At 42.9% G+C, this 60,948-nt stretch overlaps 7 protein-coding genes across 8 annotated transcripts in view; 5 read left to right on the top strand and 2 right to left on the bottom strand.

The window, feature by feature from the left end:
* Positions 1-6,884: 6,884 nt before the first annotated feature.
* LOC308171116 (fibronectin type III domain-containing protein 11-like) lies at positions 6,885-7,934 on the top strand (the record flags this gene model as incomplete). Its single annotated transcript, XM_080545987.1, has 1 exon — positions 6,885-7,934. One exon carries the CDS (start codon positions 6,885-6,887, stop codon positions 7,932-7,934), a length of 1,050 nt encoding a protein of 349 aa, XP_080402113.1.
* Positions 7,935-21,450: 13,516 nt separating this feature from the next.
* Positions 21,451-22,488, top strand: LOC308171115 (fibronectin type III domain-containing protein 11-like; the record flags this gene model as incomplete). The annotated part of the gene is made up of 1 exon (XM_080545986.1): positions 21,451-22,488. One exon carries the CDS (start codon positions 21,451-21,453, stop codon positions 22,486-22,488), a length of 1,038 nt encoding a protein of 345 aa, XP_080402112.1.
* Positions 22,489-28,300: 5,812 nt separating this feature from the next.
* On the top strand, positions 28,301-29,287 carry LOC308171113 (fibronectin type III domain-containing protein 11-like; the record flags this gene model as incomplete). Its single annotated transcript, XM_080545984.1, has 1 exon — positions 28,301-29,287. The coding sequence occupies one exon, from the start codon at positions 28,301-28,303 to the stop codon at positions 29,285-29,287; it is 987 nt and encodes a 328-aa protein (XP_080402110.1).
* Positions 29,288-38,751: 9,464 nt separating this feature from the next.
* On the top strand, positions 38,752-39,801 carry LOC308171112 (fibronectin type III domain-containing protein 11-like; the record flags this gene model as incomplete). Its single annotated transcript, XM_080545983.1, has 1 exon — positions 38,752-39,801. One exon carries the CDS (start codon positions 38,752-38,754, stop codon positions 39,799-39,801), a length of 1,050 nt encoding a protein of 349 aa, XP_080402109.1.
* A 6,074-nt stretch (positions 39,802-45,875) lies between these two features.
* On the bottom strand, positions 45,876-47,251 carry LOC308171111 (P2Y purinoceptor 1-like; the record flags this gene model as incomplete). Its single annotated transcript, XM_080545982.1, has 2 exons — positions 45,876-46,563; positions 46,893-47,251. 2 exons carry the CDS (start codon positions 47,249-47,251, stop codon positions 45,876-45,878), a joined length of 1,047 nt encoding a protein of 348 aa, XP_080402108.1.
* A 1,930-nt stretch (positions 47,252-49,181) lies between these two features.
* On the bottom strand, positions 49,182-56,202 carry LOC308171110 (CCN family member 5-like; the record flags this gene model as incomplete). Its single annotated transcript, XM_080545981.1, has 5 exons — positions 49,182-49,475; positions 49,982-50,241; positions 51,154-51,402; positions 52,116-52,332; positions 56,146-56,202. 5 exons carry the CDS (start codon positions 56,200-56,202, stop codon positions 49,182-49,184), a joined length of 1,077 nt encoding a protein of 358 aa, XP_080402107.1.
* Positions 56,203-58,655: 2,453 nt separating this feature from the next.
* LOC308170733 (uncharacterized protein) overlaps positions 58,656-60,948 on the top strand; it is a 4,275-nt gene continuing 1,982 nt past the window's right edge. For both annotated transcript variants that reach the window (XM_080545569.1, XM_080545570.1), the window contains exon 1: positions 58,656-58,873. In XM_080545569.1, the coding sequence (XP_080401695.1) occupies positions 58,736-58,873 (138 nt within the window). In that variant the 5' untranslated portion in view covers positions 58,656-58,735. The remainder of the gene's footprint in view (positions 58,874-60,948) is intronic.

The raw sequence follows: 60,948 nt of genomic DNA, 5'->3' as shown, positions 1-60,948 counted from the left end.
CAGTTTTTGTGTTATGCTTGTTGTAAATAAAAGTTCTATGATGCATTGAAATGACATTAAACTAAGATAATACGATGGTCAGCATAATTTTTTTAATCTTTATTAATAAGCTATTACAGAAACTGTAGTGACATTTTCCAAGAGCGAATGTGGTATTTAAAGATGGCGGTTCGCGAAGAAATCTATGAACATGGGATGACGATTTCCATTGACCAATCAACGGTGTGCAGCGTCACACGTCACATGCAGCCTGGCAAAAAGGTTCCGGGTCTAAATTTGGTTCCTGGTATCGAAGGGTAGCTAAAGAAGCGACCCGAACCGAGCCGAGGCGACCCGGGCCGACAAATGGAAAAGCGCCAAAGAAGCATGCCAGCCCGGGTCGACCCGGGCTGGCCCTGTAATGGAAAAGGGGCTTTACATTACACTTTTTGGAGTCTTCTCATTTAAAAGACAACATGATTACCTCATGAAGAAGATGGATAACATGTCAGAACACATTCATGAGTTCCCTCTTGGGTAAAGCTGTTTTCAAGAACAAAAGAGGAAAAAACACACCCCAACAACATACACTTGTTTCAGGAAGAGGAAACCCCACTGCAGCAATGGTCATAAGAACAATATCCGAATCCATCATTTAATGTGGAAAATACAACTGTTAAAAACAACATTTTCTCACACAACAATGTGTTTAACATGTTTTCACCAGTTACTTTTTCCTGAGATCTACAGAGATGTATAGAACAAGAATTACATTATCGATATACAGTAATTGTTTTCATGATGAAAATTAAGATATTTTTCTTTTGTTGCTTCTTTTTGGAACATCCAGATCATTCAGGAGAATAGGTGATATACAGTAGCCTATAGGGTCATGACTCATGTCATCCATCAATGTAGATTTCATGAGCATAAGATATTGACAAGTCTCTATACGCCTTGCACCTTGTCAGCGAACAAAACCATGGAGGCTGGTGCTCAGATATACTCAGACACATTCGATCCCCTCCTCACTGTGTGCGTCTCCCCCCAGTACAGACCACACCCCCTGGGGAAGGTTGTCTGAGAAACAGCCCCTGCCTCATCATTAAGAGCCCTTCCATCGCCATAAAAGAGTCAAACAGGCCACCGCAGGAAACAAAGGCTGACCTCTACAATGAAATGCAAACATGCCTGTGTTCACATACTGTAGTCATGCGTGACATGCACTAGGGGATATATTTTTGGACTACATAAGCCTCCAAAGATCAATAAGTAGGACCGTTGCGCAGTCACTTTCCAGTCTAGTATCTTCTTTAGTTCCAGTCTAGTATCTTCTTTAGTTCCAGTCTAGTATCTTCTTTAGTTCCAGTCTCGTATCTTTTCGACAATCGGCTCTTCTGTGCTCCTTTTGCCTGTGAGCACGCGCCCAAATAGAGAATTTCCAGTTCGGCCTTGTGTGAACATTGATGACACAAGCCTGATTCTCATTCGAGGAATCACTTGAGGCTTGAATCCCAATCAGGAGTTGCCTGAACGAGGCTTTCCTTTTCATCGCGAATATACTAATCCAACATACGTGGAATACCCCCCAGGTCTATTCCCGCAGGGGCACCAGAGTCAGTTCACGATTCCAGAAAATATGTAGTCCTCAGTCCTCCCACTGTTCTCAGCTGGGGGGCTCTGATGGAGGCTCTTATACTGGAGCAATCAAAACCAGGTGTTCCAACTGATGGTGATGTATGTACTGGATGAACATAAAAGACTAGACACACTGTAGGCCTACAGTAAGCCACTGACAAACAAGCCAAAACAAAAACGCACAGTACTGTAGCCTACACAGCACTGGGGCGGTGGGACACTTACCAGGAAGAGAATGTCTATGGTATGTGTTCCTCATTGTGGGGGAGGGGTAGTGGCTGTGAAAATGAGAGGGTGAGGGGAGGAAGGCTATGTTGGGAAGGAGGGTTGTGACATCTTCTGCCCCTCAGCGCTACGTCTCCTAAAGACGTCCGCTTTCCCCTCTACTGTGGCTCTAAGAACTTCTATTGCCCCCCTTGTACTGTTTCTCTGTTCCTCCAGTATTAAAAAAAAAAAATATATTTTTTAGAAGAAGGTGGTAGAAGAAGGTTTCTCCTTCTATCAATGGCCCTGGGCCTGAGCTAGATTACTCTTCCTGCCACGAATGGTGGACTGATGATTCACATGCTTAGCATTCAAATGTATTGATTGTAAGTCGCTTTGGAATAAGGCGTCTGCTAAATGCCAAAAATGTAAATGTAAATGTTGTGAGTGTTTGTGTCTGTGTGTGTGTCTGCATGCACTCAAAGACCGGGTGGAGGTGGCATCTAGGTAATGGGGGATGGAGGAGGGGTTAACAACAGGCTTGTTTGAGGTCTGTTGGAGCGCTCAGTCAGAGAGGGTCACTGATACAACAAGGGCCCAAAGTTGTGTTTGGTCAAGAAAAAAGAACTCCTGGGCCTAAATATGGCTGGTTGCAGCGTCAGCGTTAAATGGCTCTTCTTTAAGTGTACTGTATTGTACTGTGTAATTTATTGTAGACACAAAAATACTGTATGTGAGAACACACACTCACATTTCTCTGTGAGTATATACTTAATACCAACCTCCCGACATTCACACTTGAATGCTGCTTACCTTACACAAAAGGTATTTGATGCAATCAACGTGTATTATTGTGTAACCAAGTGAAGGCCACTTAAGAAATGCTCGAGTTAATCCCCATTTAAACTGTACTACTACCGACCTCCTGTGGATTTTCTCTTTCTGTGACGCAAACACAGCTGTGTTGCCTGAGCAAAAGGGTCATAGATAACATTAGATAACATTCTGTTACACAAGGGAGAGAAGTGTGAATGGTCAATGCTGAAGGGGCACAAATACAACAAGTAAACAAGTCTGAACTCTGCCTGTGAAACTAGTATTGAGGCCTAGGAAGTGAAAGCTACTGTATATACTCAGATTCATGCATTTGACAATATTTTTTAAAGGTATTTTTTTAGGTTACAGTGGTCAGACGACAGCAAGCAAAAACAAGCTGTCCAATTCCATTCAGATGTTGAATTCCCACAGTCATTACCTATTAGGTCAGAGATGGAGAGTTTGTGATGGAGATGGAGAGTTTGCTCGTCAGACACAAAAATGTCAGAGTTCATTTTCAATGATTTCAACATTATTCCTTTATTAACAAGTAATGGAAAACAACTCCGCCTATGTCCAAGACAGTTGACCCCAGCTTAAACTTTATGACACATTCCTATTAGTTATATTCACTTTAATGACTCAACTTGGATACAAACCTAGGTATCAAGGAGCCAAGCATTGCAAACACACATATTCAATTGTATATATACATTTATAATGTATCACAATTAAATTCTATCCATCCATCATATTTCATCCGTCTGTGAGATCGTCTTTGTCTCTGACGGACAACTGAAAACACAAAGAGCCAAGGCTTTGTTTCCCAAGAAAAACTGTGTAAATAACATATGAAACACTGCCTCCTAGTGGCGATGTATTTATATGCACTGTCACATTGATGTTCTCTGTGATACACAAGTTAGCCAAATACAATGTCTTATCTATTATATATATGAAAGTTGACATTGTTGCTAGTTTGAATGACATAGATTCATATTAATGTACATTATAGAATACAGCCCCCCCCCCTAAAATAAGTTCACCTTTTACCAGATTGATCCAAAAAATGTAAGTAAACCATGCATTTGATGTGCAGTAATAACGCAGGGAGTAATATCAGTGTATGACATTACTCACTGAGCTCATTTAAAACCCATTTGAAATCCTTTGAGGTTGAGGTCATCCTCTTGATTGATTCTGAGTACCTCTGATCTCAAGGCTCTGCCAACTCTGATTCAAATCTTCTTTTGAAGATTGAAAACTATAATGATGGATTCATAAGTCACCCTTGTTTAGGTGTTGTTTTGCTTATCGTCTGATTTCCCTTAAGGCCACGTGCTCATTGTCCTGTAACTTATACCAATGATGAGTTCAATTTTTTATTTTATTTACATTAATAGTATATTATATATATTTATAAAACTGTATATATTGATTTGTAAATTGACCTGTACACACTGTTGCATCTCTATTTATCTCTATATAGTCCAACCTAATAGTATAGTTGTACCCAACCTGCAAATGTCATCTGTGCATACTGCATACCCCCCCCCCCCCTCCAACCTACTGTACTGTACATATCCTTTGTTTTTCTGTGTGATTTGAGTGTGATTTTGTGTGATTTTGCTCGTCATTTGTAAATTGAATTTTTGTACTCCACCTTCTTACTCTTGTAGCACTTCTTAGGAGCCGGCAGTAACATTTCACTGTACATTGTACCTGTACGATATGCACGTGACAAATACAATTGACTTTGACTTTGACTTTGACACATTTCAGGGGGAACAAGAGGATCTGCCCTCCCCAGTGTGTTACAGGTAAAACCACACAGCCACCAACTTTCCGACTGCCCGGTCAGAAATCTTGCGAGGAGCTCCTGTGCGTGAACGGTTGATGGTCGAGCGATGTTCCTTCCACTTGTGGATAATGGCCCCAATGGTGCTTATAGGAACATTTAGGAGTTGAGAAATCTGTCTGTAACCAGTGCCGTTACTATGCTGCTCAACAATCTTGTTGCGATGGTCTTGAGGGAGCTCTTTGCCTCTGCCCATCGTGGGAAGTTTCTTACAGGAAAGCTTGGTGACTTTTTGTTTTCTTGCATTCAGAGGTAGTAGTTTTATTGACTTAATACCAACGCCTGGTCTAAATTGAACTGTAGTACCTGCAACAGTATAGGTACAGAGGATGATACAACAGTATAGAGGCTCAGGTTTGGTTGAACCCCGTTGCCCAGTCTCCCTCATGCTCATCTCATGGTTGACAACACGGTCGATCACAATTGCTCTCATTTCACTCATTTCTATTGTGTTCCTGACACTTCTTCTTCCTCTTCCCCGTCCTCTCCTCCTCCTCTTCCTTCTTCACCTCCTTGGCCTTGTCCTCCTCCTTGTCCTGTTAATTCCAAATGAAGTTAACCTTTTGATTTGTGACCATCTTGTTTGAGGCCATTCCTTGAAATGAGGATGTTATGTTATGTTAATTTTATTTATAATGTGCCCCCCATCCAACTTTTACATCGGCCCGGAGCACAGCCCGGGTAAAGGAACAAATAAAGACAAAGACAAGGAACACAGAAAGCAATCAGACACAGACAACTTAAACGTACATCTCAAGGCATACATTTCACAACAAATAAGGACTTGACTTAGGGAACATCATTGACAAAGAGGTGGGTTTTTAGCTTGGCTCTAAAGGTGTCCAGAGTGGGTGCAAACTTGATGTCAGAAGGGAGCGCGTTCCACAGGGTCGGTGCCATCACCGCAAAGGCACGGTCACCCTTCCTCTTGAGGTTGGTGCGCCCTCAGGCTGAGTTGGTCGTCGGACCTGAGCCTGGGTCTGGGCCTTGAGGTGGAAGACTGGTCCAGGAGGTCCTTGATGTAGGGTGATGCGAGACTGTTGAGAGCTTTATAGACAAAGGTACAGATCTTGAACTTCACTCTCTTCTTCACTGGGAGCCAGTGAAGGGAGATGAGGACAGGGGAGATGTGGTCCCTCATTTTGGTGCCTGACACCAGGATATAAGTCATTAGTTTGTCATATATTGAATCAAATGAGTGAATAATGGACTCACATGGTCTGGAAAGTCCTTTTTTTTCATAGATATGGTTTACCTAACCATATTTATTTGGTCATGCTATAATGAACAGATGCTTAAAACGAATAGCTGGGGCTCAAATGTGTAGATTAAGCAATTCTAGCTGTTGTTGTTCAAATCAGAGGGTCAGATTGATAGTGGTTTCATACTGCCTCCTGGTGGATCTCCATAGATGGTGCAGTCACTGTCCACCTGGCGACTATTTCATTTCTTCACCGTCAAAATAACACACCTGCCATTATACACACCATTTGACTATGCGCTATATTTTCGAATGCCGTATATTGTCCCCATGAGATTGTTGAATGAATTCCCATTTCGAGTTTCTATGCTGAATCCTTGCGGAATTTGTTCCAGAAAGAGAGACATAATATTATAAGAGAGTCAGTCATAATATTCTCAAGAACGTAGGGTTTTATTTGATGGACTTCAGGCGCAAGTGTTTGGGACTCTGGAAAGGCCAGTCGAATTGATAACTGTTGAACATTTTATTAAAATCGCACACATTTTCTATTAACTGCACACATTTTACAACATCTTTAGAAATATTTTAAGGCACAGTGAAGTATGTAAATACATCCGATATGATGTCGAATGTTTATAACCAGTGTCAATTATACTTTTTTAATTTATTAGTATTGATAAGTATTCAGTAGAATGCGACTTTGCCCCAAATGTAGAATGCGATTATGACGTCACCCCTTCAGCTCGTAGCCATGGTCAATCTGACAACAGATCAAAACAAAACATGTGGATAGTGATACTGTCAGATGTTTATACTTAAAATATACGTCAAATGTTTACGTGACGCAGACGGCTCTAGACAGCGCAGGTAACAAGCTATGCATGCATGTTAATGTTGAACAAAAACCGTAAGGTATCACATTTAGGGGGAATATAATGTTGGGGGGCATTGATGACTGCATACGTGTCAGTGTGGGCATGTGAGAACAGGGCAGTAGGCCTACAACGTTTATTGAGATTGTATGAGTTTATTCTTTTATAGAGTTGGTCTGTTTGATCTGGCTTGTGATCTCAGTATGTCTGACATTTAACTCATTCAACATTCCACACCTAGCACAATGTTTTATTAATGAAACATGCCAACACACGTGATGCCACTGATGATTAACAAAAAAAACTTAGAAAAATGGATGCAGAGGTTTTCAACATAGTGTATCTGCGTTACTTTGCAGTTAACATGAGAAGAATAAAGGTGACCCGCCCAAGCGATGGCATCAGTGAGCAGCAGCCCCCCGTGAAGACGCACTGTGGCAGCACTGGCCAGAAAGGAGACAACCCCCAAGTGTCCAACGACTCATGGACGACCTTCATGGACGCCCGCCACCAGATCCTGCAGCTACTCTCCACCAAGTTGTCCCCCTGCGCCCTCAAGGCCCGTATCAACCACCTGGACCACCTTCAGAAGTGCTCCTTCTACCTGCAGGTGGCTCAGGACCTGCAGCAACAGCAGCTACTGCAGCAGCAGCGGCAGCTGAGATCCATGTCCCCCGCCACCTACTGTCGACTCATAGACCCTGGGAAGCTTGCACGCATGAAGAAGCTTGCAACCAGCCAGGTGAAGATCCAGCTGAGCCTCTTGGAGGAGCTCTGCGAGCTGATCTGTAAAGGCAAGGAGGAGCTGGAGGCCATGCTGGAGTCCACGGGCGACCAGTCGGACGTGTTCTCCCTCGCTCCGGAGGACGCTCCCTTGCGACGAAAGGTGGCCCAGCTCAACGAGGCCCTGCTGGACTTTGACTCCCGGCTGGGGCCTGGCAAGCTGCACCCCAAGCACCGGCTCATTCCCGGCTGTGGCCAAAGCACCGTGCAGCTGTATCAGCTGTTGCTGACCGTCAAAGAGCCCGTGGTGTTTGACAAGATCCAGTCAGAGACGTTGAGCACCAGCGCCAAGCTGTATTGGTTCGTCGTCGGGCAAGCGCCACAGGACCCGCCGGAGCAGTTTGAGATCGGCTACAAGCTCTTGCAGCCGGCCAACGCAGAGGAAGGGAGCCCACAGGGAATGGTCACCTGTACCGCCTACTCTGTTCTGATCGGCAACCTGATGCCTGAGAGGTGCTATGAGTTCACGGTCAAGAGAGCAGACGGCCTCGGCCATGTCTACGGTCCCTGGATTGAGACCCTTACCCTCAAAACCACGCCAGAGAGCCGGAAGAGGAAGAGGAGTCTGTTTTTCTGGTAGTGTGTTGTTGCCGTTAATGCCCAGCTATATGACATGAAAGACATTTTTAAAAATGTATGATTTTAATAAAAAATAAAACATGATTTTTACATTTGAGTGCAGTAGTGGTTTGAATGGTTTTGAGAATAAGGTCTGATTTATGCATGGTGTTTGTTGTTTGTTGCGTATCCTTGGTAGATACAATCACAGTATTGGAAGACACGTGGTATTGCATCTGTGTGCTTGGGATTGTTAGTCACAAACCCAGCAGTCTGATGTTTAACTTAACAAACTGTGTTTACAGCATCAGATGGGGATGGTGTGTGTGTGTGTGTGTGTGTGTGTGTGTTATGTGTGTGTGTGTGTGTGTGTGTGTGTGTGTGTGTGTGTGTGTGTGTGTGTGTGTGTGTGTGTGTGTGTGTGTGTGTGTGTGTGTGTGTGTGTGAGAGAGAGAGAGAGAGAGAGAGAGAGAGAGAGAGAGAGAGAGAGAGAGAGAGAGAGAGAGAGAGAGAGAGAGAGAGAGAGAGAGAGAGAGAGAAAGAGAGTAGGAGAGAACGAGTGTGTATTAGGGATTGCCTTTCTCTTGCCAAATGGAAAATGCTAATATTTATAGGCTAATCAGAGACAATCTATAAGTTGGCTTAGACAAAATAAACAATCTCATATCCCACCTTTCAGTTGTTGCCAATTTAGTGTGAATGAGCCCTGTGTGAGAAAGCAAGAGGACAAAGACTTAGATGACACACCGCAGTGCCCTCAGTATTGTGTAATCAACATTCTGGAAGTTGGGTGTGGAAGCATGAGAATGTGCAACCTCTTTCGCTATGCGGGATGTCCAGGGTCCAGTTAGAAGAACATAATTTACTAGTCAGAAAGGCTTCAAACACCATCGTAATCGTGTCAGTTCTCATAGATTAGCCTAACCCATCATTTTATACATACATTTTAAAATTAGATTCAACTTTATTGTTATAGAGTACATACATCAGACAACGAAATGCAGTAAAAAGTGTGTCAGAAAAGGGATTTGAACCCCCGTCTTAAAACAACAGTTTCATACTATGGCAGTGGTTAATACCACTATGCCATCATAATGATCTGACCATGTATAGCCTGCTGCTGATATCACCACAGTAGTGAATATTCATTTATTAAGATATTAAGAACATAAAACAATAAGTAGGGTCTAGTATGACCTACGTATTTAATCGCTCAGCAATTTCTTGCCAAACCATTTCCCTCGCCTTGTTAATTGCAGCAGTATTGCACTACTAATCACTTCACTGGCTCCCCGTCTCCCTCAGAATCAAATTCAAGGTCTCCCTCCTCACCCACCAGTGCATCCATGGAACTGCCCCCCCCCCTACCTCAAGGAACTCCTCCATACCCCTCAGATCTCCTCACGCACCCTCCGTTCTACTGCCACCAACCTCCTCAAGACCCCCAGGACCAAGCTCCGCACCATGGGAGAATGGGCCTTCTGCTCGGCTGCTCCCAGGCTGTGGAATGCTCTCCCTGACCACCTAAGGGCACCACAGTCTGTGGATGCTTTTAAACCAGGCCTTAAAACCCACCTTTTTAATAGAGCCTTTTTTTAGCCTTTTAATTGAACATTTTTATTGTTTTATCTTGTTTTTAATTGTAGCACTCTGAGATTTTCTTATGTAAAGTGCTTTTATAAATAAAATGTATTATTATTATTATTATTATTATTATTTTACATCTTATTTTTCGTCTTCATAAAGATCAATAAGTAGGACCGTTGCGCTGTCACTTTCCAGTCTAGTATCTTCTTTAGTTCCAGTCTAGTATCTTCTTTTCGACAATCGGCTCCTCTGTGCTCCTTCTGCCTGCGAGCACGCGCCCAAATAGAGAATTTCCAGTTCGGCCTTGTGTGAACATTGATGACACAAGCCTGATTCTCATTCGAGGAATCACTTGAGGCTTGAATCCCAATCAGGAGTTGCCTGAACGAGGCTTTCCTTTTCATCGCGAATATACTAATCCAACATACGTGGAATACCCCCCAGTTCTATTCCCGCAGGGGCACCAGAGTGGTTAGATCAGTTCACATGTAGTCCTCAGTCCTCCCACTCTTCTCAGCTGGGGGGCTCTGATGGAGGCTCTTATACTGGAGCAATCAAAACCAGGTGTTCCAACTGATGGTGATGTATGTACTGGATGAACATAAAAGACTAGACACACTGTAGGCCTACAGTAAGCCACTGACAAACAAGCCAAAACAAAAACGCACAGTACTGTAGCCTATACAGCACTGGGGCGGTGGGACACTTACCAGGAAGAGAATGTCTATGGTATGTGTTCCTCAGTGTGGGGGAGGGGTAGTGGCTGTGAAAATGAGAGGGTGAGGGGAGGAAGGCTATGTTGGGAAGGAGGGTTGTGACATCTTCTGCCCCTCAGCGCTACGTCTCCTAAAGACGTCCGCTTTCCCCTCTACTGTGGCTCTAAGAACTTCTATTGCCCCCCTTGTACTGTTTCTCTGTTCCTCCAGTATTAAAAAAAATATATATATTTTTTAGAAGAAGGTGGTAGAAGAAGGTTTCTCCTTCTATCAGTGGCCCCGGGCCCGAGCTAGATTACTCTTCCTGCCACGAATGGTGGACTGATTGATTGATTGATTGAAAACTTTATTAGAAGGTTTGCAGAAGTAGGTACATGAAAGTACATATTACATACAAGGTCAATCTAAAAGGATAAAAACCCAAGAAAGCCACTGGCTTATTTCAATTGGGGTCCTTGATTTTCAATTCATCGTTACATGTAAGACAGACATAAGAAAAGAACTAGTACTATCTACATGATAATACAGACAGATAACTATTACTATCTACAAGATAAACGTACATCCATCATGGGAAGAACAATACAACAAAACATAAAGTATGTACAGCGGGTAGGACAGGTGGGGACATACACCACAGGTGGGGGCGGGGGACAAAACACAAAGTATGTACAGTGGGTAGTTCGGGTCTTTTAATCTGATTTTTGTTTTAGAGGGTCCAGTTACGGATTGCAGCCTCCTGTAAATGTTTTTTGAGAGTGGTTTTGAAGGTGGGCAGTGTTTTGCACTCCTTTAAGATTATAGGAAGGGCGTTCCACATCTTTACTGCATAGTTTGCAAACGAGTTTAAACCCTTGTTTGTGGTGCAACGCGGTTGAACGTGGTTCGTGGAGCTTCCTCTGGTGTTGTATGTGTGGACGTTGTTCACTTTTTGGAAGTATGTTGACAGGTACTTGGGTGTCTTTGTGGTGTAGCGTATCTTGAAGACCAGGCCCAGTGCAAGTTGCTGCACTCTGTCAACTACTCGTAGCCAATCAAGGCTCAAAAAATGAGCAGCGGTTAGATGTGTCCTAGGGTTGAGGCCTAGCAGAAGCCTAACCAGTTTATTTTGGGCTGTCTGGAGTCTTGTTTTATGGGCCTTTGTGGTTCTATAGTACCATGATGTTACGGCATAGTCGAAGTGACATTGAATGAGAGCTCCTGATAGGGTCCTCAGTGTGTTTTTACTGACAAGTGAGGATATCCTGTACAGGAATCTAGTTTTATGGTTCACTTTTTTGATTACTTTTGCTGCCATTTTATCTCCGGAAAGATTTGCCTCTAAGATGGAGCCCAGGTATGTAATATCCTCTTTTCTTGTGATATTAATGTTACCCACTTTTATTTTAAAATTTTCAGCCTTTCTGAGTTTAGATAGGGATCCGTATAGGATGGTTTCAGTTTTACCTAGGTGTATTGATAGTTTATTGTCAGCTAGCCAGATGCAGATTCTACTCAGTTCAGTGCTTAGCGCTTTTTCCACCTGCAATATGTCCCTGTCAGAGACCAGCAGAGCCGAGTCATCCGCGAACAGGAACAAATTGCAATTACATGCTGATGACATGTCATTCACATATATTAGGAACAGTAAAGGTCCCAATATGCTTCCTTGTGGAACGCCGCAGGTCACTGGGAGGGGGGGGGGACAGTGTTCCGTTCACACTAACCACCTGTTCCCTCCCCTCTAAGTAGGATTGCATCCAGCTCACCGATGTTCTATCGAACCCAATTGCTTTCAGTTTATCTAACAATATGTGGTGATCTACTGTGTCGAAGGCCTTCTGGAGGTCCAGCATGACCATGCCGCAGTACTTGCCCGAGTCCACCTCATGGTTGATGTGGTCGTTCGAATAGAGAAGGCATGTGTCAGTGGAATGGGATGTTCTGAATCCTGATTGAAATTCATACATCAGATTTTTTTCGGTAAGGTACCTATCGACCTGTTCATAAACTATTTTTTCCATAAGTTTCGAGATGGAATTAAGAATAGAAACAGGTCGGTAGTTGCCTGGGTCTAATTTGCTTCCTTTTTTATACAGTGGGGTTACCCTTGCTATTTTAAAGTCAAGGGGGACGTGTCCCTGTTTGATGGAGAGGTTTATTATGTGGGTGATGATTGGGGTAATGGAGGCAGCTGAGTCTTTTAGAAATCTGGCTGGAATATTGTCATGGCCCGTGGCCTTTTCTGAGTGTAGAGCGCCTAGCTTTTTAAACACCTCATCGTTTGACACCATGGAGAGTTTAAAATCATCATTGCGTACACCCAGTTTATTGTAGAACGCACGGATGTGCTCTACACCATAACGCCCTGAGTGGGGTGGTAGATTGTTAACTAATTTAGTGGCTATGGTTGTAAAGAAAGTGTTTAAGCACTTAGCCACATCTAGCTTGTCTGTAAGGAGAGAATCACCAGATTTTATGCTGATGTTTGTAGACCTGGTTTTGAGTTTTTGACTGCAACCTAGTTGGCTATTAAGTAGCTTCCAAAGGTCACGTGGTTTGTTTAAGTTTTCTTCGATTTTGTTATCGAGGTATTCTTTCTTAGCAGATTTGGTCATGGTAATTACCTGATTGCATAGTTTGTTGCATTGTTTTTTAATTTTCTCAAAGTGGGTTTTGTGATCTTCGTTTAAGTGTTTCACTCATTTTGATTTGCATTTTTGAACTTCAGAGCATTTTAGGTCTCTGACTTTCATAGCATTTAGAATGTCCGAATTCATCCATGGTTCCGATCGGGCTTTAACCCTGGTGGTTCTCATGGGGGCTATACTGTCAATAATATTTAGGAATTTGGTTTTGAAACCTAGCCATGCCTCTTCAACCTGTGTGCATTTTAGTTCATCTAACCAGTCTTGATTCTCCAGTTTATGGTTTAAGGCCTCACTAGAATAGGATTTAAGGGATCTAGTGGTTACAGTTTTATGACCGCCAGCCTTGGGTTTATGTTTTTTACGAGTGCAAAAGATCATGTAATGATCACTTAGCCCACATACAATAACCCCACTCTTGGAGATTTTGGACTCATCCGATGTTAGAATGAGATCTATGGTGGTTTGAGTAGAAATACACACCCTAGTGGGTTTGGTAATTTGTTGACGGAGACCGTGTAATTCAGAAAACCTAGTGAAGGATTTGAAAACGGATGCTTCATTTCTGAGCATGTCCGTGTTCAAATCTCCAATAAGAATCTTTTCCACACAGTCAACGTCATCCAAGCACCCCTCAAGAATATCATAGAAATCATTCTGATCGGGAGGTCTGTAGATAGTACCAACCAGCACCGGTTTTGCTTTGTTAAAGATAATTTCAACCCAAACAGATTCTAATTTGTCACGATTCAGGTCATCACGGGTGTTAAAGATAATATCGTTGTGAATGTACATGCAGACACCACCCCCATACCTGTTTCTGTCGTTTCTGATGACTGTGTAGTTAACTATTTCAATCTCTGGGTCTTTGATGGATTCATCAAACTTGGTCTCAGAGAAGCTCAAAATGTGAACCTTGCTGTCATGGAACATTTCTCTGATTTGGTCCAGTTTAGGCACAAGACTGTTCACATTAAGGTGAACAATATGCAGGCCCTTACTGCTGTGTCCAAATAGAGAGTTCATGTCCTTGACTTGGAAATAGTCACAATTCAGGTCATCGACAAGTTGAGGATTGGGGGATGGGGGGGGGGCGCCCATTGTTCAACGGTTTCGTTGGAGAGTCTCCGGGTGGAGAAGGGGGGGGTCGTCGTCGGGTGGGGAAGGGAGGGGGGAGGGGGGGGTTCGTCACCGGGTGGGGGAGGCCTCTGTGTTCACTAGATAGCTGGTGGAAGTTAGGTGGGGGGGTAATGTTATTAGCATAGCTACCCATTGTTTTGATAGCCTCGTCTGAATCCTGGAAGTCTGCTGCTGCCGGCAAAATAACCGGTTTGTCGACAATGGCGTCAATGTCTTTGCTAGTAACATTTGCCTGGGAAAGGTATAGTTGTTCTCTGGCTAAACGCGTAGCTTGCCTGGTTGAGACTGGTCCGGGATTCAGCTGAATGTCTCCCGAGAGAAGTAGATAGAGCCATATCACGGTCCTTCGGTCCATTCTACCTGTCGGGGGTTTGTTCCTTCTCGTCCGGTCCGCAGTCAGCGTCGTGTGGATAGTTGCTGCTCCGAAGCCCAAACATTTCTTTGCGGCGTGGAGATAAAAGTCGCTATGGGTCTCACCTTTTCCAACAAAGTTTGACTCCTTCTCCATAAGATGCAAGTTCTGTGGTGATTTGATGTACAAATCCGTAATCCATAGAAGGAACAGAAGAAAATGAGGGATAATCCTCGCCGTTGCATTGCCGTCGAAGCAGCGGCACGAGCGCTGATAGATGCGACTACTCATGATGACTGCTGTGTGTGTTCTGACTGATGATTCACATGCTTAGCATTCAAATGTATTGATTGTAAGTCGCTTTGGAATAAGGCGTCTGCTAAATGCCAAAAAAGTAAATGTAAATGTTGTGAGTGTGTGTGTCTGTGTGTGTCTGTGTGTGTGTCTGCATGCACTCAAAGACCGGGTGGAGGTGGCATCTAGGTAATGGGGGATGGAGGAGGGGTTAACAGGCTTGTTTGAGGTCTGTTGGAGCGCTCAGTCAGAGAGGGTCACTGATACAACAAGGGCCCAAAGTTGTGTTTGGTCAAGAAAAAAGAACTCCTGGGCCTAAATATGGCTGGTTGCAGCGTTAGCGTTAAATGGCTCTTCTTTAAGTGTACTGTATTGTACTGTGTAATTTATTGTAGACACAAAAGGTATTTGATACAATCAACGTGTATTATTGTGTAACCAAGTTAAGGCCACTTAAGAAATGCTCGAGTTAATCCCCATTTAAACTGTACTACTACCGACCTCCTGTGGATTTTCTCTTCCTGTGACGCAAGCACAGCTGTGTTGCCTGAGCAAAAGGGTCATAGATAACATTAGATAACATTCTGTCACACAAGGGAGAGAAGTGTGAATTGTCAATGCTGAAGGGGCACAAATACAACAACTAAGCAAGTCTGAACTCTGCCTGTAAAACTAGTATTGAGGCCTAGGAAGCGTAAGCTACTGTATATACTCAGATTCATGCCTTTGACAATATTTTTTAAAGGTATTTTTTTAGGTTACAGTGGTCAGACGACAGCAAGCAAAAACAAGCTGGCCAATTCCATTCAGATGTTGAATTCCCACAGTCATTATGATTACCTATTAGGTCAGAGATGGAGAGTTTGTGATGGAGATGGAGAGTTTGCCCGTCAGACACAAAAAGGTCAGAGTTCATTTTCAATGATTTCAACATTATTCCTTTATTAACAAGTAATGGAAAACAACTCCACCTATGTCCAAGACAGTTGACCCCAGCTTAAACTTGATGACACATTCCTATTAATTATATTAACTTGAATGACTCAACTTGGATACAAACCTAGGTATCAAGGAGCCAAGTATTGCAAACACACATATTCAATTGTATATATACATTTATAATGTATCACAATTAAATTCTATCCATCCATCATATTTCATCCGTCTGTGAGATCGTCTTTGTCTCTGACGGACAACTAAAAACACAAAGAGCCGAGGCTTTGTTTCCCAAGAAAACTGTGTAAATAACATATGAAACACTGCCTCCTAGTGGCAATGTATTTATATGCACTGTCACATTGATGTTCTCTGTGATACACAAGTTAGAAACATAAATCTAAATTGCCAAATACAATGTCTTATCTATTATGAAAGTTGACATTGTTGCTAGTTTGAATGACATAGATTCATATTAATATACATTATAGAATACAGCCCCCCCCCCTAAAATAAGTTCACCTTTTACCAGATTGATCCAAAAAATGTAAGTAAACCATGCATTTTATGTGCAGTAATAACGCAGGGAGTAATATCAGTGTATGACATTACTCACTGAGCTCATTTAAAACCCATTTGAAATCATTTGAGGTTGACTCTGCAAAACATTTAGGTTTTTAGCTTAGATTAAAATATTTAAGGGTTTGGGCCTGTTTGATTTCTTCAGGGAGTTTGTTCCAGGAGCATGCGGCAGCGTGACTGAAAGCTGGTACACCGTGTTTTGTTTTCACTCTTGGAATGATCAGCTGATTAGTCTTAGCTGACCGACAGTAGACCGACAGTAGACGGGACAGAACAGAGAGACTCACTCTGACATTGTGGAATATGGTGTCATCTGCCATTATGTGGTCCTGCACATAATGGCAGATAACACCATGAGTGAGTGTGATGCAGTTATTTGCAATGACCATAATGTGGCTCTCCTGCTCTCGGGTGAACAGTTGATCTCAGATACTGGTTTTCTTGCAGTTCTGTAAAAACATTGAATGGTTTTAGTGATCCTTCTCATTATGAAAGTACAGTAATATGACCTCAATCAATCATCCAGTAAAAAATTACTTGATGATACCTGCAACAGTACAGAGGTATAGAAGATGATACAACAGTATAGAGGCTCAGGTTTGGTTGAACCCGTTGCCCAGTCTCCCTCATGCTCATCTCATGGTTGACAACACGGTCGATCACAATTGCTCTCATTTCACTAATTTCTATTGTGTTCCTGACACTTCTTCTTCCTCTTCCCCGTCCTCTCCTCCTCCTCTTCTTTCTTCACCTCCTTGTCCTTGTCCTCCTCCTTGTCCTGTTAATTCCAAATGCAGTTAACCTTTTGATTTAGGACCATCTTGTTTGAGGCCATTCCTTGAAATGAGGATGTTATGTTATGTTAATTTTATTTATAATAGAATAGAATAGAATAGAATAGACTTTATTGTCGTTGTACAGTTGCCTATACAATGAAATTGTAGTGGCTCTTCCGAAGGTGCAAAAAAACACAAAACATATTCACATATTCACAAACATATACACATATAAGATAAACATTTATGAACATGTCTTATGTCTACTGTTCAGTGTTCTGATGGTCCATGGGTAGAAACTGTTGGACAGCCTGTTTGTTCTAGCCTTTATGCTCCTGTACCTCACTCCAGAGCGCATCAGGCTGAACAGGTGGTGACCAGGGTGGAGGTGGTCTTTAAGAATCCTTCCTGCTCTGGAGAGGCACCGAGAGCGTGCCACGTCATCCAGGGAGGGCAGGGGACAGCCGATTAATTTTTCCGCTGACTTCACCACTCTCTGCAGTCTCTTTTTGTCCACTACTTTGCAGCCAGCGTACCATGCTGTGATGGAGAATGTCAGCACACTCTCAATGATGGAGTGGTAGAAGGTTACCAGCAGCTTCTCCTCCACCCTGTTTCTTTTGAGAACTCTCAGGAAATGGAGTCGCTGCTGGGCCTTCTTTACCACCGCTGTGGTGTTGGCTGACCAGGTGAGGTCCTCTGAGATGTGGGTTCCCAGGAACTTAAAGGAGGGGACTCTCTCCACAACGTCTCCGTTGATGTAGAGTGGAGCAGGGTCTGCCTTTACCTTTCTGAAGTCCATGACCACTTCCTTGGTCTTCTTGATGTTGAGAGTCAGGTTGTTTGTGACACACCACTCTGTCAGCCGCTGCACCTCGTCCCTGTAGGCTGACTCATCCCCTCCGGTTATGAGCCCCACCAAGGTGGTGTCATCCGCAAATTTAATTATTGCATTGGTGGGGTGGGTGGGGGTACAGTCATGGGTGTAGATGGAGTACAGGAGAGGGCTCAGAACACAGCCCTGTGGAGAGCCGGTGCTGAGCATGAGGGTGGAGGAGTTGTGTGGACCCATCTTGACTGTCTGTGGGCGGTTGGAAAGGAAGTCTTTGATCCAGGCACAGGTGGCGGGGGGGAAGTCCAGGGCAGCTAGCTTGTCCACGAGGATATCGGGGATGATGGTATTAAAAGCTGCACTGTAATCAACAAAGAGCATCCTCACCGAGGACTCCGGGTGTTCTAGGTGGCTCAGAGCAGTGTGGAGGGCTGTAGAGATGGCATCGTCAGTAGACCTGTTTGCTCTGTAAGCGAATTGGTGAGGATCAAAGCCTGGGGGGAGGCGGCCTTTGATGTGGTGAGATATGAGTTTCTCGAAGCACTTTGCGACCACTGGTGTTAGGGCAATAGGTCTGTAGTCATTGAGGTTATTTATGGTTGGGGTTTTGGGGAGTGGGATTATTGTGGCTGATTTGAGGCAAGGTGGAACGGATGCCTGACTCAAGGAGAGATTGAAGATCTTTGTGAAGACAGGTGCGAGCTGAATTGCACAGGCTTTCAGCACTACCCCAGGTATTCCATCAGGACCGGTGGCTTTCCTTGTGTTCACAGACCTGAACACACGACTCACTTGATGTTCTTCGACATTGAAAGTGTATGTGCTTCCGGACTGTGATGTCAGTGTCGCTGTGTTGGGCCTTGTTGCTTCGAACCGGGCAAAGTGATGGTTTAAGTCTTCTGCCAGCGAGGCTTCTGCACTGAGGGTCACAGGAGAGCTCCCTTTGTAGTTGGTGAGGTGTTTCAATCCCTGCCACACTTGACGTGAGTTATTGTCTGATAGGTGGACCTCCACCTTCATCTTATATGCCTCCTTGGCACCTTTTATGCCCCTTCTCAAGTCTGCCCTTGCTGAGCTGTACAGGGCCTTGTCACCTGTCTTGAAGGCGGAGTTACGGGCACTCAGGAGTGACTGAACTTCACTTGTCATCCAGGGCCTCCGGTTTGGATAAACACGGACGTGCTTTTCAACCATGACATTATCCGTACAGAACTTAATGTAGGATAGTACATTGTCAGTGAAGCCCTGTAGGTCTGGTTGTTCTAGGATACTCCATTCTGTCTGAGTGAAGCAGTCCTGTAGCTCTGAGAGTGAACCCTCTGGCCAGGTTTTGACAGTCTTTGTGACTGGCTTCGTTCTCCTCCTGAGGGGACAGTATGCTGGGATAAGCATGAGTGAAATATGGTCAGATAGTCCGAGATGTGGGAGGGGGACTGCTCTGTAGGCATGCTTCAGATTGGAATAGACACGGTCCAGTGTGTTAGCCCCTCTGGTGGAACATTGTACATACTGTACAAATTGGGGGAGGACTGTCTTTAAGCAGGCTTGATTAAAATCACCAGCAATAATCTGTACTCCCTCAGGATGTGCTAGCTGTTGTTTGTTTACAATGTTGTATAGGTGGGAGAGAGCTGTGCTAACATCAGCATCTGGTGGTATATACACAGCAGTAATGATAACTACTGTCAGCTCCCTGGGCAAGTAAAAAGGTCTGCAAACAACTGTCATTGTTTCTATGTCAGGAGAACAGTAGGTATCTCTAATCTTGCTGTTGATGCACCAGTCGTTGTGAACATAGACACACAGGCCTCCTCCCCTGCTCTTACCAGAGTCACTGTTCCTGTCATAGCGGTGGATAGTGCGGCCCGCTAGCTGTACAGTAGCCTCGGGGATTAGCTTGTGTAACCATGTCTCCGTGACGATTAGTACACAACATTCACAAGCTATCCGATTCACGATTAATGCGCCCCCCATCCAACTTTTACATCGGCCCGGGGCGCAGCCCGGGTAAAGGAACAAATAAAGACAAAGACAAGGAACACAGAAAGCAATCAGACACAGACGACTTAAACGTACATCTCAAGGCATACATTTCACAACAAATAAGGACTTGACTTCGGGAACATCATTGACAAAGAGCTGGGTTTTTAGCTTGGCTCTAAAGGTGTCCAGAGTGGGTGCAAACTTGATGTCAGAAGGGAGCGCGTTCCACAGGGTCGGTGCCATCACCGCAAAGGCACGGTCACCCTTCCTCTTGAGGTTGGTGCTAGGGACCCTCAGGCTGAGTTGGTTGTCGGACCTGAGCCTGGGTCTGGGCCTTGAGGTGGAAGACTGGTCCAGGAGGTCCTTGATGTAGGGTGGGGCGAGACTGTTGAGAGCTTTATAGACAAAGGTGCAGATCTTGAACTTCACTCTCTTCTTCACTGGGAGCCAGTGAAGGGAGATGAGGACAGGGGAGATGTGGTCCCTCATTTTGGTGCCTGACACCAGGATATAAGTCATTAGTTTGTCATAAATTGAATCAAATTAGTGAATAATGGACTCACATGGTCTGGAAAGTCCTTTTTTTTCATAGATATGGTTTACCTAACCATATTTATTTGGTCATGCTATAATGAATAGATGCTTAAAACGAATAGCTGGGGCTCAAATGTGTAGATTAAGCAATTCTAGCTGTTGTTGTTCAAATCAGAGGGTCAGATTGATAGTGGTTTCATACTGCCTCCTGGTGGATCTCTATAGATGGTGCAGTCACTGTCCACCTGGCGACTATTTCATTTCTTCACCGTCAAAATAAATAACACACCTGCCATTACCATTTGACTATGCGCTATATTTTCGAATGCCGTATATTGTCCCCATGAGATTGTTGAATGAATTCCCATTTCGAGTTTCTATGCTGAATCCTTGCGGAATTTGTTCCAGAAAGAGAGACATAATATTATAAGAGAGTCAGTCATAATATTCTCAAGAACGTAGGGTTTTATTTGATGGACTTCAGGCGCAAGTGTTTGGGACTCTGGAAAGGCCAGTCGAATTGATAACTGTTGAACATTTTATTAAAATCGCACACATTTTACAACATCTTTAGAAATATTTTAAGGCACAGTGAAGTATGTAAATACATCCGATATGATGTCGAATGTTTATGCCCAGTGTAAATTATACTTTTTTTTAAAATTAGTATTGATAAGTATTCAGTAGAATGCGACTTTGCCCCAAATGTAGAATGCGATTATGACGTCACCCCTTCAGCTCGTAGCCATGGTACATCTGACAACAGATCAAAACAAAACATGTGGATACTGTCAGATGTTTATACTTAAAATATACGTCAAATGTTTACGTGACGCAGACGGCTCTAGAAAGCGCAGGTAACAAGCTATGCATGCATGTTAAACAATGTTGAACAAAAACCGTAAGGTATCACATTTAGGGGGAATATAATGTTGGGGGGTATTGATGACTGCATATGTGTCCGTGTGGGCATGTGAGAACAGGGCAGTAGACCTACAACGTTTATTGAGATTTTATGAGTTTATTATTTTATAGAGTTGGTCTGTTTGATCTGGCTTGTGATCTCAGTATGTCTGACATTTAACTCATTCAACATTCCACACCTAGCACAATGTTTTATTAATGAAACATGCCAACACACGTGATGCCACTGATGATTAACTAAAACAACTTTGAAAAATGGATGCAGAGGTTTTCAACATAGTGTATCTGCGTTACTTTGCAGTTAACATGAGAAGAAGAAAGGTGACCCGCCCAAGCGATGGCATCAGTGAGCAGCAGCCCCCCGTGAAGACGCACTTTGGCAGCACTGGCCAGAAAAGAGACAACCCCCAAGTGTCCAACGACTCATGGACGACCTTCATGGACGCCCGCCACCAGATCCTGCAGCTACTCTCCACCAAGTTGTCCCCCTGCGCCCTCAAGGCCCGTATCAGCCACCTGGACCACCGTCAGAAGTGCTCCTTCTACCTGGAGGTGGCTCAGGACCGGCAGCAACAGCAGCTACTGCAGCAGCAGCTACTGCAGCAGCAGATCTACTTGCCCCCCGCCACCTTCTTTCAACTCATAGACCCTGGGAAGCTTGCACGCATGAAGAAGCTTGCAACCAGCCAGGTGAAGATCCAGCTGAGCCTCTTGGAGGAGCTCTGCGAGCTGATCTGTAAAGGCAAGGAGGAGCTGGAGGCCATGCTGGAGTCCACGGGCGACCAGTCGGACGTGTTCTCCCTCGCTCCGGAGGACGCTCCCTTGCGACGAAAGGTGGCCCAGCTCAACGAGGCCCTGCTGGACTTTGACTCCCGGCTGGGGCCTGGCAAGCTGCACCCCAAGCACCGGCTCATTCCCGGCTGTGGCCATAGCACCGTGCAGCTGTATCAGCTGTTGCTGACCGTCAAAGAGCCCGTGGTGTTTAACAAGATCCAGTCAGAGGCGTTGAGCACCAGCGCCAAGCTGTATTGGTTCGTCAACGGGCAAGTGCTACAGGACCCGCAGGAGCAGTTTGAGATCGGCTACAAGCTCTTGCAGCCGGCCAACGCAGAGGAAGGGAGCCCACAGGGAATGGTCACCTGTACCGCCTACTCTGTTCTGATCGGCAACCTGATGCCTGAGAGGTGCTATGAGTTTACGGTCAAGAGGGCGGACGGCTTCGACCATGTCTACGGTCACTGGAATGGGACCCTTACCCTCAAAACCACGCCGTGGTCCATGGAGAGCCGGTAGAGGAAGAGGAGGCTGTTTCTCTGGTAGTGTGTTGTTGCCGTTAATGCCCAGCTATATGAAATGAAAGACATTTTTAAAAATATATGATTTTAATCAAAAATAAAACATGATTTTTACATTTGAGTGCAGTAGTGGTTTGAATAGTTTTGAGAATAAGGTCTGATTTATGCATGGTGTTTATTGTTTGTTGCGTATCCTTGGTAGATACAATCACAGTATTGGAAGACATGTGGTATTGCATCTGTGTGCTTGTGTGCGACCTGAGAGATAAGGCAAGGAGGGCTTTTTACGCCATCAAAAGGAACATCAAGTTAGACATCCCTATTCAAATCTGGCTCTAATTATTGGACTCCGTTATAGAACCCATTTCCCTCTATGGTTGCGAGGTCTGGGGTCCACCTGCCAACCAAGATTTTGCAAAATGGGACAAACACCAAATTGAGACTCTGCATGCAGAGTTCTGCAAATCCATTCTTCGTATCCAACGCAAAACACCAAATAACGCATGCAGAGCAGAATTAGGACGATACCCACTAATTATAAAAATTCAAAAGAGAGCGTTTAAATTTTACAACCACCTAAAAGAAAGTCACCCTGACACGCTCCACAACAAAGCCCTTACCCACAGAGAGACTCTAGGGAGATGCCCCCTCAGCCAGCTAGTTCTGGGACTCTCACAGTCACAAGCAGAGCCACCTATTAGACTAAACCAAATTATAAGAAAACAAAAAGAAAACTACCTGACACATTGGCAAGAATCAACCAAAAACCAGAGCAAATTGGAATGCTATTTGGCCCTAAACAGAAAATACACAGTGGCAGAATACCTGAGTACTGTGACAGACCCAAAGCTAAGGAAATCTTTGACTATGTACAGACTCAGTTAACACAACCTGGCCATCGAGAAAGGCCGCCACAGACAGACCTGGCTCCCCAGACCAGACAGACTGTGCACCCACTGCACACAAAACCAGGTGGAAACAGAGCTGCACTTCTTAACTACCTGCCAGCTGTACAAGGACATCAGGGGGACATACTTCCCACTGATCACCAACATCCAGGGAGACTTTGAGGACTTGACCAATGTCGAAAGGCTACCATATCTGCTGGGTGAGGTACAGCAATGTGCAAACACAGCAGCAAGATTTGTTAGCTGCTGTGATAGAAAAAGGCAATCAAATGGGCTAAAACCACCATAAGAATTTAAACAACTTTTATTTCATTTATTTATTCTAGTATGTAATCTATTTGTAATCTATTTATTTGTAATCTAGTATGTAATCTATTTATTTATTTATTCTAGTATGTACATGTATGTACATTACATTCTTTTTGTTTTTTATCTTCACACTTCACATGCTTTGGCAATGTAAATGTATGTTTCCCATGCCAATAAAGCCCTTTGAAATTGAAAATTGAAATTGAATTGAGAGACAGAGACAGAGAGAGAGAGAGAGAGAGAGAGAGAGAGAGAGAGAGAGAGAGAGAGAGAGAGAGAGAGAGAGAGAGAGAGAGAGAGAGAGAGAGAGAGAGAGAGAGAGAGAGAGAGAGAAGAGAGAGAGAGAGAGAGAGAGAGAGAGAGAGTAGGAGAGAACGAGTGTGTATTAGGGATTGCCTTTCTCTTGCCAAATGGAAAATGCTAATATTTATTACAACCGGACAACTGAAAACACAAAGAGCCAAGGCTTTGTTTCCCAAGAAAAACTGTGTAAATAACATATGAAACACTGCCTCCTAGTGGCGATGTATTTATATGCACTGTCACATTGATGTTCTCTGTGATACACAAGTTAGAGACATAAATCTAAATGGCCAAGGACAATGTCTTATCTATTATATATATGAAAGTTGACATTGTTGCTAGTTTTAATGACATAGATTCATATTAATGTACATTATAGAATACAGCCCCCCCCCCCCCCTAAAATAAGTTCACCTTTTACCAGATTGATCCAAAAAATGTAAGTAAACCATGCATTTGATGTGCAGTAATAACGCAGGGAGTAATATCAGTGTATGACATTACTCACTGAGCTCATTTAAAACCCATTTGAAATCATTTGAGGTTGACTCTGCAAAACATGAAGGTTTTTTAGCTTAGATTAAAATATTTTAAGGGTTTGGGCCTGTTTGATTTCTTCAGGGAGTTTGTTCCAGGAGCATGCGGCAGCGTGACTGAAAGCTGCTGCACCGTGTTTTGTTTTCACTCTTGGAATGATCAGCTGATTAGTCTTAGCTGGCCGACAGTAGACCGACAGTAGACGGGACAGAACAGAGAGACTCATTCTGACATTGTGGAATATGGTGTCATCTGCCATTATGTGGTCCTGCACATAATGGCAGATAACACCATGAGTGAGTGTGATGCAGTTAATTGCAATGACCATATGTGGCTCTCCTGCTCTCGGGTGAACAGTTGATCTCAGATACTGGTTTTCTTGCAGTTCTGTAAAAACATTGAATGGTTTTAGTGATCCTTCTCATTATGAAAGTACAGTACATATTACTGTACCAGTAAGACTACAATTACTTGATCAAAGTCAAGTCAAAAGTCACTTTATTGTCCCATCACTGGGAAATTTGTATTGGGCTTACACCCCACAGCAGCCAACAAAGAGCAACAGACAATACAGAATGTTAACACACAAACAGAAGGCAGCCCTGATTAAAACAAGAGTGGAAATAAAACGATAAGCAAGATATGTTCACATTCATCTGGTGCAGTTTAAAAGTTTAACAGAAACGGGAATAAAATAAATTTTAAATCTATTTAATCTAGAGCGGGGGACTCTGAACCTCCTCCCAGAGGGCAGCAGTTCATACTCTGCATGTAGGACATGGGAGGGATTCATGAGAATTCTATTAGCCTGTCTGAGAGTAGCCTGTTCAAATATAGACTGCAGGGATGAGTGGTCTTTCACCCCTATGATCTTCCATGCAGTCTGTATCAGTCGGACCAGTTTGGACCTTAGTTGTACAGATAGGTTACCAAACCAAGATGTAATGCCGTATCTGATGAGACTCTCTAAGACAGACTGGTAGAAGAGTAGCATACATTTTTGGTCAACACCATGAACTCTAAGGCGGCGTAGGAAGTGTAGTCGTTGTTGTAATCTGCTACAAAGGCTGTCTACATGAGTGCTCCAGGTGAGTGAGTTGTCAATGAAAACCCCAAGATACTTGTAAGAGGCGACCTGCGAGATGGATTGTTTGTGGATGACCACAGGCCTGTGGTCCCCAACACCTCTGGGGTCGAACACCATCTCCTCAGTCTTCTTAACATTTAAAACCAGGCAGTTAACATCACACCATTTAACAAACCTCTGGATTTCAGAATAATAGTCAATTAGGTCACTGTCCTTTTTAATTAAAGCAAGGATGGCAGTGTCATCCGAAAATGTTATGATGCGATTGCTAGGGTAGGTGCTTCTGCACTCGTTTAGTAGTAATGAGCACAGGGGAACCGACTACACCCCGTGGAGCACCAGTGCTTATGGTTCTGGGTTCCGAAAGAGTGCCATTAACACTGACCCGCTGTGTGCGGTTAGTTAAAAAGGAGTGATACCATTTTATAATGAGGGGGTGGACATTAAGCCCATTTAACTTCTCAATTAAAAGGTGCGGCTGTATCGTGTTAAAAGCAGAACTGAAATCAACAAATAGGAGTCGGACATAGGAGGTAGGGTCCTCTAAGTGCTTAGACATGAAGAGCACCATGGCTGAGGTTGCATCATCTGTACCTGTATTACATCTATAAGCAAACTGAAAAGGATCCAGAGAGCAACTGACTGCATTTTTCACTTTACATATAATGAATTTTTCAAAACATTTCATTACAACAGAAGTCAAAGCGACTGGTCGCAGGTCATTATTTTCCTTGCAGCTAGCCTTCTTAGGAACAGGAATAATGATAGCGTCTTTCCAGATGGACGGAACAGTGTGAGAGATGATACCTGCAACAGTATAGAGGGTGATACAACAGTATAGAGGTATAGAGGATGATATGCTCATCTCATGGTTGACAACATGGTCGATCACAATTGCTCTCATTTCACTAATTTCTATTGTGTTACTGACACTTCTTCTTCCTCTTCCCCGTCCTCTCCTCCTCCTCTTCCTTCTTCACCTCCTTGTCCTTGTCCTCCTCCTTGTCCTGTTAATTTCAAAAGCAGTTAACCTTTTGATTTAGGACCATCTTGATTTAAGGCCATTCCTTGAAATGAGGATTTAAGTCATTAGTTTGTCATAAATTGAATCAAATGAGTGAATAATGGACTCACATGGTCTGGAAAGTCCTTTTTTTTCATAGATATGGTTTACCTAACCATATTTATTTGGTCATGCTATAATGAACAGATGCTTAAAACGAATAGCTGGGGCTCAAATCTGTAGATGAAGCAATTATAGCTGTTATTGTTGAAATCAGAGAGTCAGATTGATAGTGGTTTCATACTGCCTCCTGGTGGATCTCCATAGATGGTGCAGTCACTGTCCACCTGGCGACTATTTAATTTTGTCGTGTATTCTTATTGGTTATGAATCAAAGAACAGTTAGTTTAAGACAATTTAATCAGACAGATATATACATTACATGCGTTCCCCATGGACTTCGGCTCGAAAGACAACGCTCTCTCCCTCTGTCCCCGTTTCCTTCCAGAGGGGAGGGGCCAGCGTGTGTGTGTGTGTCTTTGCCCAACCCCCAGGTCTCTGATAGCTGGTCCAGGGGCCATCTGTTAATGATCAGTGTGTGTGTGTGTGTGTGTGTGTGTTTAAAATATACTACATATTCATACATAGATCATACATACTACAGAAATATACGACAATTTCTTCACCGTCAAAATAACACACCTGCCATTATACACACCATTTGACTATGCGCTATATTTTCGAATGCCGTATATTGTCCCCATGAGATTGTTGAATGAATTCCCATTTCGAGTTTCTATGCTGAATCCTTGCGGAATTAGTTCCAGAAAGAGAGACATAATATTATAAGAGAGTCAGTCATAATATTCTCAAGAACGTAGGGTTTTATTTGATGGACTTCAGGCGCAAGTGTTTGGGACTGGAAAGGCCAGTCGAATTGATAACTGTTGAACATTTTATTAAAATCGCACACATTTTCTATTAACTGCACACATTTTACAACATCTTTAGAAATATTTTAAGGCACAGTGAAGTATGTAAATACATCCGATATGATGTCGAATGTTTATGCCCAGTGTCAATTATACTTTTTTTTTATTAGTATTGATAAGTATTCAGTAGAATGCGACTTTGCCCCAAATGTAGAATGTGATTATGACGTCACCCCTTCAGCTCGTAGCCATGGTACATCTGACAACAGATCAAAACAAAACATGTGGATACTGTCAGATGTTTATACTTAAAATATACGTCAAATGTTTACGTGACGCAGACGGCTCTAGAAAGCGCAGGTAACAAGCTATGCATGCATGTTAAACAATGTTGAACAAAAACCGTAAGGTATCACATTTAGGGGGAATATAATGTTGGGGGGCATTGATGACTGCATATGTGTCAGTGTGGGCATGTGAGAACAGGGCAGTAGGCCTACAACGTTTATTGAGATTTTATGAGTTTATTATTTTATAGAGTTGGTCTGTTTGATCTGGCTTGTGATCTCAGTATGTCTGACATTTAACTCATTCAACATTCCACACCTAGCACAATGTTTTATTAATGAAACATGCCAACACACGTGATGCCACTGATGATTAACTAAAAAAACTTTGAAAAATGGATGCAGAGGTTTTCAACATAGTGTATGCGTTACTTTGCAGTTAACATGAGAAGAATAAAGGTGACCCGCCCAAGCGATGGCATCAGTGAGCAGCAGCCCCCCTTGAAGACGCACTTTGGCAGCACTGGCCAGAAAGGAGACAACCCCCAAGTGTCCAACCACTCATGGACGACCTTCATGGACGCCCGCCACCAGATCCTGCAGCTACTCTCCACCAAGTTGTCCCCCTGCGCCCTCAAGGCCCGTATCAGCCACCTGGACCACCTTCAGAAGTGCTCCTTCTACCTGGAGGTGGCTCAGGACCGGCAGCAACAGCAGCTACTGCAGCAGCAGCTACTGCAGCAGCAGATCTACTTGCCCCCCGCCACCTTCTTTCAACTCATAGACCCTGGGAAGCTTGCACGCATGAAGAAGCTTGCAACCAGCCAGGTGAAGATCCAGCTGAGCCTCTTGGAGGAGCTCTGCGAGCTGATCTGTAAAGGCAAGGAGGAGCTGGAGGCCATGCTGGAGTCCACGGGCGACCAGTCGGACGTGTTCTCCCTCGCTCCGGAGGACGCTCCCTTGCGACGAAAGGTGGCCCAGCTCAACGAGGCCCTGCTGGACTTTGACTCCCGGCTGGGGCCTGGCAAGCTGCACCCCAAGCACCGGCTCATTCCCGGCTGTGGCCAGAGCACCGTGCAGCTGTATCAGCTGTTGCTGACCGTCAAAGAGCCCGTGGTGTTTGACAAGATCCAGTCAGAGGCGTTGAGCACCAGCGCCAAGCTGTATTGGTTCGTCGTCGGGCAAGCGCCACAGGACCCGCAGGAGCGGTTTGAGATCGGCTACAAGCTCTTGCAGCCGGCCAACGCAGAGGAAGGGAGCCCACAGGGAATGGTCACCTGTACCACCTACTCTTTTCTGATCGGCAACCTGATGCCTGAGAGGTGCTATGAGTTCACGGTCAAGAGGGCAGACTACCTCAGCCATGTCTACGGTCACTGGAATGAGACCCTTACCCTCAAAACCACGCCGTGGTCCATGGAGAGCCGGTAGAGGAAGAGGAGGCTGTTTCTCTGGTAGTGTGTTGTTGCCGTCAATGCCCAGCTATATGAAATGAAAGACATTTTTTAAAATATATGATTTTAATAAAAAATAAAACATGATTTTTACATTTGAGTGCAGTAGTGGTTTGAATGGTTTTGAGAATAAGGTCTGATTTATGCATGGTGTTTGTTGTTTGTTGCGTATCCTTGGTAGATACAATCACAGTATTGGAAGACATGTGGTATTGCATCTGTGTGCTTGGGATTGTTAGTCACAAACCCAGCAGTCTGATGTTTAACTTAACAAACTGTGTTTACAGCATCAGATGGGGATGGTGTGTGTGTGTGTGTGTGTGTGTGTGTGTGTGTGTGTGTGTGTGTGTGTGTGTGTGTGTGTGTGTGTGTGTGTGTGTGTGAGAGAGAGAGAGAGAGAGAGAGAGAGAGAGAGAGAGAGAGAGAGAGAGAGAGAGAGAGAGAGAGAGAGTAGGAGAGAACGAGTGTGTATTAGGGATTGCCTTTCTCTTGCCAAATGGAAAATGCTAATATTTATTACAACCGGACAACTGAAAACACAAAGAGCCAAGGCTTTGTTTCCCAAGAAAAACTGTGTAAATAACATATGAAACACTGCCTCCTAGTGGCAATGTATTTATATGCACTGTCACATTGATGTTCTCTGTGATACACAAGTTAGAAACATAAATCTAAATGGCCAAGTACAATGTCTTATCTATTATATATATATGAAGGTTGACATTGTTGCTAGTTTGAATGACATAGATTCATATTAATATACATTATAGAATACAGCCCCCCCCCTAAAATAAGTTCACCTTTTACCAGATTGATCCAAAAAATGTAAGTAAACCATGCATTTGATGTGCAGTAATAACGCAGGGAGTAATATCAGTGTATAGTGCTACCCTGGTTATTTTAATGTTAAGGTACATGAACTTATCTCATGATTAGTAATTTTATTTTATGACTGGTAGGCCTACCGATGCTTCCAATGTTGAGTTAGGCCTGCATAAGGGATTGGTGGTAGCCCATATCAATATATGCAGTCTGCGAAATAAGTGTTATGAACTAGAATGTACAGCCAAAGCTAATAAGATCAACATCCTTGCTGTATCTGAAACTCATCTTGATGACTCCTTCTCTGATTCCGCTGTAACTATTGAAGGGTTTTCCATTTTCAGAAAAGACAGAAATGTGTTTGGAGGGGGCGTGGCGTTATACGTTCAGAATCAATTACCTGTCAAAATTAGAAATGATCTGATGAAGGATAACATGGAAGCTATATGTGTGCAGGTCCACCTGCCCCATCTGAAGCCAATCCTAGTATGCTGTTTCTACAGACCTCCCAGTGCAGATGCTGCATATCTAAATGATCTATGTGATATGTTCGACAGGATATCAGATGAAAATCGAGAAATCTTCTTACTTGGAGATATGAATGTTGATTGGTTGGGACAGTCAAGTCCAAATAAGAATATGGTTCTATCTATACTGAATGCATGTAATCTATCCCAAATTGTCAATCTTCCCACTAGGATATGTATAGGCAAGGATGGCAGAATCGCATCTACATGCATTGATCATATTTACACGAATGTGCCAGGCAAATGTTCAAAGGCAGTTTCGGTCCCTGTAGGTTTCAGTGACCACAACATCATAGCGGTCGTGAGGACAACAAAGGTTCCCAAACCTAAAGCTACAATTATTGTTTCACGCTCATATAAGAATTTTAGTTTAGAAGGTTTTATGAATGAAATGTCAGGTATAAACTGGAACGAGGTTTGTAGTGAAGATGACCCTGAGGCCGCACTCAATTTAAAAAAAAGTCCAATGTTACACCTGTACGTAGTTGAATCAAATGATATTGTACTAACCAAACCATGTGATATTGCTAACCATTTTAATGACTTTTATGTGGATAAGATAACCAAGCTCAGGGAGAGTACGCAAGTCTCAAAGAACACAATATCTACGGACATCATTAAGAGCATCATTATGAAAGACAAATGCTGTAAATTTGAATTTGAACAGGTTGAAGTTGGTAAGATTGAAAGTCTCCTCCATGCTCTTCCTGGAAGTAAGTTAGCTGGCACTGACAACATGGATAGCAAATTGTTACTGATGACGGCTAGCATTATAGCTATTCCTGTCTGTCATATCATAAATAGATGTTTACATGAGGGACGATGTCCAAAGATATGGAAAGAGGCCAAGGTTACACCCATACCAAAAGATACCAAATCAGTCTTCAATGAAGGAAACTCCAGACCTATAAGCATCTTGCCTGTATTATGCAAAATCATGGAGAGGTGTGTTTTTGTGCAGATTAAGGATTATTTTCAGGTCAACGGACTGGCAACTGAGTCACAACATGCATATAGAGATGGCTATTCTACGTCCACTGCTCTGATACAGATGACGGATGCCTGACTCGGAGCCATTGATAACACCATGTTGGTTGGAGCTGTATTTTTGGACTTCAGTGCTGCATTCGGTAGACCATTCTCTTCTGCTTGAGAAACTTGAATGTTATGGTTTCAACCCTCTGGCTCTGATGTGGATGCGGAGCTATCTGTCCTCCAGGTCACAGCAGGTGTATTGGAATGGCAGTCTGTCCAAGAGCAGGAGTCTGGAGTGTGGGGTTCCACAGGGAAGTTCCCTGGGGCCTCTGCTCTACTCTGTCTTCACCAATGACCTGCCATGGGCCACTCAGCAGGCCAAATTGGTTCAATACGCAGACGATTCCACCTTACATTATGCTGCACAGTCATGCAAGCAGCTAAATGAGGTCCTGAGTAGTGAACTTAACATAGTAAATGACTGGATAGTATCGAACAGACTTGTCCTAAATATCTCTAAGACAAAAAGCATGGTGTTTGGGTCAAGGCTCAGGCTGGCTTGCAACCCAAAGCTCATCTTGGGTTTATGTAACTCAACCGTTGAACAAGCGGATAGTGCTAAGCTCCTGGGGGTGACGCTAGATGGTTCTGTAGCTTGGAAGAAGCACATCAATAACACTGTGTCAAAGATGGGTAGAGCTATCTGCATTTCCAGGAAATGTGCATCCATTGTAGATCGTCCTCTTTTACGTCAGATTGTGCAGAGTTTAGTATTGTGTCATCTTGATTATTGCTCCCCAGTCTGGTCTTCGGCTGCCAGAGGTGAGATTAGGAGGCTCCAGGTGGCCCAGAATAGGGCGGCGCGGTTGGTTCTGGGTTGCTCAGTCCGAACTAATGTGAACAGCATGCATGTTGATCTCTCCTGGCTTACAGTGGAGAACAGGCTATCTTTGAACTCACTCGTGCTGTTGAAGACTGTTGAGTTGAGTAAAAATCCATCTTTTTTGTGTAAACAGCTAGTCCACAGAAAAAGTATACAGGACCACAACACAAGAGGTGCCAGAAATGGTCAGCTGGTACTTCCTCGGCCTAGAACAAATGCATTAAAACGGTCATTTATTTATAGGTCAATAGCTTTCTGGAACAACCTGCCTAGGAACCTTCGCACCACCCACAGTAAATTGTGTTTTAAAACCAAACTTAAATCTTGTTTTCTAAAAGGAGGTTAGATGTATTTGTATATTTATGTATTTTGTTTTTATCATGTTTTTGTTGGCCCTGTTATGTCGGTTCTTTTTATACCTTACACTTTTGTATTTTCTTGTATTTTTCATCTATCACTTAGTTTGGTAGTTATATTCATTGCACAATGCTGAATTCTGTATAATTTTTGTAGTACAGACTGATTGTTGTTGATGATTGTTACTTATGTGTTTTATGTGTGGACCCCAGGAAGACTAGCTAGTTGCTACGGCACTAGCTAATGGGGATCCTTAATAAAATATCAAAAATATCAGTGTATGACATTACTCACTGAGCTCATTCAAAACCCATTTGAAATCATTTGAGGTTGACTCTGCAAAACATGAAGGTTTTTTAGCTTAGATTAAAATATTTTAAGGGTTTGGGCCTGTTTGATTTCTTCAGGGAGTTTGTTCCAGGAGCATGCGGCAGCGTGACTGAAAGCTGCTGCACCGTGTTTTGTTTTCACTCTTGGAATGATCAGCTGATTAGTCTTAGCTGACCGACAGTAGACCGACAGTAGACGGGACAGAACAGAGAGACTCACTCTGACATTGTGGAATATGGTGTCATCTGCCATTATGTGGTCCTGCACATAATGGCAGATAACACCATGAGTGAGTGTGATGCAGTTAATTGCAATGACCATATGTGGCTCTCCTGCTCTCGGGTGAACAGTTGATCTCAGATACTGGTTTTCTTGCAGTTCTGGAAAAACATTGAATGGTTTTAGTGATCCTTCTCATTATGAAAGTACAGTACATATTACTGTACCACTAAGACTACAATTACTTGATGATACCTGCAACAGTATAGAGGTATAGAGGATGACACAACAGTATAGAGGCTCAGGTTTGGTTGAACCCGTTGCCCAGTCTCCCTCATGCTCATCTCAAGGTTGACAACATGGTCGATCACAACTGCTCTCATTTCACTAATTTCTATTGTGTTCCTGACACTTCTTCTTCCTCTTCCCCGTCCTCTCCTCCTCCTCCTCTTCCTTCTTCACCTCCTTGTCCTTGTCCTCCTCCTTGTCCTGTTCATTTCAAATGCAGTTAACCCTTTGATTTAGGACCATCTTGTTTGAGGCCATTCCTTGAAATGAGGATGTTATGTTATGTTAATTTTATTTATAATGCGCCCCCCATCCAACTTTTACATCGGCCCGGGGCGCGGCCCGGGGCGCAGCCCGGGTAAAGGAACAAATAAAGACAAAGACAAGGAACACAGTCAGACACAGACGACTTAAACGTACATCTCAAGGCATACATTTCACAACAAATAAGGACTTGACTTAGGGAACATCATTGACAAAGAGGTGGGTTTTTAGCTTGGCTCTAAAGGTGTCCAGAGTGGGTGCAAACTTGATGTCAGAAGGGAGCGCGTTCCACAGGGTCGGTGCCATCACCGCAAAGGCACGGTCACCCTTCCTCTTGAGGTTGGTGCGTGGGACCCTCAGGCTGAGTTGGTCGTCGGACCTGAGCCTGGGTCTGGGCCTTGAGGTGGAAGACTGGTCCAGGAGGTCCTTGATGTAGGGTGGGGCGAGACTGTTGAGAGCTTTATAGACAAAGGTGCAGATCTTGAACTTCACTCTCTTCTTCACTGGGAGCCAGTGAAGGGAGATGAGGACAGGGGAGATGTGGTCCCTCATTTTGGTGCCTGACACCAGGATATAAGTCATTAGTTTGTCATGAATTGAATCAAATGAGTGAATAATGGACTAACATGGTCTAGAAAGACCTTTCATAGATATGGTTTACCTAACCATATTTATTTGGTCATGCTATAATGAACAGATGCTTAAAACGAATAGCTGGGGCTCAAATCTGTAGATTAAGCAATTCTAGCTGTTATTGTTCAAATCAGAGGGTCAGATTGATGGTTTCATACTGCCTCCTGGTGGAGCTCCATAGATGGTGCAGTTCACCGTCAAAATAACACACCTGCCATTATACACACCATTTGACTATGCGCTATGAATGAATGAATGAATGAAAGCTTTATTTCGAACATGTGTAGAAAGAAATAGTTATAACAACAAAAGACAAAACAAAAACAAGAAGAAAAAAAAAACTATTTACTTAACATGTCCGAAAAGGAGTAGGAAGAAGCATACGCTTATTTAATCCTACCCCTTCTCCAATACTCAGAGATTAATAATTAATCATCTTTTAAATTAAATCAAATTTATTTACATATTTACATATTGACCAACAATAGAAAACAGATAATGTAAATAAACAAATAATCTGTGAAAACAACAACTGTCAAAGCCCTTCTTCCTCCTCGTACCTGGTGAAAACCATGTTTTTATACCGCTTTTTGAACTGGGTCATGCTTGGACACCGCTTTAGCTCCACACTCAATCCGTTCCACAGCTTCACTCCACATATAGAAATACAAAAACTTTTTGTTAAGTTATCCTATACTCAGGGTTCGAGTTATGTGGGAGCCAATGGGAGCTGAGCTCCCATAGAGATGGTCTGAGACTCTCTGAGCTCCCATGAAGGCAGTAAAATCAAAAATCTGTGGGGGTCGCTAATAATACATTACCACAACTATTATTTGATCAAAATGTCAATGTAATGAATATTATTTAATTTATATTATAAATATTGTAAAATAAACACGTTTTCCAAAAGAGCTACGCGCACCATTAATCTCCTGTGAATGACAGTAGGCCTTTGACTGCCTGCACTTCACCACCAAGACACCATGGGGCGCAGTAGAATATTGTGCAACAGCAAAAGGTTGATTAATCAGCTGTGCGGTAAACCGTTGGAACACACAGTGCACAGCTGATTAATCAATTAAACCAATAGAGTGAGACAGTTCATGTTCATATACCAGTTGCCTTTCAGGAAGTAGTGAGATCGTGCACCTAGCCTATTATTGAGAAGCAAACATTCATTCATTAGCTATACAGGAGTATATACATACAGTAGCTACCATGCCGCCCAAAAAAAGGCCATTTTTTTACCCTCTCCCGTTCATCCAATCTTGGATAAAGAAAGGACATCGGACGTCAGCATCATGGGTTCCAGGACCGCGACCGCAGCCTACTGAAAACAGACCAAACAGGTCTATCTTGTCTCCGTAAAGGTAAGGTGGCTTTTACTTTTTACTAACCTAGTGTACATGTATTTTTCGCTCCTTCTGTATAGCAAAAATAACACAATTATTGGCCGAGATACATGTGTGGCTATCGCTTTTATAGCTGTTGTTTCATGTGGGGCTGTTGATGTGGTGAAATGAGTAGCCTGCAGCTGTAGCGTCAGGATATGTTGGTATTTGAGGAGGAGGATGAGGATGAGGATGATGTTTCGGTACCGGTACCGTTTTTAAAGTATCGATTTGTCACCGGTATCGAATAAAACCCAAACTGTACCCAACCCTAACTATATGTTTACATGCCAACTAATTAGCTAATTCATTTCTGTCATTTAGAGCTGAGGGGAGCAACAGAGAGACGGACAACAGGACAGTAACAGAGAGACAACGGGAGAGGAGAGCAATAGAGACAGAACTGAATGCACTGAACCTTTTTTTTAAATTCTTTGCATTATTAACACTGTTGTGTTATTGTGTTATTAAAGTGTTTAAGTGTTTTATGGTAAAGCATTATGAGTGGTGTGTGTGCAGGGTGCTCGTGAGTTGTATATTTTGGGGAGGGGGGAGGCTTGTGTATGGGGGCGGGGGGTCCTCACACAAAGCAGTAGCCTAGGGCCACTGACCACCTTAATCCGCTACTGCCTATAGCTAATTAAAACTTGTAAGTCCCATCGCTGTGTGGGCATGATTCGCGCGTGCATGAGAACATTTCGCACTGTTATTTTGGAGACCCCCACAGAGATCAGCTTATAACTCGAACCCTGCCTATACTTGTGCAGCTAACGTTGCATTCGGAGGAAACACGATGAAGATCACCTTTAGCCAAGCCTGGCATATTTATTGGCGGGCTGTACACACATCAGTCTCACGGTGACAGTCTTGAACTAACATAGTTCTCACAGGTGATGAACACACATGAACGTGATGACGCAGGCATGCGTCCTATACCCTGCGCCTTAGCGCCTCTTGTGGCACAATCTTAACATTACACATTATACATTATCAACTGAGGACATATCACACAACACTTTTTAACGTTGTACGTACATAAATATGTTTTACATTTAACTCCCCCCTCAAATTATAACTCCCATCTCTATCAAAAAACAATTTTTGAATATTCCTAGGGAGTAGGTTGTTATTTGCTTTATACATTATTTGTGCTGTTAGAAGGTGGACCAGATCCGTGAATTTTTATGTTTTTGATTTTAAGAATAATGAATTTGTGTGATCTCTATAACCGGAATTATGAATTAACCTTATGGCTCTTTTTTGCAATATTAATAGTGATTGTAGTCTACATTTATAAGTGTTGCCCCAAACCTCCGCACAATAATTTAAATATGGTAAATGCAGTGAGCAGAGTGTGGAGTGATTTATGGTCCAGAACGTGTCTTGCCTTACTCAGTACTGAAATGCTTCTTGACAGTTTATTTCGGACATTTTTTATATGAGAGGACCAGCTTATATTTTCGAATGCCGTATATTGTCCCCATGAGATTGCTGAATGAATTCCCATTTCGAGTTTCTATGCTGAATCTGGAAAGGCCAGTCGAGTTCTGTTGAACATTTTCGCACACATTTTCTATTAACTGCACACATTTTACAACACCTTGTGAAATATTTTAAGGCACAGTGAAGTATGTAAATACATCCGATATGATGTGGAATGTTTATGCCCAATGTAAATTAGACCTTTTTGTCCTTGTTCACCATGCATCATCAGTAGAATGCGATGATGACGTCACCCCTTCAGCTCGTAGCCATGGTACATCTGACAACAGATCAAAACAAAACATGTGGATACTGTCAGATGTTTATACTTAAAATATACGTTAAATGTTTACGTGACGCAGACGGCACTAGAAAGCGCAGGTAACAAGCTATTTTGGGGGGCATTGATGACTGCATATGTGTCAGTGTGGGCATGTGAGAACAGGGCAGTAGGCCTACAACGTTTATTGAGATAGTTTATTATTTTTTAGAGTTGGTCTGTTTGATCTGGCTTGTAATCTCAGTGTGTCATGTGACATTTCACTCATTCAACATTCCACACCTAGCACAATGTTTTATTAATGAAACACGCCAACACACGTGATGCCACTGATGATTAATTAACTATATATTTTTTTTAAATAATAATAATCTAATTCATTCATATCTGTACTCCTCCCTAATATTGCATCACCTCATCTTACATGTTGTTTACCGTAACTGTTTTTATTCTCAGTGTGTTGTCAGAGTGTTTGTCTACCTTGGAAAGTGGAAAGTCTGACCAAAAAATAATGGCAGTTATAACAGTTAGCAGCTGCGCCTAAGAATGTAACCTTCAGTTAACACCCTCCGATAAAGGAGTGGGACGCTAGGAGGATGAAAACCTTATCAAGATTGTATCGCACAAGAAATCCTCCTAGCTTCTCTTAATGAATTCTTGGAAGATATTAGATGTTGGATGTCCCAGAACTATTTACAGAATGTCCCAGAACTACAGAATGATAGTCAGACACAGACTATCCATTGCCATTATGGCCCCTCTCTTCTTAAGACTCATTTTTGTACACTAGCCGTTGCAATTGAAGCTGCCTTTATTCTTTTTAATGTGTTGTGTTTTACCGTTTTCTACTTAGATTTTTTGTTATATCTGTTTTATCTGTACATTTTGTAAAGCACTTTGTAACACTGTTTTAAAAATGTGTATTATTATTATTATTATATTATTATATTAAATGCAGGCTTATCTGAGAGGAGGAAGTTAGCTTGAAAAATGGATGCAGAGGTTTTCAACATAGTGTATCTGCGTTACTTTGCAGTTAACATGAAAAGAATAAAGGTGACCCACCCAAGCGATGGCATCAGTGAGCAGCAGCCCCCCATGAAGATGCACTGTGGCAGCACTGGCCAGAAAGGAGACAACCCCCAAGTGTCCAACGACTCATGGACGACCTTCATGGACGCCCGCCACCAGATCCTGCAGCTACTTTCCACCAAGTTGTCCCCCTGCGCCCTCAAGGCCCGTATCAACCACCTCGACCACCTTCAGAAGTGCTCCTTCTACCTGGAGGTGGCTCAGGACCTGCAGCAACAGCAGCTACTGCAGCAGCAGCAGCAGCTGAGATCCATGCCCCCCGCCACCTTCTGTCAACTCATAGACCCTGGGAAGCTTGCACGCATGAAGAAGCTTGCAACCAGCCAGGTGAAGCTCCAGCTGAGCCTCTTGGAGGAGCTCTGCGAGCTGATCTGTAAAGGCAAGGAGGAGCTGGAGGCCATGCTGGAGTCCACGGGCGACCAGTCGGACGTGTTCTCCCTCGCTCCGGAGGACGCTCCCTTGCGACGAAAGGTGGCCCAGCTCAACGAGGCCCTGCTGGACTTTGACTCCCGGCTGGGGCCTGGCAAGCTGCACCCCAAGCACCGGCTCATTCCCGGCTGTGGCCAAAGCACCGTGCAGCTGTATCAGCTGTTGCTGACCGTCAAAGAGCCCGTGGTGTTTGACAAGATCCAGTCAGAGGCGTTGAGCACCAGCGCCAAGCTGTATTGGTTCGTCGTCGGGCAAGCGCCACAGGACCCGCCGGAGCAGTTTGAGATCGGCTACAAGCTCTTGCAGCCGGCCAACGCAGAGGAAGGGAGCCCACAGGGAATGGTCACCTGTACCGCCTACTCTGTTCTGATCGGCAACCTGATGCCTGAGAGGTGCTATGAGTTCACGGTCAAGAGAGCAGACGGCCTCGGCCATGTCTACGGTCCCTGGATTGAGACCCTTACCCTCAAAACCACGCCAGAGAGCCGGAAGAGGAAGAGGAGTCTGTTTTTCTGGTAGTGTGTTGTTGCCGTTAATGCCCAGCTATATGACATGAAAGACATTTTTAAAAATGTATGATTTTAATAAAAAATAAAACATGATTTTTACATTTGAGTGCAGTAGTGGTTTGAATGGTTTTGAGAATAAGGTCTGATTTATGCATGGTGTTTGTTGTTTGTTGCGTATCCTTGGTAGATACAATCACAGTATTGGAAGACATGTGGTATTGCATCTGTGTGCTTGGGATTGTTAGTCACAAACCCAGCAGTCTGATGTTTAACTTAACAAACTGTGTTTACAGCATCAGATGGGGATGGTGTGTGTGTGTGTGTGTGTGTGTGTGTGTGTGTGTGTGTGTGTGTGTGTGTGTGCGTGTGTGTGTGTGTGTGTGTGTGTGTGTGAGAGAGAGAGAGAGAGAGAGAGAGAGAGAGAGAGAGAGAGAGAGAGAAGGAGAGAACGAGTGTGTATTAGGGATTGCCTTTCTCTTGCCAAATGGAAAATGCTAATATTTAAAGGCTAATCAGAGACAATCTATAAGTTGGCTTAGACAAAATAAACAATCTCATATCCCACCCACTCAATAATTAATGCATTTGCTTTCAGTTGTTGCCAATTTGGTGTGAATGAGCCCTGTGTGAGAAAGCAAGAGGGAAAAGACTTAGATGACACACCACAGTGCCCTCAGTATTGTGTAATCAACATTCTGGAAGTTGGGTGTGGAAGCATGAGAATGTGCAACCTCTTTCGCTATGCGGGATGTGTGTGAATGATTTCACACGTACGAGGGTACTGTGGTCCGGGGAGGTGGGGGGCTTTGGGCAATTGATGCCGCTGCCTTCTGATCATGTACAGTACTATGTACACACTCTCCTCCCTGACCCTTTCACTTGACCACTTTCACTGTCTCTGTTCAATTCACTTGAAAAACATGTTGTTTTTTTCCTTCAGATAAGGTATCTAAGGCATAATGTAAAGGTGTTGTGGTGCTGAGGTTCGTCCAGCTCAGTTATGGGTCCGGCCTCAGTGCCCTTTTCACACCAGACGACGGTACACACCCATATCCTTCTCCTCCTTTGCACTCTATTCCTGTTTATACTGGGAGTCATGGAGCCAGAATTCAAACCAGAGAGGAAGTGGGCCATAGATTCAAGCCACAGAGGAGATGGGCCATGGAGTCCATATTAATTATGGTATAATGATCCTGAAGATCCTGTTGTCCTGTTGTCTGCACAGCTTGGTCAAATGTCATTAACTTCAAGCCAGAGTGGTACAGTGGCAAAGCATACAGTATGTAGCAACCGTCCATTGTTTTCCCCCTCTTCAGTCAGCCTTCCTGTTACCTTCCATTATTCATTACTATTGTTTTTTCCCCAGACTATTTTCCATTTCCCAGAAACACACTCAGAGGTACATAGGTTCTTGGAAACAAAGGTCATTTTCAGGTTATATAAGCTTGACTTTCAATTAGAGCCAGGAATGTATAAATGCATATCAGACTTCTCACAGCGGTTGGTCATGGACGATAACAGACACACCTGATTCCTGTCTGAGGTGACTCTTATTATATTCCTTGACTTCTGAGTCGCCTCAGACAGAGATGAGCACCCGTGGCCGTGAGAAGTCTTGTCATAAAGTTCAAGGTTCATTATGGCTAGGCTTCTACAAATGTTTTATAGGTCATGGTTAAAAAGAAAAACTGGCTGCAACGCATTGCTGCATGTGTTAGAAGAGGTTCCCAGTTTCCAAGCTCATTTATTTGTCTTTATTTATTTAACCAGGTAAGACCCACAAAGACACATACAAGACATGTGCTAGCAATGCAGCTAATAGCTGCAACATTTTCGTTGATCGGGGACACAAGCTTATCTAACTTGTACATTTTTAAACGTTTTGAAGCAAGTTCCATGATTAAGACATCCACTATCAATCAATAACTTGGATCAAAGTACAATTGGTTTATAGATATGTTTTGATGGCAACAACATAAATCATGAATGACTCAGTTATGAAGTAGAACTGAACACATTTAATGAGAGCTCTGCAGTCTGTTGGCTCTGTTTTCAGTCACCCAGTTGGATAGGCACAAACACCAGGGTGGGTTTCCTCTGGAATTCTCTCAGTAGTCTGTGAAGGTAACGGAGGGGAGAGAAATATCCTGCTTGGCCTCCTCTAAGACCTCTTCTCTTCAGAAATATGAAGACATATTTGAGCATCAATATCCTTTTCTTCAATCAGGTTTCATTCTGATATTTTGGAATTCATTTACTTTCATTCTCAATTAACATTGACACATATTATGATTATTATAATATTATGATTATTATTATTATTATTGTTGTTGTTATTATTATTATTGTTTGATCATTTAAGTATTTGGGTTGAAAGAAACATGTGAAAATATGTCCCTTGTAGTGGACATTGGGTCTTGGTTTGATCACAGAATGTAACGATGTAATGTAACGATGTGTCTGTTAAAGCTCTTTTCATTTTATGAACATTATTGCACTCTGTTTAAGAGAGGTTTCACCTTCCAAAGGGCATCGTTCTTTTTCTCATCAGAGACATCAAGATAATTTGTGACTTAAGTTGGACTGCATCATCTTTTTTTTGTAATCAATTATTTATTGCAAAACAGTACACATGAAAAACTCACATTATTACACCAAACAAAATAAGTGTCTGTCCTGATTTTTTTTTCTTTCTTATCTTACCCCCCCACTATAAACACATGAGTAACCCCCCCCCTCCCCCCCATGGCGATAACATTGGACTGCATAATCTTGAAGAATCTGTCTCAGCCTTTGAATTGGCTAGAACTAGGACTAGAAATTGATTAAAAACGAGAGGTCGTAAGTCCTGTTGTCCCCTACAGAGGACATTGAATAAAAGTTGTGTTTTGAAACAGTTAAAATTACTGTATATTTCTGAAATCTTACTAAATTGAGACAGACCAGAGTGGACACATTGTCAGACATTGCCAGGGTTGTGAGAGACAGCTCTCCTGTGAAGCAAGTGAACATCCCCCAGCTTGTCGGGCTGGAGGAGGATGGCAACGTGTGTGTTGAGTGTTCCGAGTGCTCCCAAATATTAAGAGTTACCAGCACTTCAGGTATTTATCATTGTCACTGTATTAGCAATTTTATTGTATTATGAATGAATGATGAATGAATGGTCTTTATTGTCATTGATATAGTACAGGTACCAAACAACGAAATTTGGGAGGGGGGGCTCCCCTGGTGCTAGGAAAGAAAAAAAACAACTAAAAAAAACAAGAAGGGAAAGGAGCTGGTTTACACAAATAAGGGCTATGTACACTATCCTCTATGCTATACTGTACAAATAAAACACTGTTAACATAATAGTATTTAGTAAAAATGGTGTTTTGGTAACAGTGGACAATAGTGGACAGCTTTGATGCCCAGAGACCTGGTGTGGTTTTGACCTGGTGTGACCTTTGACCTCTGAACATTGTGACGCAGAAGCCGTCAGGTTTCACGCTGATGTCCATATATGGTCTTCCTGTGCAAGCTCCACCTGGACTGGACATGAAGCAGAAATATCTCTCTGAGAAGATCAGAGAATTCTGTTTGGATGAGGCACGAAACATCACATGCCCTCCACCAGAGTCCCATTGGATGCATACACACGGACACAACATTATTCTTTTTTTACTGTTCTATTGTGCTAGGATGCTGTTCATTGATTTCAGTCAGCTCAGCTTTCAACACCATCATCCCCTCCAAACTGGTCACCAAACACAGAGACCTTGGTTTCAGCACCTCCCTCTGCAACTGGATCCTAGACTTTCTAACCAACAGACCCCCAGCTTGTCAAGTTGGACAATCTCTCCTCCTCCCACCCTGACCCTGAACACCGGTGTGCCTCAAGGCTGCGTGCTGAGCCCCCTCCTCTATTCCCTCTTCACCTACAACTTCACCTTATGGCTCTAACTCCATCATCAAGTATGCAGATGACACCACGGTGGTAGGCCTGATAAGTGACAACAACGAGACGGCCTACAGGGAGGAGGTCAAACATCTGGTGACGTGGTGCGCTGACAACAACCTGGCCCTCAACACTAGTAAGAGGAGATCATTGTGGACTTCAGAAAAACTGGGCATTTTTGGTTAGATGCTTAACTGCATTTCGTTGTATAGTACTTGTACTCTGCGATGACAATGAAGTTGAATCTAAACTAGATTATCGTATTGCTCAATTGTATCTTGCCTTGTTGTTTCCTTAAAATATATTAATATTGCCATTTAGTTTTCTCTTGCTGCTGCAATGTCAACTGGAACTGAAGCCATAAGAATTTTACTCTCTTGTACTTGTATAATGGGATGTAAGTAAGTAAGTAAGTAAGTAAGTAAGTAAAGCTTTATTTATATAGCGCCTTTCGTACATGAAATGCAACTCAAAGCGCTTTACAATAGAACATATACAACCAAAGATTACAAGGAAAGGAAGAAAAGGGGGGGGGGGGGGTGAAAAGAGACACAACAGCAGGGGAGGGGTGGGGGAAGGGAGGGGAGGGAGGGGTTACATCACCCTCTGTAGAACATCTTCTATCTAATCGGCGCACTGTGCTAAAATGCAATGCAAACAAAACAACGCAGGACAGACAGCAGTGCAGACAGAACACAACAAACTGTAAAACCATAGCTGCCCTGTGCGTATGTAATAAACTTTTGGCACACATGGCAATAAAGAATCATGAATCTTGAGTTATTATTATTATTATTTAGCAAATATATGCATAAATGGTGCGTGACTTAGAGGTCTCAGACTCATGTCCCCCACAGAGGACAAAAATGAATTGCCGGGTCTTAGGAGGTTAATATTATTATTATTATTATAATTATTATTATTATCATTATCATTATTGAATTGTTGATTGCAGCATTTCATTGCATCATATATGGCTTCTATGTATGATCAATAAACTTGTATGTATGATCAATAAACTGATTTGATTTTGCGGTGGTAGTAGCTCAAATGTAACATCACATTTAGCTATCACATTTAGATATTTTACATAATCACAATCCTAAGAGTCCACTTCACCATGAGTAGACCTTTATGAATATTATGATTCATTTTGAGTGTGACTTGTACACAGACCACCCTTGTTGGTGCACTTTTAACAGCTGTTCTGCAATTAAAGTTATAAATTGTTATCATCAGAGTATAAATTGTTATCATCCTGGCAAGTCAAACAGTCTCTTGAATGTTTTTATGTGTCTGCCAAGAGGAGAGAGACTGTAATCTAGTTTAGTTCTGGATATCTTCAGTCGCCTTCCGTCTAGTAGTCACTGATACAATGGCACTAATTTACTGTTAGTTTACTCATCTTGAAGTATTATTGTCCCTATAAGGTGATCGGTACAAACCTTGAATTCCATCTGCAAGGATATGAATGTTTGTGAGGAGGAGGAGCTACTGTAACATGAAATACACCAGTGACATTATCTGAAGTTAAGATAGCCCAAAGTACATTTGGCAATAAACCTTTATTATACTGTCATCAACAAAGCATATATTATTTGACACACTCATACTGTGCACACTCACAGAATAGTAATTATTCCTTAATACAATGAGGAAGAATACTTTGAGAAATATTAAGAAAGTGCGAAGTACAGCATATTTACATATACGCCTATGATACAATAATGACTTCATTGAAAACCTGAAATACACTAGCATACAGTCAACGGGGCGCCACAGGCCTCTTGAAGCAGTGCGCAAAGTCGTGAAGTTAGAATTATAAGGTTCTATCTCCATTTTTGTCAAAATTGAGTTTTTTTTTAACATAATCTGATCCATTAGGTGTTTATTAATGCCTGAGTGGTGTTATTTTTAAAATGTTGACATTTTTGAGTTAGTAATTCATAAAACACAAAGGTTCCATCTCACAGAACATAATGGAATGTAAAAACTTTGACGCTCAATATCTCTGAACTGCCCTAAACGGAGATAGAACCTTATCATTCTAAACGGAGATAGAACCTCATCATTCTAAACGGAGATAGAACCTTATCATTCTAAACGGAGATAGAACCTTATCATTCTAAACTCACGAGTGCGCAAAGTTACAACTTTACCACGTGGTCACCTGCTGGACTTGTTTCGGATGGATCTGACTCTGGCGGTTTGCGATAGATAACGGCACCGGTCCATTGAACAACAGACAATCGGGCTCGTTTGCTGATCTTGTGGAAGCGCATTAGGAAATCATCGTTCCCCACTAAATAGATCAACGGATTCATGGCACTATTCAGACAAACCAAACCTCGGCTGATCTGATGAGCGAAATAGATGTCATCGAAGCTGGCGTGGCACCTTCCCTCCATCTTCTCAATCCTGGTCATCAAATTGAGATTTCTCAAAACGTGATAGGGGATGAAGCAAATTGAAAATATCGCCGTCAGAACGACGACCAGATTGAGACACCGTTGTTTCAACAGGGTTTGGACGTTGGCTTTGGTGACCAGGACCACCACGATGTGCCCATAGCAGGCTAAGATGATCAGTAACGGTATCAGGAATCCAGTGATGGTCCAGCCAAGGCTATATGGCAGGTACTCCTTAATAAAGTAGTCAGCGGTGGTGTCATAGCACCAATCTGAGGAGTTTGGCGATGTCTTGTCTGTCTTGTCAAAGAACATATCGGGAAGGATCTGAATGAAAACCAACATCCAAACAAGACAACTTATTCCTACGGAGTGGCGAGTGTTGATTTTGCCCATCACCTTCATTGGGTGTACGATGCCCAGATACCTGAATGAATGAATGAATGAATGAAAGCTTTATTTCGAACATGTGAAAAAATAAATAGTTATAACAACAAAAGACAAAACAAAAACAAGAAAAAACAAAACAAAACAAAAAACACTATTTACTTAACATGTCCGAAAAGGAGTAGGAAGAAGAATTAAGCTTATTTAATCCTACCCCTTCTCCAATACTCAGAGATTAATAATTAATAATCTGCCGTTTCAATATTAATATACTATTTTTTTTATTAAATAAAATCTATTTACGTATTTACATATTTACCAACAATAGAAAACAGATAATGTAAATAAACAAATAATCTGTGAAAATACCTGTAGAGGCTGATGCAGGTCAAAAACCCGATACTGCCGTAGAGATTTAAATTGAAGCAAAATCTGATGATTTTACACATTGTCTGTCCAAAGATCCATCTACTGTTCTTTGCGTAATAAACGATCAACAGGGGCAAAGTCAATAAGTACAATAAATCAGCTATTCCAAGGTTGAGAATAAATATGTTTATATTTCCCATTTTCTTCCATCCCGTGAAGACGGTCTTTAACCCCCAGAAGTTGGCAAACGTTCCCACGACGAACACCGTCACGTACACCGCGGGCAGAAAGATGTGCGTAAAAGGCAGGTTTATTCTCTCACACGCGGTGTTGTTCAGAGCGCTGCTGTCCTCTGACATTTTTCTCTCTGTCTTTCTTTGACAACCACGAAAGTTGATACACCAAACTATGTATGCTCGCAGTTCTGTAGCAGAATAATATGAGTCGATGACGCCCAGATTGCTCGATTGATATCAAACTTGCATGCCCACAACAAAAATCCTCAGCGGTTCCCAAGCATATGGAGCGCGCCGACCAATATGAAACCAAGTGTATACGCCCTCCCCACTTCCTTAAACTAAATGTATCAAATCGTGACGTTAGAATTATAAGGTTCTATCTCAATTTTTGGTCAAAATTGAGTTTTTTACATCATCTGATCCATTAGGTGTTTATTAATGCCTGTGTGGTGTTATTTTTAAAAAGTTGACATTTTTGAGTTAGTAATTCATAAAATACAAACGTTCCATCTCACAGAACATAATGGAATGTAAACACTTTGACGCTCAATATCTCTGAACTACCCTAAACGGAGATAGAACCTTATAATTCTAAGATCACGAAATGTAATCTAGCCTACAGGTTTTTTTTGAACATATTCAAAAGGTACGGTAGAGCCTGTAACTGAGAAAACCATAATCTCTGTATGCAGAGATGTACAGCATGGAATGTCAGAACATTTAATTAGTTATTGGTTTTTAATTGATATGATACTATTTTACAAAGAAATATGCAGGTCTACTTATTGATGCATTACATATGAGTTATGACTGTCAGATGACAAACAGAGCAAAGGTCACACATGTGGTATCGTATGGACATGTGACTTATGTCTGACATGTGACTTATGCAATACACTCTTGAATTACATATTTGAATTGGCTCCACACATCAAACAAATCCCTCTAGCCATAGTTCATACATAAACAAACAAACAAACACACAAACATCCACGCACGCACACATACCGGTACATGCATGCACACACACACACACACACACACACACACACACACACACACACACACACACACACACGCACGAGACCTCTTATCAGCTGCACACCATATTTGCAGACCATATTTTAAGTTACTACTAGTTACTAAGTTACTATGAAAACTACTTTTTTTAACCTTCATTGAGAAGTGTCATTCTGGAACACTTTTGTACACACCGTAGTGGTTACAGTAATGCAAATATATGGTAATCAAGGTCAAGTTAAGGTCAATTATAGCCTGGAATTCAATCAAACATGCACTGCTGAAAAAATTATGATTACAACAAAGCAATGTGTATTACACACTCACTGAACACTTTATTAGGAACACTATACTAATACTGGGCAGGGCCTCCCTTGGCTCTTCCTTGATGATATGATTGCATCATGTAATTCTTGTTCAGGTGCACTTTAAAGCTGTGAATCTCCTGTTCTATCACATTCCAAAGGTGTTCTATTGGATTCAGATCCGGTGATTGGGAAGGCTACTAAAGAACACTGAACTCATTGTAATGTTCATGAAGCCAGTTCGAGACGACATTTGCTTTGTGACATGGTACATTATCATGTTGGAAGTAGCCATTAGAAGATGGGTACATTGTGGCCATGAAGGGATGCACATGGTCAGCAACAATACTCAAATAGGCTGTGGCATTCAAGCAATGATTGATTGGTATTAACGGGTCCAACGTGTGCCAAGAAAACATTCCCCACACCATTACACCACCTCCACCAGCTTGGACTGTTGACAGGTGTATAGATCTTCCTTAATAAAGTGTTCGGTGAGCGCAAGTAACACAATGAATTTGGCTATTTTTAAATGTGTGAAATAAAAAAATGAAAATGTTTTGCTTTTCATGAAATGAGGTTATCCCACAGCACAGGGGGCTGTGTGATTTTTCTCCAACACAGGTTTGATTGATCCAACCCGTCGTCCAATCAGTCGTCTAGGATCTTCTCTGACAGGACCCGCCCGTCTCTCCCGTCTCCTCCTCCTTCCTCCGTCCTCGACTCTACAACCAGGGCAGGGCTCTCCTGGAGGTGCCGGGGGGTGCCTGGGGACAGCTGTGGTGGTGGTGGCAGGAGCACGACTCGATCACCATGACCTGGTGCAGGGTCATCCTGCCCTGGGGGCAGAGGAAGAACATGCGGACGGTCCTGGTCCGGTAGGGGCTGCAGCAGCGGCCGTCCGGGCACGGCAGGCCACAGAACCTGGGTCTGTAGGCCAGAGCGCTCAGGCAGCCCTGGTGCTCCAGACGGATGGGCACGGGAGATCTGTAGCTGCTCTCACAGGCGCCTGGAGTAGCCTGCAATACACCATGGCAGGATTAAAGAAATTATTTTATTTTTTTTTTTTTTAAAGCAAAGAAAAATTATTTTATTTTTTTTTTTTTTAAAGCAAAGAAAAACATAATTTGACAAGATATTCTTGAATTCCAAATGTGGGTATGTTTCCCAACGCACCCACAGCTGACCAAGCATTAAACCATAATTCATTTTTCTATTGGAGAGGGCTGGCCATATTATTTACTCATACAGGATAAAGCCGTTCTTTATCTTTTCTTTTTTTATTCATAAGATAAGAGACATTTAGATAATTGATTGGCAAATGATTGTAAAACACACCCACAGTAACTGTAACTCCACCCCCCTAGACTTCCACTGACTCCACCCTCCCTGAACTAAAAGGACCTCAAAAACAGTGCCGCCGCCCGCCTACCAGTGTTTGAGCAGTCAGCAGAGTGTGTGTTGAGAACAAAGCGGTGGGAGGGAGTTTAAGAGGTAGAAAGAAATGTTTTTTCTTCTCACTCACCGCCTGTGGCCTGCGGGGCGGCGCCGCGGCCTGGCACGTCCTCACCTGACACAGTCTGGTCTGGGTGTGAGGGCGGCAGGCCCAGTTGTTGTTGGAGGTGTGGGTGGAGACGCCTGGCCCGCAGGTGCGGGAGCACGGGCTCCAGTCTGCGTTCTGCTCCATACAGTTGGAGCTCAGTTGGCCCGGAGACGGACCCGCGCCAAAGTCCTGCTGCCTCAGCCTCTCCGTTCTCTCCACTGGACCTTCATGCCTCAGCCTCTCTGTTCTGTCCACTGGACCTTCATGACAGATACAGAGACATTTTGATCGGATTTCATTGTATTGAATTGCATTGCATTGCATTGAAAACCCTCTATTATTAATTGAAGGTGATATTCTAAAATTAATAGAATGAGTCACAAACTGGGGGGTTTTTGTGGTCTTGTATGCATGTACATTTACATTTTTTGCCATTTAGCAGACGCCATTATCCAAAGCCTTTATCCAAACCGACTTACGGTAACCCTAACCCTGTTCACCAGTCATAGCAGGAAAAAGTGATCTAGGCTCAGGCCTCGGGCCATTGGCAGTCATCCTAGAAGGATGTTATTGACACAGGAAGGACAGGAGATGACTCACGAGGGACAGTTAAGGTGGAGCCTGAAGAGTCTAGGGTGGAAGATGGGGACTACTGTGCTGTACCTATGTACCCGATCAATGGTCATGCTGCATCTCTTTTGAAGAACTGCTGCTTCCTCACACATGTGCAGCCCATGTGTTTCTTTGAACATTGAGGCATACCTGTGAGGGGAGTCTACTTGGTACTTTTACAGTCGCTGTGACCGTGGGATACTAGGTAGTGTGTAAACGCTGCAGTGTGGGTTTAATTGAACTGAGCCTTTTATGTCCAATAGGAAATGGCTGAAAATCCATTGTGTTGTGTCACCTCAAGATGTTTCATCCTGGCAAACATGCAGTAAAATCGCTCGGCTGCCCTGAAGCAATGGTACTTGTGCTCCACTTTTGACATTATCTTTGAGAATAGAATGAATAATTGGTCAAAACGATCGAACTATCTGCAATTCCATACAATGTACAATGAACTATACAATGGAACTACATATTTGATCAAGGTATGCTGGATAAGACCTAGGTAATGTCGAGTGTTGCCCAACCCCGTAATGCATTCCTACCTGTGAAGGGCTCAGGGTAGATGTTGTTATCCAGGCTGTCACAGACCCACTCCTTACAGCACCGCCCTGGCAGCCGTAGTAGCTGGGGATTGGGGCAATTGGCGGCAGGCGGGTGGAGGTCGTCGCTGCACCGTGGCACGCAGGTCACCCCGCCACCCAGGCAGTGGCACAGCTGTGCACACGACGGCTGGAATGTCTGGCCCTCCTCAAAGCGCATGCCGTTGAGTTCACAGCCCAGCTCATTCTGGCCTGACCACAAACAGGACAGGATAGGAGGGAGGGAGGTGAGAGGTGATGAACAGGACAGGACAGGAGGGAGGTGAGAGGTGATGAACTCTCAGCAGCAGCTAAGTGAGACATGCAGACAGCCTATTATTGTGACTATTATATAAGTCTAGAGAGGGGTGATGCCTACAAATATAGCCTGTGACTCTAATTCTTCCCTCTACTGATGCTTTGTCAAACAATACATCAAACCATACATCAACTTTATTGTCATCGCAGAGTACAAGTACCAGACAATGAAATGCAGTTTAGCATACCAGAAGTGCAAATAGTGATATAAAACATGGTAGTGATAAGTGATAGGTACAGTATGGCATGTATGGTAGTTAGAGGTATATACAGGAGAGGATAGTAGTAAGCTATGTACAGTTATGGTAGCTATGTACTGTTTGGTGTATACAGATGTATAAATAGCGGCTATATCAAAAGATGTATGTACAATGTGCATGTGCAAAACGTGGTATGTGCAACGGTAGTATTTGTAAACAGCAGTAGTGCAAAGGGTAATTGAGTGTTCATATTAGCGTTATTAGCATCCCAATGGATATGCAATATGGAAACAATTCAAGTTTCATTTGCAGATTATATGCAGAGTACAGGGTATTGTGTATTGTATTGTAATGTGTAAAGTGATGTGAGTATCTCCATAGAAAAGACGAGATGAGAGCTGTACTCACTGACACACTCCCCTGGACCTCCGGGGTAGCTGGCACTGTAGTCACACTGTAGGCCTCGCTGGCTGTCACACACGTACCTCTCTGTGCAGGCCTCGCCCTCCTGCCCGCCACACACCTGGCAGCACCGGCACCCGTCCAGTACCAGAGGCACCCCCGGCGGGCAGCGCGGCGCAGGCCTGGGGCAGTGGCACGGGCTGCTGCACATCTGGCACCACACCTGCTACACACAGTCGTGTGGGTTTACAGTAGGATGATGAACAGCAGCAGTGGTGTGTGTGGAGAGAAAACATATGTCAGTGTGCTTTGTCTATTGTAGTTTAAGCAAAATGTTATTGTGTGAGACTGTATATGAACTCGCTGGCTTTTGTTGGATGAGAGGGTTCAGATGGACGGGTAAATGTTTCCACACCGTGTATACTGTACAAGTAAGTAAGTAAGTAACGTTTATTTATATAGCACAAAATGTACAACGACAAGAGCCGCCCAAAGTGCTTAACAGATCAAATATAAAGAGAAAAACAAGATAAAAGAGATAAAATACAGATTAAAGAAAACTGATAAAATAGAAAAATACACTAAAAGCAAGGTGCAGTACAAATAAAAGTGCAAAGGGTGCAGTGTCAGGAAGGCAGGCCAACCATGGGGTGTTGTATTGAGGTGTGAAATGAGAGGGACTTTTACAGAGATCTATTCGAAGGTGTCTGCGAGGGGCTCCCTCCTATGATGCAGCAGGTGAGTATGATTAGTGTTAGTGAATATTTCTAACAAGGGTGACAGACAGGACGTAGGTTCTGTGATCTTCATGGACCTTTGGCCTATACTGTACAGTTGAAGTCCGAATTCATTTCAAAGTGCTGGTGTTCGCCTTCAGAGCCCTCCATGGCCAAGCCCCCCCCACGCCTACATCTCCCATCTCATCCACCCCTACTCATCCAGCCGGTCACTGAGGTCATCCGACCAGGAGCTCCTGGTCGTACCCAGGACTAGACTTAAAGCTAAAGGGGACAGAGCGTTTGAGGTGACGGCCCCAAGTCTCTGGAACGCCCTCCCCCCTGACCTGAGAGCCTCTCCCTCAGAACTAATTTTTAAGCGGGAATTAAAGACTCATCTATTTAGGCAGGCCGGTAGTCACCTTTAGCCTTCTTATTGTTCCTGTTTATGTCTTGTTTATGTTGTCCCCTTTTTGTTTTTAATCATTGATGTTGTGATTGCACTTTTCTTATTTTTGATGTAAAGCACCCTGTGCATCCGTGCTGTGAAGTGCGCTATAGAAATAACGTTTTACTTACTTACTTTACATACACTTAGGTTGAAGTCATTAAAACTATTTTTTTAACCACTCCACAAATTTCATTTTAACAAACCATACTTTTGGCAAGTCGGTTAGGACATCTACTTTGTGCAACAATTGTATACAGACAGATTATTTCACTTATGATTCATTATATCACAAAATGGGAAGTTTACATACACTAAGTTGACTGCCTTTAAACAGCTTGGAAATTTCCAGAAAAATCATTTAATGATGTCGTGGCTTTAGAAGCTTCTGATAGGCTAATTGACATCATTTGAGTCAATTGGAGCTGTACCTGTGGATGTATTTTAAGGCCTACCTCCAAACGCAATGCCTCTTTGCTTGACATCATGGGAAAATGAAAAGAAAGCAGCCAAGACCTCAGAAAAAAAGAATTGTGGACCTCCACAAGTCTGGTTCATCCATGGGAACAATTTCCAAAAGCCTGAAGATACCACATTTATCTGTACAAACAATAGTATGAACACCATGGGACCACGCAGCCGCCATACCACTCAGGAAGGAGACGCGTGTGCCCCGCGGTGGTGTAGCGGTCTAAGCACTAGCCACTAGTGCAAGCTGCCCACCGGGGACTGGGATCGAATCCCAGCTCGCCAGATCCGGATATGGCCGAGGCACACACAGGGAGCGGCATATTGAGCGGCCGCTCCCGAGGGCGGTATAGGAGTAGTTCCGGACAAGGATCCGTCGCGCAACAGCGCCCCTCGGGGTGCCGGAATAACGGTGCTGGGCTCGAGGAGCCAGTCAGCTAGTCTGCCTGGCGATCTCCTCTGGGGCTGCCGGCCACGGGGTCGTGCGGCGGATCCTTCGCAATAGGCAGGGGATAATTGGATGCTAGGTTGGGTTCAATTGGATACCAAATTGGGTGAAAAAAGGATAAAATCTTTTAAATATATATATAAATATATATATATATGAGATTGGTGCGGAAAGTGCAAATGAATCCCAGAACAACAGCTAAGGACCTTGTGAAGATACTGGAGGAAACAGGTACAAAAGTAACTATATCAACAATAAAACAAGTCCTATGTCGACATAACCTGAAAGGCCTCTCAGCAAGGAAGAAGCCACCGCTCCAAAACCTCCATGAAAAAGCTAGACTACTGTTTGCAACTGCACATGGGGACAAAGATCTTACTTTTTGGAGAAATATCCGTCATGAAGAAGGAAAATTATGTGGATGTATTGAAGCGACATCACAAGACATAAGCCAGATGCCATTTTCTGGGAATTTTTGGTGTTATCTCAGGGGATATTAATCTACCAAAGGCACGGGTGAATTGCGTGGTCTACTCCTCTCTTTTAGCAAGACGTCTTATACTTTTGAATTGGAAGAATGATCGTCCTCCCTTGTTTGGCAGGTGGATTTGTGATGTCATGTACTTTCTCAAGGTAGAAAAGATGAGATACACATTGCAGGGATCAACTGGGAGGTTTAGTGCAGTGTGGCAGCCTTTCATTTCTTATGTGGAACGTCTAACAATGCCTCTTACTTCTTAAAAATGGCTTTGTATTGTATATAAGAAGTACTCTGTGAACTGTTATTTATTATTATTTTGGTCCTATGGAAGATTTGTGGGCAGAACTGAAATAGCATGTGCAAGCTAGGAGGCCTACAAACCTGACTCAGTTACACCTGTCAGGAGGAATGGGCCAAAATCCCACCAACTTATTGTGGGACACTTGTGGAAGGCTACTCGAAACGTTCGACCCAAGTTAAACAATTTAAAGGCAATGCTACCAAATATTAACTAAGTGTATGTAAACTTCTGTCACACTGGGAATATGAAATACAAGCTGAAATAAATAATTCTCTCTACTATTATTCTGACATTTCACATTCTTAAAATACAGTAGTGATCCACACTGACCTAAGACAGGGAATATTTTACTAGGATTAAATGCCAGGAATTGTGGGAAAACTGAGTTTAAATGTATTTGGCTAATTTTTTAAATAAACATTTAAAATTAAAGCTGAGAATCTCTACTTTGACAACATAATAATTGTTTGATTTCAAATTCCAAACTGTTGGAGTACAGAGCTAAAAGAAGACAATATGTTTCCTCTTTGCAATACTGAGGGCACTGTATTTTCTCACACATTATATATGGATTAGTTGGTTACAGAAGGCATCCCCCTCAACATTAGACATCCTTGAGAAGTACTCTGTGAACTGTTATTTATTATTATTTTTGTTTCTGTTTTTGTTTTGTGTTTATGTCTGTTGCGTACTGTAATGTCTCTGAAAACTAAATAAAAAACACATTGAGTAAAAAAAAACATTAGACAATTTTCTGTATACAATTGCTGTACGTAACTGACAAAAAAACAACACCAAATGCATTGACCGATCGTTCTGTTGAATGGAGCGTCCTGCAGTTAAAGTGAAGCACATTCATCGTGTTATGTCTAACTCTACCTCTTACTGCAGAACCTCAGGATCCCTATGACGTGCAAACACCCAGCCGCTTATGAGAACATCCAACACCGAGCTTTGACCACAATGTTCTACTTTCTCTAGAAAGCAGTGGCACCTTGCAGTGTTATTTCACTGTATGTTGCCAGTAAATACAAGTGCTCCTAAAATGCAATGATGAAATGCCATTTCTCCCCTAAATATTGCAATCTTAGAGTTGCACCAGAATCAGAGAAGAAAAACAAACTAGTGAAAATGGTAACTCTTGAGGAAACATGGAGGAGTTGTCAGCCCTCACCTGAGTGAAGGTACACAACAGCAGGGAACCAAGGAGCATAGCATGTCTTCTGTCCATCGAAAGAGCTTAGCCAGTGTTCTCTCTCTCTGTCTCTCTCTGTCTCTGTCTCTGTCTGTCTCCTCAGGAAAGCTATGGTTCCATTAGTGCTTGCCTCTGTCCATTCATTTATAAAGTCTGGCTTCTGATGTCACAGACAGTGGACTGCAATGTAAATAGTTACTGGACAGGAATCAAAAATAGTTCTAATTCCACATTCCTGCTACCCATTTCCTCTCCCTCTCCCTCTGCCCAGAGCCTTTCATAGCTTTTGTGGGCCGTTTAGACTGCAATGGCATATACTGTGTATTGTGGCACGATGGGTCACGGTTGAGTTTATCTGTGTGCTTGTCTAACCAGGAGGGTGTTTTATTCTTTTGACATGGTGTTTTGTTGGCATAACTGCATGTGGGAGCAAAAGACTGAGGTCTACTCAGGTGAATTCTACTGTACAGTACTGTATACCCATTTGGCACAAATTACTGTTGGCCACCATTAAAATTGAAAATATTTATTGTATTGTGTGGGGGGAAAACGTCTGTGTTTTTAACCCAGACAAATGTAGAAATCAGTGCATCAGCATTAGCAGACACCTTTATCCAAAGTGACTTACAATAAACTGACTAAATAAGTGAATCATCTATCCACCAGTCATAGCAGGAAAAAGTAATCTTTGTTTTGGCCTGTGGCCATTGGCAGTCATAGTGCTAGAAAAAGGAAGAATTATATATTTTTCACTGGGTAAACAGTACAAGGGGGTAGTAGATGTCTCATGAGGGACAGTTAATGTGTAGCCTGAAGAGATGGGTCTTCAGTCCATGGAAGATGGGGAGTGATTCTGTAGTTCTGACACCAGTGGGAAAGTATGGCCAATTCACTACAATTGAAGGATACGATATGAACGGAAATGTTTGGGCAGGTTTGGGCAGTCATTGCATTTGACATTTCCAGTAAACTGATGCATTTCCTGGATCAGAGAATGCCGAAGATGATGACATGCGTCTTCATAGCAAGTATCTACATGACTAGCGAGCAAGTTTATTAAACTGAAACTAAAACTAGTCATGTCATGTCACAGTCACCAGGCAAACATTTGTAAACTGAACCCATCCAAGAAACTTAGTAAGTAGTAAAACAATATTGAATAACATCCTATGTGTAGGCATAGTGGTTGTTGGCTCAGCCCTACTGTAACTGACTGTTTTCATAATGTCAAAATGCACTGATAGTATTTATGTCCTTTAGATATTGTACATTTATGTGGACATAAATAAAGCATTTAAAATGTGTGTGTGTGTGTGTGTGTGTGTGTGTGTGTGTGTGTGTGTGTGTGTGTGTGTGTGTGTGTGTGTGTGTGTGTGTGTGTGTGGATGTATACATTGAGACAGAAATGTAAATGACACATTCTGGTAAAACACACCCAAACGTCTGCTGAAAACCCCACAAAGCAGCCTTAACCCTATGGGGTCTGTCGTGGATTAATTAATGAGACTCAAGATAGGAACTTGCTTTAAATCTAGGTATAGTATTTATTGAAGAAAATGATCTTTTACAGCTCGAGAGCGGACAGTCAACTTCTCAATGGGAAGCTTTCAATGACTGACACAAAACTCTCACATAGTACAATTGATATATTGTTAACATAGTCATAACATTGATAACGAGTCTGAGAACAGGGAGTATGTTCTTGTGGGACAGACAGCGAGTCCTAAACGAACTGTCTATGAACACAAGGCCCAAACAGCTCTGTGTTCACAAACAGGACAGTCGGACCCACAACAATCCCGGACCCACAGTAACACTCCTCGGGGAAACATACTGTCACATTCTGTGTGGAAATGAATACCACAGGAATACATACAATACATGTATATAATGTTAAAACATTTATAAGATGAAAAAAATCCATTACAGGTCACACACTCTCTCTGTATGGGAGAGATCAGATGACGCAATTCTCTCCCTCTGTGTATTTTTCACAGACAGAGACAAACCTGGCATAATATCCAGAAACTGTCTGTAGTTGTTCAATATTTGACCGTTCAAACGTCTGCAGACACATATCCAAACAGAGAGAGAGAGAGAGAGAGAGAGAGAGAGAGAGAGAGAGAGAGAGAGATTACCTTTACTAACCGTAAACGTCCACTAGGTGGTGCAATTGGACACAAACAAGGGCTGCAATATAGGACACCGTATCCTAGATTAATGATTCTAGTTGAGACTACAATTAAAGTAGCCAACTTAGAAAATACAAATAAAGTATTATTGCGTTTATTTAGGAAATTATGCGTTTGTTTTGCGTTTGTTTTGCTCCCACCTCCTGTCAATGAAGGGGGTGGTCGTGTGTGTCTGGGGGGTGGTCGTGTGTGTCTGGGGGGATGGTGTTATGCGGGGGGACACGGTGTTTTCTGGTGAGGTCACGGACAGGCTGCCTGGCTGCCTCAACAAGTGTAGTGCTCCACTGCTCTTCCATCTCCTGGAATATACTTTATTTTAAATATTTAAAATTAAGTAGTTCAGTTCATTAATCCGATTGAGTGTGCTTGGATTCGAAATGGATGCCAACCCATCCTTCTCACTCTACGTTCTGTACCGAAGTGATCCGATTTATTCCCTCTGCGCCTCTGATTTGATGACCGCGTCTCAAACTGTGAACAATAATTTCATAAAAGAACAGAAGCAACTTATGAAGGTAAAGTGATTTCATTTTCCTTCATTTTTTTCATTTGGGAAGAATCAATTGTTTTCTCTCTCTACGTCCAGAATATGCTACTTGGTTCAGAGTATTTGCAAAATAATTTTAATACTTTTTTAAAACATGTAATATTTTACTATTAAAGTATAAACTTCATTCATAAATGCGTATGTATTCATTCAGATGTAGTTTTGCATGATTAATCTTGACATGATGTTAATTGTTAGCAGGTTGAATAAGGCCATCAGTATTCACATCGTATTCCTTCCGAAATATATAGAATAATAGAAGAAATATCACGTGACTTTTAGCCATTCCAGTCACGGAAGTTCTCCCTTAACTATGTCAATAATTGTCTCTGCGGTGACTTGTTCATTTTCCCGTTAACCAGACGCGCGTTGTTTGATGGTTTCTTAAGGAACCGTTCTGAATTTCTCAACACAACATCATATTTGTGGGAGTGACCACAGATTATTATACAACTGTGGGCCATAGTCATAGATTTTATTTTTATTTGATCAAAATCAGACATTTCAGTGTGTACTAATTCAAATAAATTTGATTTAATTTTTAAAATATTATATTAATATTGAAACTGCAGATTATTAATTATTAATCTCTGAGTATTGGAGAAGGGGTAGGATTAAATAAACGTATGCTTCTTCCTACTCCTTTTCGGACATGTGAAGTAAAAAGTGTTTTTTGTTTTGTTTGGTTTTTTGTTGTTTTGTTTTTTGTTGTTATAACTATTTCTTTTTTCACATGTTCGAAATAAAGCTTTCATTCATTCATTCATTCATTCATTCATTCATTATACAACTGTGGGCCATAGATTTTATTTTTATTTGATCAAAATCAGACATTTCAGTGTGTACTAAATTCAATGAATTATTAAACTCAACTGCAATGCCTATTTTATTTTCATGTATTGAAATGCTTACAGCAAGTGTAGAGAAACTCTATACAAATCACCAAGCTCCATCGCACATTTTACAACTCATGCCTAGTTTACTTTTGTTTGGCAACCCAGCACAAGGAATTTAGTTGACCTCTGTTTTCAAAGAACGACAGAGTCCGCACCCATTGTGTCAAAACACAAAGGTTGACGAAAATGCTCTTTCTCAGCTGAACATCCTTTGATGTGAGAGGTGCAATTCAAGTCAATTGGCAAACGTAATGTCCCCAAAACGGAGATAAATAGCAACTGTGAAATCCAGTCACACAGTTACAACCCCAATAATGTCATTTGTGTTCCTTTAGATGTATTTTTGTGCTGTCCCAGAGGACCAACAGAGAATGAGAACAGCAACAAAAACATTCCAATCTTTCATTACTTCAATTCACCGTCCTTAGGCTGTCACTATTTAGCCGTGCCAGAAAGTACAGCACGTTCTCACCAGGAAATGCTAATGTGTTAATCATTACATTAACCTTAATGTGTTAATCATTACAGTAACCTTAACCTTCAGTGTAGATGAAGAACATGCTCATGCCTTACTCAATAGTCCTGACTGTCACTCTTGTCAATGCCAGCATGGCCGTTTAGTGATCCTGTCCCCCACCGTCCCCCATGTCCCTGACCCTGTCCCCCACTCTCCCCTATGTCCCTGACTCTCCCCCCACTCTCCCCTATGTCCCTGACTCCCCCCCATGTCTCTGACCCCCCCCACTCTCCCCCATGTCCCTGACTCCCCCCCATGTCTCTGACCCCCCCCCACTCTCCCCCATGTCCCTGACTCCCCCCCATGTCTCTGACCCCCCCCCACTCTCCCCCATGTCTCTGACCCCCCCCCCACTCTCCCCCATGTCCCTGACTCCCCCCCACCCTCCCCCATGTCCCTGACTCCCCCGCCACCCTCCCCCATGTCCCTGACTCCCCCCCCCCACCCTCCCCCATGTCCCTGACTCCCCCCCACCCTCCCCATGTCCCTGACTCCCCCCCACCCTCCCCCATGTCCCTGACTCCCCCCCACCCTCCCCATGTCCCTGACTCCCCCCCACCCTCCCCCATGTCCCTGACTCCCCCCCCACCCTCCCCCATGTCCCTGACTCCCCCCCACTCTCCCCCATGT

The sequence above is a fragment of the Nansenia antarctica genome, assembly GCF_963989245.1.
Source record: "Nansenia antarctica genome assembly, chromosome: 15".
Lineage (NCBI taxonomy): Eukaryota > Metazoa > Chordata > Actinopteri > Argentiniformes > Microstomatidae > Nansenia > Nansenia antarctica.
Note: the sequence above shows the minus strand (reverse complement) of the source record. Positions and strands in the feature narration are given on the sequence as shown.